Source organism: Ruditapes philippinarum, unplaced genomic scaffold (assembly GCF_026571515.1).
Source record: "Ruditapes philippinarum isolate M1 unplaced genomic scaffold, ASM2657151v2 ctg6272_1_1_1_1, whole genome shotgun sequence".
NCBI lineage: Eukaryota > Metazoa > Mollusca > Bivalvia > Venerida > Veneridae > Ruditapes > Ruditapes philippinarum.
In genome coordinates, this window is record NW_026857250.1 from 57796 (window position 1) to 109902 (window position 52107).

Consider the following 52107-nt stretch of genomic DNA (forward strand, 5'->3'; position numbering starts at 1 on the left):
TCCAATGACCAACTACCTTCTATGCTTTATATATTTACTCACAATGGAATTTAAGAATATTCTAGTATATCAAATTGTGTAAAACAAAAATCGAGCCTTTCATATTGAAAATAAAATCAATTTTACTTTGCTCGGTCTTCCATTAAGCAAATGACATCGCGTCAGATTTTTATTACACTTGTGCATGTAATATCGTTTTCATCAAATGTAGCACTCATGTGCCGTTGTTTAAGAAATAAAATGTTGTTTGTTTGGGTTTTTTTTGGGGTTTTTTTTCCACTGAATAAAACCTTATGTACGTATTTTACTAGTAAGTTTATAGGATATTGTAATACCGAAAACTTTCGTGCATAAAATACTTGGCGTGGACAGGTCAGCACGTCTCTACATTGAACAGTGTATCAAAGGTCGACCTCGCTACGTATACTGTCAAACATACTTTTAACCAAGTTTCTACCTTAATAACAAGCAAAGATATAAATATATATATTTAAATGTTACATTTTCGCGCCAACAGAAACTTAATACTTCGCTGTGCAATGTAGTATTAAATCAGTTAATTCAATTCACTATTGCATCTTAAACATAAATTAAACATTGCAGTATATGTGCATGATACACTTGGTCTAATTTTACGCTTTCTGACTGTATTGCCTCCGAAAACCAGTGCTATAAAGTTATGTAATATATAAACTGAGATAGGAAAATTATTCGTTAAATTTACGGTTTATGACTACGAACACATGTCAAACGTTTACCCCACCCATTTCAAAAGAGGAGTACTTCCAGTGATAGCTCAGAAATATATTGAGAAATATATTGAACATGGAAAGTAATGATGGTGAATCTGTCAAGGTTAACACCGGTGTTGACAGCACGCAAAACTCGTGCACTACAAAGAGGATTCTTATATACGGCATAAATGTAAGCCCTCCGATACACGTGACTGTAATATGTGCTCTGCAGGTAAGAATCTTAAGTGCACTATAGTTTGTATGACAAATATGCTTTGATATATCATTTTTGCATATACAATGTATTGTATTTGACCACATTTAATTAATACGAAACGCGAGAAAGTAAGTCAGAATGACTCCCCCATTAATATTTTGAATCATGCATAGATTAAATACTATAATAATGGTATTATTTATGGGCAGATTTATTGTAAACTAGCGCCAACTATACAGGACAAAAGCACTTTTTGCAAAACTTAGCATGAAGCCGGTGTTGAATAATGCACATAGTAGTAAAGAAATAGAGTGCAAATAGGTATTCAAGGGAGACTAATCCAAATTTTTTCAGTTGAAAATTAGCACGTTGTGAATGCCCCTGATCTGGCCAAATCATGACATATTCCAGTATGATTACATAAAAATTAAATTATTCTTTCTTTGAACATATACTCGTATATACAACTTAAAAGGTTACGTCATTCATATTGTCAGTATCAATGTTTTTTTTATCAATAAAAGTATTTCATACAGGTATGATATTTATGTACTTGAACGCTAGGTTTATTAAACATTTAAACACTTCCAGGATCAATATGAAATTTTAATGCATTTAATTGTATTTAATTGTGTTCTTGCAACAAATATTTCATTTTAAATTCCATCAATAATAATTTTATTTGCTTTGACAGTCAAGACATTCATCAGTCTCATTTGTTTTATCATGTTTTTTTTTTTTTTTTTTTTTTTTTTTGTTTTGTTTTTTTGTGTAGTTTAACTTGCATTTTATCTGCCGCCATTTACCGTAAAAGTGTTGACTTCGCGAGTCAAATGATTCGTGTTCATTTATCAAGCGAAAATTACGTTCTCGCGAAAATAAAAATTGAGCCGCGTCATGACAAAACCAACATGATGCTTTTACGACCAGCATAGATCTAGACCAGTCTGTGCATCCGCGCAGTCTGATCAGGATCCATGCCGTTCGCTTACAAACCTTATTACAAGTAGAGAAACTGATAGCGAACATCATGGATCCTGACCAGACTGCGCTGGTCTGGATCTATGCTGGTCGCAAACGCATTATGTTGGTTTTGTCATGGCGCGGCTCAAATGATCTACAGTATAAATATCGTCCGATAATTTGGTTTTAATTACCAGCATAAAAATTTATGCTTATGGCTTATATAAAGTAATTGACCGTTCGTCCGTCTGGCCATGCGGGGTTTACATAAATCGGCAAGTTGGATGTATCTTATTCTATCTGTGGCAATGTCTTAATAAATTACACACCTACTTATCAGTACTAAGCGCATGATATTGACAAGTTAAAAACTAATGCTTCCATTTTTTTCCAAATTATTCCCCATTTTTTAGAGTAATGGGTCATTTCATTGTAGAATTTGTTATAAAAACCTTCTTCTTACAGTGTAGATAAAAATGGAGATTACCATTTCTGAGGTCAGATAAGAAATTTATATTGATAAAATGCTTTAAATTTTGGTTACATCCCTCCAAGTATCAAAATTGAAAATAGGAATGTTAATTTGTTTAAAATAATTATCCTCAAGCTATCCAACATTCTGTATGCATTCTACAACTGAAGGAACTATTAAAAGGAAGATTTTCCATTCCATCCCATATTGTCGAGTATGGGCCTTTTTTGATATGAGCCGCGTCATGACAAAACCACCATAATACGTTTGCGACCAGCATGGATCCAGACCAGCCTGCGCATCCGCGCAGTCTGATCAGGATCTATGCTGTTCGCTTACCAACTCTATTACAAGTAGAGAAACTGATAGCGAACAGCATGGATCCTGATCAGACTGCGCGGATTATGTTGGTTTTGTCATGACGCGGCTCATATTTTAATGCAAATTACTAAAACATTTCTTAGCTCACTCTTCTTGTATAATAGTTAATAGTTTGCATCATGAAATTGTCCAACATTCTAAAGGCTTGTTGCATACTAGCATAGAAGAACATTTAGATCAATATGTTCATGAACTTTTAAATAGCTTGCTTTACATTAAAGGAACTCAACTGAGGTTTTTAAGGCTAAAAATATAAAAGTTTAATTTTTCACATAGATCAACATAAGCACTTAAAACAACTAAGAAATACACAAGAAATACATTGAAAATCGTATGTTGTGCTATTCTCAGTCCTATGTGAGTGAAAAGCGTTTAAACGCTTTTCAATTTTTGGGTCATTTTTCACTATTATAATAATTATCCTGGAAAAACGGAACGAGCTAATGATCTGAAATTTTGCACATAAGTTATTAGTGTAGATCTTCATCAAATGGAGTAATAATCTCAAGGAATTATTTCCATTCCGTCATGTCAAAAAAACTCAGTGGAATCCCTTTAATGTTTTATAAACTAACACAATTTATATGTTTGCAAACCTTATATACGGGAATTGGATGCCCCGACCCATTTGAACCTATGATGGGGTAATGACATTATGTTCATCTAAGGGTATATCATGAGTGAACAGGTGACAGTCAAAATCAGTTAACATTTTGACATAATACCTATCAATTTTATAATTTGCCTCGCATGAATGATAAATAGCTCACGTGACCAATGAGACTTTTTTTAAATAAATATTCGACAGAATACCTGTAATGTTCAATTCATAAAAAGAGTTGGATTAGGCAGATTTATATTTTATTCCTAACATTTTCCAATTACTATTTATCTTTCACCATTATAATTATCATTCAATCTTAAAAAAATGTATAAGACAGCTTATTACACACACAATAAACATAATTTTATACAAAGCTTGCTTTATCTTAATTAGGGTTCTGTATAAAACAAACGATAATTGGAACATATTTCTTTAAAAAAAAAAAGTTTTTCATGCTTTTTAACTTAACAAAAAAGAGAAAAATAAACATGATTTCTTTAAAAAAATTAAAGCTATCAAGAAACTTCTTTCATAGAATTACCTACATTTTTGATATATCAAGTAAAATTGTATGCTGGATTAAAAAATAGAAATAAAAATATATGTTGACGTGTCAGTTTTATTGTAAACGGGCAGTTTCCATGGTTACCGCATATGCCAAATGTCAAAATTACCACGCTTTCTTAAGAAATATCAGTGTTTTACTAAATGTATTGTCATATATACAACAAAAACATGTTGTAATAAAAAATTCTTTTTCTTTTGATGTTATATTAAGTAAATGATACTGAATATGTTTTTAAAACAGGTTTTATAGGGCCATATTAATTATTTTTTCACTCGACTAACATTCCCGAACAGTAAGCAAGTATTTAGAAATTTACAAAGAAAATAATGAAATTCGAAACATTTCTTAAATATTATTTTTTATTCAACACTTCGTCGCCCTATTCTAAAAATGGTGTATCTACAATTTCCTCTTTTTTGGGAAAAAGGGGTTAAAGATTCAAGACTTTGTAACTTTTATTTAATAACTCTTAACAGTGTGGACTTCTGGATTGGTATTATCTATGTCAACATGTGATGAAAGGACTTTGTTATATACATTTACAATTTGCAGTAATTGAAAAAAAATGAAAAAATATTTGGAGATAGACCAAAAATGTTTATTTTTAGATAAAAAAATTACTCTAAAATTGAGTTTGCGGAGATATGACAAAGTAGGGCTAAAATTGTAGATACTTTTTGAGTTAGCATTTTTTAAGAGTAATAATTTTATAATAGAATATTAGAGCCCGTCTACACCTATCCAAGTCTTGAATGCAAGTATCATATTCTCTTGTATTGGATAGTGTAGACACCCTACTTGAATGAGTTTTAAAGAGAAATTATGTGACATCCAAGAAGATAATTCCTTGCAAGAAAGTTAGAACACGTTCTATTTTTCTACAAGTTTTTGGCTGTCAAGACACTGATAACACCGGTTTGACACAAAACATGTGCCCCGAAGGCGTGATAGTGTTGTTTTTCTATTATTTTCTGACTTTTTTGTTACTGATTCAGTGTTCATGATCTGTAAATTTTAATAAATGTATAAAATATCTTGGTCAGAGGATCATATCAATAAACTGATACACAGAAGAGCAAAAAAAATAAATAAGTTTTTCAAGTAGTCAAAATAGATTTTAAATGATTTTGTTCATTTAGTGAATAACTTTCATCAAATAAAGAACTTGCATCAATTTATCAGCTCAAAAAATATTTTTCTCACATTTTCCACTATTTTAAAAGAATTTACACATTTCAATTTCATTTACTCCATTGTCTTTAGCTAATTGCATCATTTTCCCGCTTTTTTATTCACATATTTTACAGAAACATGATAACATTGCAAAGACAAAGGTATAAATCCTGGACAATCTTAATTAGACATCCCAGTAAAAATTGTTCTTGATAAAATATTGAAAGGGCCATTTATTTACCTTATCTAAATGTGACATGTAAGAAACTTGAATAGATGTAGACACGGCCTTAGTAGATTTTTATATTCTAAAGAACATTTCCAGCCAGAGTGGTTGAACCGCTGACACTGAATCACTTTATCTTTGTAAATTACTATGTCAAAGTGTAAATTCATTCACGTGATCTCCAACTTGGGCCTTTCTCGATAATAACAATATAAAAGTGTGCCATAAAAAAAAGAAAAACAAACATTTCACAAAATTTTTAATCAATGAACTTGCTAAAACAAACTGACATATTTTGTACCATTATGAAAAATGAAATCATTGTAACCATCTAATATTGTGATTAAATGAATACATATCCAAATTATATTACCAACAACAATTTTTTTTTTAATTCACACAATTTAAGTCAATACCACATGCATTCAAAGTCTCAAGTATTGTTTGTGGTTTAATATCAACGTATGAAAAAATATCTGCTCAAGTTCTGTTCTTAACAATCTTTCAAGATTGCAAAATCGTCGTTTTCAAGATTTTACATCCAGTGAATTTTGCGATCTCCCATATTGGTGTTTGTCGCACAACGTAGATACTGGACATTCCATGAACAGGCTAATTCAAACCGAGCCGGCAACATTTTAGATCATGCCGTATTGTGCTTTAAGAATTCTGCTATTATCTAATAAATATAATCATTGATGACCCAGAGAACACTGAAACTCGCATGCAATTAAAATCTATGTTTGGACAAGACAGTGGTATTTCGATCCTATTGAAATGTTAAATATCTAAATCTTTTGTGAATATTTTAAGACTTGAAACAATGATTTATTTTAAACTGATGGCAAGTCAAAATTTCCCCACAGACTTGATGTTGTTGATATAAAATTCCATAGTTTTGTGGAAGTTCTGCTAACTCTAAGAGACAACATTTCTGTAAGGACAACGTCTGATAATATAAGTAAGTCTGACCTGAAATGGACATAATATTAGCACTAACAATTAAACAACAACAATGTTCGATACTCCAAATAGTTCCAAATAGTTCATACGAATATCCGAATATAGTTATCCGAAATTATGTGATTGTCAAATATAAAAGAATCCTAATACGATGAAACAAATACTAAAGCAAAATATAAATTCACTTATAAAACTTATAAAAGCTAAAATATATTACTTACATTCTTCAGAAATCATTTTTTAACTGTTACTTTCCTAGTTAGCTGGCTGATTTAGATACGATTGTTGTTGTTATCACTGGAGTTAGAACAATTATATTGTCAGGCCCCTTCAGGTCACATGACATATATTTTTCAACTTGATTGGCTGGCACGAAAGATTAGCCTAAAAGTGTTACATGTGTTGGTGATACGACGAAAAAAAGGCTAACAGCAAAGCTTTCCATTGGACATAGAACAAAATACAGACGCTATATCTACAAAAGTATGACGTAAATCTTTACATGTTTTGTTTTGGAGATAGAACAAACTAATACTAAAATAAATGTGCAGTTATCTCATTTTTGGTAAAAATGGAGTTAGGACATTTTTAGAATAAGGCGACGACTTTTAAAATATATCATTTTAAACTTATTTGCCCAGTTGTCTGCCAGTAATAAAGTGGCGACGCACTTTCGTCTATACCACAAGTGGGTGGGGTAACGCGCGCCGAATCATACTCAATGCTGTCGTACTAATGCTAGGAGAAATCCTTTATCTGATGTTGTCTAAACGACCTCTTATTCTTTTGAACCGATCTCCTCCTGAACATTTAGAAATATCTATTCTGTATTATTTACTCATTATTTGCTTATAGCCGAAATTTAAACACTTATCCGAGTACTATTCAACTTGACCTTCTTTTTGAAGAGTAATTATCCGTGATTATCTTTCTTGGAAGCGCATAACGATGCGCACAAAAAACTACCGAAAACGTCTTTAATTATTTTCAAATTAACAAAAACATAAATTTATAAAGTAACAAATAAAAACATTTATTTATTGACAGAATTCTTTAATATTTGATAGAATTATAAATTGAGAGATCTCCTACATTTTGGTGTAGTTAGGAGCCTATGTTTCCATGTATCTCCTTTCTAAGAGCCTCAACTGATAAAATATGTAAGATTTTCCTAAGTGGAGATTCTTTAATTTAAAATGGATTTTGTCGACACATTTCCCGTTAAGAATATACACGGTATTGCAACTTCATTCTTTGAACTTAAAGGTAATAATATCATATGATAAATTTTCACAGTGTTTGTGACATTTACATGTATATCATAATGATAAACAAAACATTTAATGTTTGTTGATAAATATTGTTTATATACGTGTCAAAATAATTCATAGTGATATAACTGAATTCACTTTTCTATATAACATATACATGGCACAACTAAAGTTTAAAAGAATGCAAATCTCATTTGATATACAGTGTTCCCTGTCGCTATGTCAAATAAAGTTGGTAATGAAACGCGTATTGCAGTTAAAAAATAAAGTATGAAATTCATTGGAACCATGATTACTGATTGTCAAGTTACGTTACCATGGTTGTCAGTTTTAAACAAATCACTTGTAACCTTCTGAATGATGGCCGTTATGGTAACAGACCTTTGACAACAGTAGGCAGTCTGAATTAGATTGCCCTTGTCTGTGTTAATAAGCGCCACTGGCTCACTCCAATATTTCGTAACCGAAAGATAAAGAAATTATGAATAACTGGTTATATCTAACTAATGTCTAAGGTGTAAAGCACGATACATAGGACCTAGGTCTTACTAAATTGTCAGCTGAGAACTTGTTATTAAATTTAGTTGCAATAGCTGGGGATCGAGCTGAAAATCCATATAGTATAACATTCACAGGCCAGGTTTTTTATCCGATGTCAAGAACTTAATGAGTGAACTTGAATGTTCAAACTATAAATGCAAAGAAAACTAGCGCCTGTGCAGGAAAAAGTATACTAGTACCTTCCGATTTCCTAAGGAATAGAGAAACTCGATATAATTATTAAAGTATCAATTACGGTATTATATTTATGTTGTAAATATACGAGAAGTCGTATAAATTCGAGATAGATATATCTGTCGGTACATCTTTTATAATTGATTAATATTAAATTATTTATTTATTATTTAAATATATATCAGTTTGATATTATAAATGCTGTGAAAAGTAGATAGTTCTATACAACGAATAGCATCCTACTTTCACTTGCCGTCATGGTAGAGCAGCTGTTCAAAACACGACATTGTTAATGTAGCTTTTAATGTACAAGTACATCAGTGCACGTGTTTCATTCTAAAACATTTTGTTTATATTAAAAAATAAATAATTCAAATCTTAAAACATGGAGTTGGAAAATGTCAACGGAAAAACTATCGCTGAAACAAATGGTTTAAGAGAAATGGAAACGCTTGTTAAAATGGAGGTTGGAAAACGAGCAAAATATTTGATTTACGGAATATCAAACGAAAATCCTCCAATTCAAGTGACGGTACTGTGTGCTTTACAGGTAAGATTAAATGGAATTATAGGAAATAAAAATGCTATTTAATTATTAACATGTATATAATAGAGACACCCGTTGATGATATTCTTTAAAAAGCATAAAAATATCGGAAGCAGTTAATTTTCCGTGATTTCCCGATTTCATCTTAGTGAACAATTTATTTCAATAATTATAAAAAAAAATTTTGTGTGTACCCGTTGACATTTTTGTAACCTATTTGAGATATCTTGATGTTTTTCTGTAATGATTCACAACCATTAAAATCTCAAATGACAGACATAAAGTTTGAGGAATTGGGTCAGGTCACCAGAAATTAAAGGTGTAATTTGATAATTTGACGATGTCGAAACTCAGATGGAAAAAAGACGATTCGCTTTATAAATTTATATGTATTCAACATTGCATATTATTCTATTTTGCGCAATATGCACACTCTCCGCGCTCCTGTTTGTTTGTTTGTTTGTTTTGGTTGGTTGGTTGGTTGGTTTGTTGGTCGGTCGGTCGGTCGGTCGGGCGGTTGGTTGGTTGGTCGGTTGGTTAGTTTTAACGCCTATCAAACAAACCTTTGGCTATATAAGACTCAATGTAAGAGTAGGAGAGATTTCTCCTCGTCTGAAGATCGAACCAGCAACCCCTAAATTGAAAATCCGATGCCCTCTATTGAACTGAGCGGGCGCACAAGATGGTCTTTGAACAAATTCATTTGTCAAACACATCAAATCAAACTGAGTCTGCAAGTTTCAACTTTACATAGCTTGCGTTGGATTTTTTTAGTGCCCCCACTTTAGTGGCGGGCATTTAGATTTACCCTTGTCCGTCCGTCATTCCGTCCATCCGTCCTTCTCTTTTGTGTCGCACGTAACTCTAAAAGTACTTGACCTAGAGTCATTAAACTTTACTGGAATGTTGATCAGCATGTGTAGTTGTGCAACTGGGTATTTTCGTGTGGATTTATACATATAATATTTTTAGAGTTATTTCCCTTGACTTAGTAAACTTTTGCAATTTTCAACTTGTGTCGCATGTAACTCAAAAAGGATTTGACATAGAGTCATTTAACCTTACGGGAAGGTTGCTTAGCATATGTCGTTGTGCACCTGGGGTTTCGCTTGTGGATTCATCCAGTATTTGTAGAGTTATTTCCCTTGACTTAGTAAAAACCGTTTCATTATGTTGTTATTTGTTCCTTCAGTGCTTAGTAAAAGATTTTTAGTTTTCAACTTGTGGCACATGTAGTCCAAAAATATTTGACCTAGAGTCATAAGATTGACAGAATAGTGGCGTGTGGGGGCACCCGTGTCCTATGGACACATTTCTAGTTTTTTTTTTGTTGACGGATCATGATTGCATTCAAAGATAATATTCATCCCCTCTACATGAGCAGATGTTGTTAAAACACTCAAGAGACATTAGTTTATAATAAAATCTTGCACGTGTAAATCATTACCTACTCTTAAAATCAAATTTAAGACAAATGTAATTAGAGTTTTTGAAATGCATAACTTAATTATCACATGTTAGATATACATGTATAAATAAGGCGTAAATTATTTCATTTGTGTAGATCGTGTCTTATGCAAGCTTAAATATTTTTTTTATTTTACAATATGTTTGCTTTATAAACCACTTTCTTAATTAAATAAAATTAATAACTAAAACAATTAATTAATAAACATAAGGAGGCGTTCAATGGCTTTAGAAAATTGTAACACAAAGAAGTCTTTCAGAAATATATAATTTTTAATTTCTGAAAACTGCAGGTCTACATTACGTGTTTGACTGTATTTTATATTGGCTATTCAATAATCACTTTATTAGCTATAGATACAATTTTAAAATCATTCGACCATTTGTATTTTCAAAACATTGTCATGCTGTGATTTCTATTCAATAATCAGTCAACCATAAAAAAACGACCCGAGAAAAAGAAGTAAAGAAATCTTTGTTCAGACAGTGTAGGAATTTTAATCATTAGTATATAAGATGTACCAGTAAGATACTTCCAATATCCCTAATAATTGTAATTGTTAAAATGTTAACATTCTCTTATAAAGAGTGGGTTTATGTAAGTTTTCTTTTGTACCAAACATTGTGTACCTGTTTAGGACAACTTCTTTCATAAAGAAGCTTTAACAATAAAACCGAGCATACAACATCTTCGTTCAGCCGGTGATAAGCACCATACATGCTGTAAAACCATTATTTAAACGCCATAAAACTAATGCGTGTCTACTCTATAGAAAGAAACATTAATGAGCCGCGCCATGACAAAACCAACGTAATGCGTTTGCGACCAGCATGGATCCAGACCAGCCTACGCATCCGCGCAGTCTGACCAGGATCCATGCTGTTCGCCTACAAACTCTATTACAAATAGAGACACTGATAGCGAGCAGCATGGATCCTGATCAGACTGCGCGAATGCGCAGGCTGGTCTGGATCCATGCTGGTCGCAAACGCATTACATTGGTTTTGTCATGGCGCGGCTCATTTATTTATCTCTGAGGAATATTGTACCTTTATGATAACTCGCCGAAACAGCGACAACAATTAAGAAGTACCAAATATCGAACATTTGGCATACATCGCACAGTCGTTTAAACTAGCACTTAATTAATACTAAAGATTTCTGAGTAGGTTATTCTTCTTTTTTTTCTTGAATGTACGTTGAATAGTTTACAACAACTCGTCTATAAGAAACCAACTCAAAATGTCACCCCATTAACTGAAGAACAAAAAGTTTGTTTGAGAAAAAATTCTGGAGAAAAAAAAACAAAAACTATTAACTCACGGTTTGTATCTGCTACATAGTACAACCATATGAATACATGACTTCATCTCTATGTTGTTAAAGCAGGATGACTATGTAATAGAAAGAGCATCGAAACACGAGGCTATCTGATTTGTACGAGGGGGGTGTAGCCCCCGAGTATTAATCAGATTGCCGAGTGTTTTGATGTTTATATGTACCTCATATATTGAGACCGTGAAAAATTACAATTAATAAATATTTCATTTTAGTAATTGGCTGTAGGAATGTTCCAAATCTATGAGGAATTTAACAAGCTAACTGAAATTCGCCGATTATCCTTTTTATAAAGATATTTCTTGGCCTTTGCTTACCCAGAATTAAAGTAGCGCGGTTTGTAAAATGAAAAAGGACTGTTACCAACCTACAAAGTCGCTGATTGTTTTTTTTGCCGCTTCGCCACTTAATATATAAGAACTAGAAAGTGCACCTTTCGTTTTTCTTAATACACACACAATTAATAATCATAATAATCCATAATCAAATGGTAAACAATTTGCAACGTGTTTACAAACTTGATCAATTTTAAACTTTCCATAGATTTAATCAGAAACCTGGAGCTGTGCTGTTTTAAATCTAGCCAAATAATCTATTAAAATAATATAGTAACAACGATGTCACCAATTGTATCGCCATCTAAGGCACTGTTCGTGTGCATTTTTGTTCATTCAGCAATTTTAGTTTTTATGAACATTTAAATTCAAGATCACATCCAAGAGTATGCTTTGTAAAAAAAGTCTTAATGTTTATACATCGTTTTACATCCAATAAATTTAATGTGTGACAAAAAAAAAACAACAACAACAACATTATACTGAACTTTAGTTTGAATAATTCTATCTCGGACGAAAAGTATTAATTTTCAAAGGGTTAGAATCGGTAGAATCTTTCAAATACATACTTATAAATAGTAAAATCTGAGGTTACTAGGATGGAGCATAATATTCGGAGAGATACAAATGAAATCGGACTCGGTGTTAATCGTCGACATGTCGAACTGTTAGACATTATGGCAAATATCGGAGAAGACGTTGTACAAGAAAAGCGTGATAGAGATAGATTATTGATCTACGGAATAAACGAAAGTGTTCCTGTTCATATAGCGATTGTATGTGCACTACAGGTATATATATCCTTGTGCTTGTAAGTTAAAATATGTAATGTTGAGTCTATATATAGATGTTCCGAAATTAAACTCAATTTGTAACACAGGGTACTTGAGGATTACGGTAAAATAGGGTTCTTCAGAAGGGGAAGTATAGATAAAAAAACATGTAAAGCACTTTTTTGAAGCTATTTTCACATGCTCACCTATGCGCGCCGACGATACATGCGTCGAGAGTTGAATTCGTGACTTTCAGTGCCTTGCTTCGTTCCGTGTTGGGGGTTAGGTCTTGCTGAAATTTGTTGGGGATGTAATTTTCCATCGTTTCTTCAGAAAACACCTTTAACTCTCAAGTATTCACAGCATTTCACTCCAGATTTAAACGAGTATTGGTACTCTTCACATTGCTGTTATTTCCATTTGACCCACGCCATGACAGAATCCATGCTGTTCGCTATCAGTTTCTCTACTTGTTACAGGGTTTGTAAGCGAACAGCATGGATCCTGATCAGACTGCGCGGATGCGCAGGCTGGTCTGGATTCATGCTGGTCGCAAACGCACTATGTTGGTTTTGTCATGATGCGGCTCGTTTTTTTCTTTCAGCAAGCGTTGCTAGCACTGTCTGGATCTCTGGTTGTATCACTGTTAGTTGCTGAAGCCGTCTGCGCTGAAAATGATCAAAATATCAAAGCTAAACTCCTCAGCTCAACTCTTTTTATGAACGGCATTACTACAGTGGCAATGAACTTGTTTGGAACAAGGTAAATTTAGCGTACGGTAATACTACAGTGGCAATGAACTTTTTTGGAACAAGGTAAATTTAGCGTACGGTAATACTACAGTGGCAATGAACATTTTTGGAACAAGGTAAATTTAGCATACGGTAATACTACAGTGGCAATGAACTTGTTTGGAACAAGGTAAATTTAGCATACGGTAATACTACAGTAGCAATGAACTTGTTTGGAACAAGGTAAATTTAGCATACGGTAATACTACAGTAGCAATGAACTTGTTTGGAACAAGGTAAATTTAGCATACGTTAATACAACAGTGGCAATGAACTTGTTTGGAACAAGGTAAATTTAGCATACGCGGTAATACTACAGTAGCAATGAACTTGTTTGGAACAAGGTAAATTTAGCTACATGGTAATACTTACAATAGTAATGAACTTATTTTGTACAAAGTGCATTTAGCAAATGGTATTGTGAACGTAGCAATATGTTTTATTTAAACAAGGTACACTTAGTAATTTGAACTGTTACAGTAGCTATAAACTTATTTTGAGAAAGGTGTATTTAGCATATAGAAATGTCACACTTGCAATAAATTGTTGGGTACAAGGTTCATTTAGAATATTGTAATGTCACAGTTGCAAAATACTTATTTTGAACAAGATTTGTTTTCACCATACATTCTAGATTTTTAACATAAATATAAGTGAACTAAACTTGATTATTATTTTTCAGGTTACCACTTTTTCAAGGCGCATCGTCTGAATATATTGTCCCCTTGTTACTTTTGGCAAATGACGGGAGTACATTTTGTTCGAGCGTCAAAACTGAAAGAGGTTAGAATTTGAGTTTCAATTTATATCAGTATTGGCTATGTAAAATTTCACATCGACATTATCATGATCATTTTATAAAACAACGTTCTAGTTTTGATGGAGGAGTAGAGTAACAAGTGCCAGTACATGCTTTGTGTATAGGAACTCCACTGAGGTCCAAAAAAAAAATAATAACATAAAAATCTATTTTTTTCATAGATCAGCTTGGGCAGTTCAAACAGGAAGATATGCAAAAGAAAATTAGCAAATACTCGGAAATTAATTGAAAAAATATGAAAATCGTATTGTTGTGCTATTCTTAGATTTGAGTGAAAAGCGTTGCTAATTTACTTTTATATTTTACAACTTGAATAATTAATCTAGTAAAAAAAGAGGGAGCAAACAATCTAAAATTTTGAACATGAATTATTGGTCTAAATCTACATTAGATGGAACTTTAATCTAAAAAAATAAATATTTCCAGTCAAAATACCTCAGCGGAGTTCCGTTTAGTTTGAATGATTAATTAACTGTGTGCCTGTCATCTAGCTTCGTCGTGTAGTAATTGGCGTCCATTTACGGGGTCGAACACAGGCAGCAACTGGTGTATGTCTTTCCTGTTATAACATACTATATTGGTATAATGTTACATGATGTTGCTCGGTGCTGTTGCGTTGATTAACTACTTATTTCTCGGAATCTTCCAGTTACAAAATACTTATGTCATACTTACGAAAGAGCAATAGGCCAACTATTAACTTAATTGGAGAAGTTTTTCCAAGAAAATTGCTAGTTTTATGCACAGTCAATTAATATTAAAATGCGGACTCGTGTGATAATATATTTGCGATATTGTATGTCACATTTTGTACCTGATAAAAAATGTAATCGTCAATTTGAAAACGAACAATAACGTTTTTATGAATATAATATACGGATATTATCGGATATGTTGTTAAGAAAAGCGCATATGGTACGATTAAGATACTCTTAATTCCAAGACCTAATTATAACTGCAACAACAAAGAAAAGCCATCTAATTAAGCACTATCTACCCCCACCCCCCCCCCCCCCCCCCAAAAAAAAAAAAAAAAAAAAAAAAAAAAAAGGGACATTACATTAACAAAAACAAAAAACATAGAAAATCGTACAGATACTGTTCTCTGAGATGGGAAAATGTATGACAATTATGTAAAACAAAAAAACAAAAACAAAAAAAACAACCATAATCTCTATGTAATCACGAAAATCGCCGACTGTCCTTGTTTAGAGAAATGTTTCAGAATATTAGTGTTTTTTTACAGCCATTGAAAGGAACATAACATCAAACCGGACAGAGGCACAACATGAACAGCTAGTTTACTCTAACATACAAGCGGTAATATTTATACCATTTTTTTCTTTTCTTTTTTAAGAAAACAAGTTAATATTTATGACACAGTTTTATCAAAACCATCTGAATAAAAAACGAGTGCGATAGTTTCATTTATTGCGTACTTTGAAAGTTCTGTTTAGAAAAAATGACATATTGTCCGCGTCCACATTTAATATGAAAATGATAAAGTTTGAATTAATTGAACTTTCAGTGCATTAGTGTGTCACTTTCTCACGTCTCTACATGGAAAACCAGATAGTAAAATACTTTTAAATAATTCAATAGTTTTGCTTTTTAAGATAACTTGTTTATACATTTTTAAAGATTTCTTTTCAACATATTCAGTGCAAACCCATTTGTTGTAGAATTTTATTATGTGTGATACTGAGAAGTAAATTATGATGTTTAATGTGTAAATTATTAATGTGTTTCCGTGTTTTAAGTACATTAGCGGCAGTATATACATATACCAATAGTCATATTATCTGGGGGGGGGGGGGGGGGGGGGGGGGGGGGGGGGGGGGGGGGGGGGGGGGGGGGGGGGGGGGGGGGGGGGGGGGGGGGGGGGGGGGGGGGGGGGGGGGGGGGGGGGGGGGGGGGGGGGGGGGAGGGGGGGGGGGGGGGGGGGGGGGGGGGGGGGGGGGGGGGGGGGGGGGGGGGGGGGGGGGGGGGGGGGGGGGGGGGGGGGGGGGGGGGGGGGGGGGGGGGGGGGGGGGGGGGGGGGGGGGGGGGGGGGGGGGGGGGGGGGGGGGGGGGGGGGGGGGGGGGGGGGGGGGGGGGGGGGGGGGGGGGGGGGGGGGGGGGGGGGGGGGGGGGGGGGGGGGGGGGGGGGGGGGGGGGGGGGGGGGGGGGGGGGGGGGGGGGGGGGGGGGGGGGGGGGGGGGGGGGGGGGGGGGGGGGGGGGGGGGGGGGGGGGGGGGGGGGGGGGGGGGGGGGGGGGGGGGGGGGGGGGGGGGGGGGGGGGGGGGGGGGGGGGGGGGGGGGGGGGGGGGGGGGGGGGGGGGGGGGGGGGGGTGGCAATTTATTTAGTGCCAATATTCATTTATGCATGTGAAAATTTCTGAAATTCGCCACGAATAATACATTTAAAAAGATTTATATAATTATATATTTTCTCTAATATTTCCATCCGGTATACATGTAGCTATATTTTATATATTTTTTAGCTACAAGGCAGCCTGATGTTGGCGGGTTTTATACACGCCTTCCTCGGTTTTACCGGACTGATCGGTGTCTTGTTGCGATATATCGGACCACTGACTATAGTACCAACATTGATGTTAATCTTCATCTTTATCGTTAAACCTGTCATCAATTTCGTTCAAGAAAGTTGGCCCATTGCTCTTTCGTAAGTATGAATTAAGAATATAAATTTTGTTCTACAAAGCTCATGTTGTAAGGGCGCATTTAGTTTGAATTAGATTTTAATGGTGCATATTTTTCTACAGTATATGAAGGTCTATTTAACTTAATTAGAGAAGTTTTCCCCACAAAATTGCTGATTTTATGCACAGTCAATTAAAATGCGGACTCGTGTGATAATATATTTGCGATTTTGCAAACCTATTGCAGTACGTTTTTGTCATCATTACATTTGCCATATTACATGGCATGATCACTTGGGGAAACGATTTAATTCTTTCTATCTATCAGTACTGTTTTCTTTTAAAAAATAAAAATAGCGTTAGCACACTTTATCAACAGGGTGGCAAGTGGCAACAGGGGAGTGGGGCAATGGCGGTCTCTTATTTAACTGTACAATAATACGATATACTTTCAGGACAGTTGCTTTAGGAGTTATACTTTCCCTGTATTTAGCCAAACACAACGTGCCTATACCTGTGTGGACTCCGTCCGGGGGCTTTAGGGTGATCCGATACCCTATACATCAAGTGTTCTCTGTAAATATCCTATTTCAAATTATTTTGTGGTATTATTGAAATGCACATAATGATACAAAAATAATTAATTTAAATAATAACATTTAATAATTGTACAAAACAAATCATAATCTTAAAAAAACTAATTAAATAACATTTAGGTAATTATTGTCGAGTTTGCTGCATTTCGTCAAATTTCTTACTAAATGATTTATAAATCTTATATACATATATCCTTCAGATTTTGATATCAATACTGTTGAACTGGGGACTTTGTGCAATCCTCACCTCAGCTGGTGTCTTCCCTGACGACCCTAAGGCTATTGGCTACAAGGCTAGAACAGACGCACGCAATGACGTCATAAGGGACAATCCATGGTTCAATATTCCGTACCCTGGTAATTAAGTTGATCCATTCAAAGGTTTAGGAGACCAATTAGCAACGTTGTTGATTGTTTAATATATATCTAATTTTGAAAATGAATTTAAACAAAAGATACACGAAATTGAATCTTTTTGTAAATAGAATAATCCTTTTAGTTACAAATTAATGGTATTGGTTATTCTAAAATTAAACACGTTGTATTGTGGTGTCATACATACAATAATAATTATCATTCCATTACGTCATAGGACAATTTGGACCAATCAGCTTTAGCGCTGCAGCTCTCATATCATTCCTCATTGCCACCTTGATATCCGTTCTCGATTCTATCGGTGACTATTACGCATGCGCAAGAGTATGCCGGGTACCTGCTCCTCCGAGTCACGCAGTGAATAGGTAATTAACTTCGTTTCAATAAAATTTACTATATTAGATACATTATACATAAAAAGTCAACCAAATAATTTTGAGTATGTGAATAGTTCACTTATTGATAAGTAAAAACTTCTAAATTGAACTTAAAATTTTGTTGTCGTGAATTAGTTAAATGGCAGGAACTTATTAAAATTGTGTTGTTAAATTTTACTGTCAAAGGAATACATATTATACGAGTATTACTATTACTTATTCTAATCAAAGCACTGAATGTACTGATGGGGAGGCTATGAGAGAATGTTTCAGACTTATAGTGTCTTTTCTTTTTGCTTAAAATATGCTACCAAAATAAAAAAGATATGCACATTGCGCTATTTATCCTTACTGTTGTGTTCAACCATTCATATATATGGTTAATGTGGTTGACTATTCATTTTGTTAATATTCCAGAACATTTCATTGAGGTCTACATTCGGACTGTTAATCATACAAATTTTGAAAAACCTAAACTGTCAATAATAAATGACATACCAGCAAGTATGACGACTGTTCATTATCAGATAACAATAACATTTTACAACTGACGGTTCCTTATCAAAATCACAGGAACTTGAAATTCTATCAAATAACCAATATTAATTATAATATCCAAATATACCCCCTATATACTATAAAAAAACACAAACACAGGAACTTGAAATTCTATCAAATAACCAATATTAATTATAATATCCAAATATACCCCCTATATACTATAAAAATTTTTATAGTATATAGGGGGTATATTTGGATATTATAATTAATATTGATTATTTGATAGAATTTCAAGTTCCTGTGTCAAAATATTCTAGGACTGTTCATCATAAATACTTTATGTCATTTTAATATTATTGAATGATAATAACAACTGCAAGTGATGCAACATTTTTATTGAACATAAAAATTATACACGTTTAGATGTACCATAATTTAGATCAATAAGATACTGTCTTGTGATGAATATTAATATTCATGCTCTACGGACAGAAGGTTGTCTTCTCCAGAAGCAAATCTCGAATAAAATCACGTTTCAGAAAATTATTCCCATTTCATTACTGACGGCGTCGGATAATATTAAAGCTAAATATATCTTGAAAAAATACATATCTGCAAAGCTTATTCAAAACTGAATCAACCTAAGTGAAAATTGATCAGGAAGTTATATCTTCTTTTTTTACCGCCAACCTGGGATGTACTATAACGTATGTTCCAGCGCCAACACTCAACCAACTAATGGTAGTTAATCGATAGCTTGTGTATTTTTAAACCTCACTAGCTTGAAATATATACTGCGGAAAATCTGTTGTTAACAGGGTGTGCGGTTATTACGTAGGGTTTTCCCTGTCGACCATTTCCTGCAAATAGATGAGAACACCGAAGCCGTCAGTGCTATGAATGATGTTATAAATGGCGTGTTTTGGAAGTTTTTGTTGAAACTTCTCCAATTTCCTCGAGAGGCGTGCACGTCGCGGAGAAGGCACACGGAAGGACATAGTCAAGTCATCATAAGTACCAGAGGTGATTGGTTGACCTGTCGTGACTTACTCTGGAGGTTTGGCGCTAATAGATGCCGTTTTTGTTGTCGTCAGTCAGAAAGTTGATGCCTTGACGGTATTGTCGTCTCCTTTACCACCAAAGAACGAAGAATGGGCTTCCAGGAAGAATCTGCTTGAAAAAGACGTCCCAGATGCTATAATCTCGGACATATGGTTATTCCGGCGCCGAGTATAAATAAACTTAAAACACACTGAACAACAACACACTCAACAACAACAACAACAACAACAACACATTTTCTGTAGTAATTTTTCAAGTGTTGTAAAATGAATAAGAAATTCCTCTTATGCCGCCGATTATTTTTAGAACACAAACATAAAAGTTCTTTTTTTTATTTTTCAAATAAACATTAATCACTTCAGCGCGCGCAAATATCGTTTTCAAATTAAAGTTTCGTAAGATATGTTAATGACTTCCCGATGCTCGACTGTAAGTAATTTGTATATGTATGCGTTTTTTTTTGTTTTTGTTTTTTTAATTAAAGCTTCTTATTCTTTAATATTTTTTATGTATCTCATAATCTGTATTGAAAATTTGAATTTTATTACACATGGACTATCAAATTATGATGTATGCCCTAGAATTGAATAAACTTTCTAATTACACAATACGGGGTCATACTGATCTTTGCGTCTTTCTCTGAAATAATTATTTCTTTGTTAAAACATATTTGACCACATATTTCTGTCAATTAACTGTACTTCCGATTTTTGTTGTACGGAAACACATGTTTCTATTTGTGTTTTCTAATCAATTCGAATCTATAATCAGTTTAATGGGATCACCACCGGGTAAACGACTACTAGGTACTTTGGTCATGTTTTATACCCCAAATATTTGAATGTTTCTATTGGGATTAAAATGAGCATAGTTAAGTAAACAACTGGTTGTATAAATCCCAGACCTGTCTAATTCTAATTATGAGATCAGTGAATATATAAGACTTTCACTACAAAATATTCCTAAACAAAAGAGCACATGTTTAAATTTATTCCTATACAAATAAAAGATCAGAGTAGGGATCTGTCAATTGCCAAATATACTTTTATGTTAAAAGTTTGATTAATGAATTATGTAAGATGAAAATATAAGTATTGCTTTTTTATTTTGCTAATGTAAAATGTAATATTGTGCTGGAATTTTGTCGGAAGGTCCTTATAGGGGTTTTGTAGTTAAATAGTTTTTTTTCGGCGATAATGGTTCAAGAATATAATGTTTCAAACTATATGCTCATCACCATCAGTGAATTTTTAGTTAAATGTATGCAAAATATTTACTAACAGCTATGATATAGCGGTTTATGACCGTTTTCCGCGTACAGCCTCCTGGGGTGTACTAATAAGTTAGTTTTCCTTAGTTATCACGCAAGCATGATCCATGTCTCTGATGTAAGCGACAGTTTACAATTATTTGTCTTTAAAAAATATTAAGGACTTTTAATGGTTTATAACAACAAAAGAACATGCATGATATTGAGAATACGGCATTGTATATACACCGGTCTCAAATATCGTCAGTAAGACCGGTGTACACAATGGAGAATACGGTGTTGGAACGTTCTAGTTAATGACCCGTCATAAACAGTTGGTCGCTGCGTAGTAATTGGAAAATTGTTATCAAGAATAATAAAGAATATTTGCCACTAAATTAAAGCATTTACTTACAAATTTTCATTTATGCTTTTTGTTAAAAAAATATTGATAAAGTTATTATTTTGAAGGGTTTTCATACCAGAACTATTTATTACAGACGTACGTAAACCTGATTACCGCGGCAGTATGACGTCACGGAGTAGTGATTTAAACAAAAATCAAGAATTTTTCAGAGAATTAATATCTTTACAAATTGCAGATATGAAATTAAAGAATGAAAATATTTTCATATTGTAAATGTCTGTGATGAGTGATGAGTCAGCTTAGAAAAGATCAAGGTACTATTTTTTGACCTGATTACCGCGGCAGTGACCTGATTACCGCGGCAGTAAGATTTGACGAACAGTTATTAACATTGGGTCGGCATAGCCTCCCCAAAAACAGCAAACATATAACTAATAAATGGTATTCCAGGGGCATATTGATTGAAGGTTTCTGCAGTCTTCTGTCAGGGGCTGTTGGGTGTGGTCATGCCACGTCGACAAACGGAGGATGTTTAGGGGCAATCGGTGTTACAAGAGTAAGCGCATACAAATCAATCATTGGCCTTGTAACGGCGACTTACTCTACCCAGAGACCAATGTGGACCAATAAATGCCGCATGGTTTTCAGTCATAACATATTTTGAAATCGTCCCTAAAGTAATCAAAGGGCTGCAAGCTCTGTGGTATTTTCTGATCCCTGCAATCTAAATCGTACTGTATATCTGTATGTGTTTTCCTGTATTTGTTTATTTTTATGTACTATAAGTCATCTTGCAGGGCACCAGAGTTTGATACATACGGAATTTTGCATAACTAGAGTTGCATCAAAAAATAATTTATGTTCATTTTTTATGATAGCCACACTTTATCCTTGCATATCGGGGCTATGTCCTTAACAAAGACACTAAAGAAAGGAATAAAAAAAAAATGTTGACTCGACTGGGATTTGAACACCTCTCACACACTAAACAAGCGCGTTACGCCTGCACCACGGAGAAGTTTTAGTATCAAAGCTGAATAATATCAAGTCATTCTAAATTTAGAATTTCCATTGCATTTCGGGTTAAGGTAATTTCGAGGTATTTTGTTCAGTTTAAACCTGTTGTTTAAAATTGAAGTAAATAATTCAGCAAAAATCTTCTCGCCCAAACAATCCAACATGTAGAATCTATATATTCCATTACTCGGCAGCCAGATTTATTTGTGTAGTATTTGGTAATCGAAATCGCTAAAATTAGCATGTTCATTGATTAAAATCATATTCATCCGCGTAATTTGTGAGTGTGCATTTATTGACAAATCTATAAGCCAACGCTACTTTAAAAGTTTGAAGATGTAGTAATTTGTTGGACACTTGTAACAAAAAATTGTTATTTCTTTTAAATTGCTGGTTTTTAAGCAGTTTTGAGTGAGAACTAATTTGCGTTGTTAGGACTGTTAGGAAATGTTGTGTTAGACCGTGGATGTTAGCTATGTATTCTCTGATCTGCGATCAGAAAATACAATAAATGGTTTTGACCAGATTGAAAGATGAACAAATTTATTTCAGATTCTTAATTTTCATTTACTACTATCAATTATGACTACATGTATCTTTAAAAAATTGTCTTGGATCGATTAGAATAAATATTGTTAAATATGGTCATTTCAATGAATGTTCTTTTGTTTTGTTGAAGGTTGCAAGTAGACAAGTGTTTGTAGTCTGTGGTATATTCTACATTCTTTTTGGAATATTTGGGAAGTTTTCGGCCATCTTCGTTACAATACCATATCCGGTCCTAGGTGGCGCTGTCATCGTCTTGTTCGGAATATTCTTCGGTGTGATTATATCTAATTTGGAGGTAAATTTATTATCACATGGAAACAATGGGAACTTTGTCATGGTTAAACTTATGAAAATAATCATTAATTTTACATGGTGATACATCAAATGAAAACATACTTTAAAATGTCCACCAATTAGAACAAAACATCTAAATATAAAGTTAAATGTAGTTTAATGTCTCTGATTTAAATAGCTATTTCAAATCGAACAACAACAAAACTAACTAATAATTTTCAGAATATTTTCCAACAATATCAATATTTTTTAGTTGGTTTGCTTATAATTTATGGTCTGAAAGTCACTGTTTTGTGAAATGAATGGTGAAATACATGCCATATACATGCTGATATAACATTTATGTTGATAATACATTATACTGTAGCCTGTGGACCAACATGTTCTTTCTTTCGATGATTTTGCAACGTTTGTAGACAAGACTGGTAATCTTGAATTCACAAAATACGTGTATCAATAGTGATGTGTTTCTTTACATTGATTACACCGATATTGACTATTGAGTTGTCATTTTGTTTCATGGAGACATTTTTTTTCTTTCTTGTAAAATGTTTCATATATACTCTTTTCTTTTCAATGCGCTCAAACAAAGGGAATTTTTTTAGTCATGATAGGGGGCGATGCCATTTGAAATAGGGATTTCGGCAAGGAAACACATATATGCCTGCAATTTGTTAGAAATCTATAGTCTATATATATTCATTTGAGAAACTGTACATGATACCTTTATTTATTATATACATAAAATACATATTTTCATGTTAAGGTTACTAAGATGGGATCATCACGTAATATGGCTGTATTAGGACTATCCGTGTTTATTGGATTAACTATACCTACCTGGGCACAATCTAAAGACAAACCAGTAGACACAGGTATGATATACGTATTTCTCTGCACATGCTGAACAGGCCCACTTATGGTAATTTTTGAACAATCAATTGAAAATTAAAAGGGTTAAATTTTGGACAATTAATTGAAAATTAAAAGGATTTCTATGCCAACAATACAAAAAAGAGCTACCACCAATGTAGAGCCTGACATACTGTATGGATGTACAAGATGGCTTGGCTTTATACTGGTGGCAAAGACATCACTTTCTGTATCAGCAGGCTCCGGGTTAAAAGTGAATGTTAACCACGTCGATAAAGAAAACATTTGTTTATGTGTTTGATCGTTTCATCTTTGAAAATAACAAGTTTTCCTTATCACGTACATTTATTTTTTGTATATATAATTGATTAACATTGTAACATTGTCTACATTAAGCCGCTTCAATATTTCATTAAATAACATTTTATTGACTAGTATTTTGATAATTATGAATAATTATGATCATGCATTATTATCTTTTAGATACACGTGAAATTTACATGTATTTATTTTTATAAATATTCATCAAGATTTTACCAGTCTCATGAATATTCATTTACTCCGTTGTAATTATTTAGTGAATATTCATTTGAATTAAATTGCTCTATTAATTGAATGTATATTTTTTTTAAAAAATGCGCGTATGGTACACTGTCTAAAAAAAACCCAATGTTTAAATTTTAAGAATACTTTATATTCTAGATTGATAATTTAGTTATATATTTTCGAATTATGCGATGATTTTAAAGTTCAAAGGGAGATAGCATATGTGGGTACATTTGAAAAAGAATAAAAATGAGTCTTTTCCCTTTACAGCGGATAAAGGATAATTTTTTCTTGACAATACTGTCCCTGGTAAGTTAAAAAAAAAACTAGACCAATAATGAATTCATGCATTCATAATCATACTTTATTCATTCAGTGAATTATTTGAATATTTTGGGGTTTTTTTTTCTTCTTCAGGGGATGAAGGCGTTGACAACATATTATCAATGTTATTGTCCAACCCCAACTTAATTGGAACTCTGTTGGCATTTTTTCTTGACAATACTGTCCCTGGTAAGTTAAAAAAAAACTAGACCAATAATGAATTCATGCATTCATAATCATACTTTATTTCTGGATTTATGGCAGCAATACGTTATCAAGCAATCGAATTATTTATAAAATTTGTAGAAATATAACTTAACTGAAAAAACGTCTCTGCAAATTAAAACAGAAGTGTAATTTTATTTTCCTAATTATTCTTATGAGATAACTACATGTAGATCTAAATAGTTCAGAAAATTTCACTGAAGCACTACTGTATGTGAAATTAAAACTTGAATTTTATTAGGAATAGATATTCCTGGCTTTGTCGCTTTTATTTAAATCGATTGATTAAACTGAGACTGTATTCAAATTAGAATTATCCGTGGACGCAGTTAAAATATATGATGGCATTTTACTAACTCTCTGACGTCGAATGTGACGTCATTTATTTGCAAGCATTATATCTACTTGGAAATTGTTACTTCTTTTTCTTTAGTGATTATGAACATGCCGGAAAACTTAATAATACTTACAAATTGGTTTTACAAATCAATAATTTTTTTTCTAGTTTTCTTTTATTTTTTTAACCCCATCTGCCTTCAAATCATAGCTAACAAATAACAAGAAGAACGGACGTGACGCTGCGAGTGAACGTCAGTTCGTTTTACTACGGCTTTGTCTGAACGCATTTATAAAAATGGGAAATGAGCAAGAAACACTTATTTTTGTTCTCTCTTTATTTTCGACATATTTAAATTTTCCAAATAAAAAGCAAATTCTAGCTATCTGTTTTTGAAATGTATAAATTAAGTAAACTATATGAGCCGCGTCACGACAAAACCAACATAATGGGTTTGCGACCAGCATGGATCCAGACCAACCTGCGCATCCACGCAGTCTGATCAGGATCCATGCTGTTCGCTATCAGTTTCTCTACTTGTTAAAGGGTTTGTAAGCGAACAGCATGGATCCTGATCAGACTGCGCGGATGCGCAGGCTGGTCTGGATCCATGCTGGTCGCAAACCCACTATGTTGGTGTTGTCGTGACGCGGCTCATATGATATTATATGGTTTAGGAACTCGTGAAGAGAGAGGAATCTTAGCATGGCAAGTGCCCCAGGATACGGAGACAGTCGAAGTAGATCCGGAAATGTACGACGAGGGATATGAAGTGTATGAACCCTTAGTCCCTAAATCGTGTTTGAAATGGAAGGTCATGAAGTATATACCTTTTCTACCATACCGGCCAAAACAAACGGACTAAAACATTTTTATAGTGACGTCAAATCAGTAAAGAAATACTACCAACCAAAGTGATTTCGGCATTGATATAAACCAACGTGTTATGAAAACAAATAATGAAAATGTGGACATCACATTAGTATATTAATGGTACAAAATAAATTTGTAAATTGTAATTGATTGCGGACTGGAGATATTTTCAGCAATTTAGATATACATGTAACATGAATTGTATTATTTGATAAACTTGTGTGATGGATTCGCCCAAGTTTGAATTTGGAACATCCAGGTTAGAAATATTTATCATTTCAATAGCAGAATAGGTAAAAAAGGTAGAACAAGAATGGAAACTGTGTAATACAAAGGTCGAAATTGAAAAAAAAAAGAAAAAAAGAGAGAGATTGATCTGACGTCACATTTAACATAATATGTGTAAAAGTCAATATCATACTGTGACTAAATATTTGTATCGCTGCTAAAAAAGCAAGTGCCTGTTTAGTTTGTATCTCACTGCCTCACTCACAAGTATCTATATAAATACACTATTTTGTTATCATATTATATGTATACATAAATAAATATTTTTTTCATTTATTATGACTGTGCATTTTTGTCTTCTTCAAACTAAATGAAAACATGGATGTACATTACAAACATATGTTCCTGGTGTAAACAAATAGATATTAGCCTACCACCATTCGGAACTGCCTCGGCTATTATCTAAAATAACCTCGGAAACAATACGGATTGAAAGTAGTTCTACCACGTGGTTTTAGATGTAAACAGAAACAGAGATACTGTGAAACGAATGTATATATTTGACATCTAATGTCTGTTCCGGTACTCTTATGCTTCAAAAATATGTCTGTTAACAATTTGTAATTTAAATATGCCCACTGATGTTCAATTTCAAAAAAATCCGACTATATGTCAGCAGGTTGGTTTTTTGTACTTTCGGTTTCTACCGCCATAATAATAAATATATAAATAATGTATTGTTTTCTTTTTAACCTATGAATTCACTTATTTTAGGTGGACTTTAACTACATATATTGGAAATAAACTTGTCAACACCTCCCAGCATTAAATTACTATTTGTTTACATGTTTAGTTTCTTAGCGTAGGTTAGACCGAAATACTGCATCCGTTCTGTGTATTCAGTGTTCGAGGTCCTTATCTGACGGAAAGGGCCGAGTAGTTGCGATTGGCCCACCACATCGTACGAAAAATCTTTCACGTTGCACCGTTTCCGTCTTTTTAATGTCCTGTTAGAGACATTTTGGGTGATCATGAAATCATTTTTACGGTCATTCGTACTGTACATCTGCTCTGGCATGTACAGAATTTATTAGCTCTTCACCAAAGTGTAGGGATTAGACCTGGTAAACGGCTTGACAGCTACCGAGGAACAATGTAGTGGCTGAACGGTGCTCTGGGGAATTCAAAGTGGCCTACTGCCGTATTCTCGGTAGTAAACTACCGCCACCACCTTTTTCGTTTCTGACATCGACCTTATTCAAGGAGGAGGAACTGTTACACGAGGAGTGGAGTTCTTATGATAACTTGTCTGGAGTTTTAGTGATAACTGTCACGGAGTTTGTTGGAAAACATTTGTATACACTACAAAAACACACGTCAAAAATCTGTGAAAAGTGAGTTTTAGGTGCTAAAGTATTCATTCAATCAATGATAACCGTATGAAACAAGCAATTATCATAGTTTTGCGAGCAATCCATAAGTCCCCTATCGGCCAGAACCCCTGCAACATTCTGAAGGGCCATTGAACTATCCCATTGAATTAATAAATAATTAGAATGAACTGAACTCTTTTGAGTTTTTAGTTTGTCTATATCTTAGTAATTTGTTAAGTTTCCCTGCCTAGTAATGAAATTATGTTTATACAAGAGATAATCAGAAGATCCAATTTTCTCAGGATGAATATTTATAAATAATGTTTCGACTTCTTTTTATTTTAAGTAATTTGTTGGAAAGTTCTTTAAAAGTAATCTCAGAAAGTTTTTAGAAACGGACAGACAGAGAAACTGACAAGACACTCCTCTGAGGGTACATGTTTACGGACGCTAGATTTATAATCCTTGTCATAATATTATGAGGTTGGAGTTTAATGTAAATGCTATAAGAAATGAAGCAGTCTGAGTAACAAATAATAGTTTCTAGAAAAAAATCTAAGTCAAAGGGGGATTCTGGAAATAGTCAAGCTAGTGTATTGAATCTTCTCCCAAATGATTTGAGTGATAATAAGACACATATATATGAAGAGTCAAGTTGATACATTAAGAAATAAAGAAGTTTTAAAAAATCATCTTTTTTCATGAAAACTTTAAGTTCAAGGTGGGAAAATTCTGATAATTTTTGTGCTAGAGTTGTAAACCTTGTCACATATGATGTGGTTGATGATAAGAAACATATATTTGAAGTTTGAAGTAAATATTTTAAGGAATAAAGAATTTATAGTGAAAAAGCGTAAAAAACTTGAAATCTTGACAAGGTGGCTGACCCTCGGTGAGAAGGACAGCTCTCAATATACTCCCTATAGTAAAAATAAGAATGATGTGTAATCTCCATAATGCCATCTATCCATATTTAGACTTTCATAAAAATGATTTCACTACTTTTTGAGTAATCACAAATTCTGTTGTATTTGCATTATTTTGAAGCTATTTGTTGCAAAGCAACCGATTTTTTCAACATAGGAAGACAAGAAAAAGAGGATCAAATCACCAGACTGCCATCTATCCATATATTAAGTTTCATAAAAAATTCAGTACATTTTGCGTTATCGTGGGATCCAGTTTTGTGGACGGACGGACGATTAAACCTGCAGGGGACTAATAACAAAGTAATACATCCGAGGAACACAGATGGGCGCCGCCATTGAACAGTCAGCAGCATAAGCACTGCTGGGGAGTTTAAACCGATTAATGGTGCACCAAACCTTACTCTTAACCCCACCATGTTCCTTTAAAATGATAAATAAATCCCCGCCAATGAAATTTATGAACAGTTGTTATGGTTACAAAAGGTGAAATAAATAAAACGTAGCAATGATCATGTAGAACATGTAAAAACTAAACCCAATGACCATAACCAAAGTACTCAATGTCCTAAAGGAAGACAGAGCAACGAGAAAATCACGTACAAGGGCCCGACGAAGCAAGACAGAAGACGAACAATAAAACAAATCAGTCCCAAAGGGCTTTAAGAACTGTCCATCATAGAATCTCCCACCACTTGGTCCGTCAGATGTTATCAACAGAGGAAGCCTGTGCTTTGGGGGTGGATGGTAACTTGCACTTCCAATATCGTCAATGAACAGGACAAGCTCAATCAAACAGAGTCCGCAACATTATTAAATTTGTTGTTTTGAACGTTATTTAGAGGTTCTTTTTTCTCTATTTCGTTGTCATATCAGTGTTAATTGTGGCGTATCCAGACCGTAAAAATGTCGCACCGTACATATAATCAAAGATTATATTAAGTTGAGTTTTCGATTCTTGAAGATCGTTCGGAGAAACTCAAAACAAAGTCTCTTTCATAGCAATCATAAAATCAAAGGGCTGCAAGCTCTGTGGTATTTTCTGATCTTTGCAATCTAAATCATACTGACTATCTGTATGCATTTTCCTATATAGGTTTATTTTTATATGCTATAATTCATCTTACGCAGCGACTGCGTTAAGATTTTTTTTCTATAACAGCTTGAGATTGATACATATGGAATTTTGCATGACTAGAGTTGCATCAAAAATCATTTTTTATGACAGCCACACTTTATCCTTGCATATCGTGGCTACTTCCTTAAAAAAGACACTTCAAAAAAAAGTTGCCTCGACTAGGATTTGAACCTTAGGCCTCTCACACCCTAAACGAGCGCGATACGAGCGCGATACCCCTGCACCACGGTGAAGTAATACGTAATATGTAGCCTGAATAAAAACAAATACATTGTACTTCTAAATTGAGAATTTCCATTTCGTGTAATCCTTATCAATTTCGAGGTATTTTGTTCACGATAAACCTGTTTAACACTGATAAAAATAATTTAGCGAAAATCTTCTCGCCAAAGCAGTCCGACATGTATATATTCCACTACTCGGCAGTCAGATTTATTTGTATACTACGCCCTGGAGTATTCAGTAATCGACATAGCTAAAAATAGCATTTTCATTGATTAAAATGATATTCATCCGCGAAATTTGTGATTGTAACCTCATATTTCTATTGGCTAATCTGAACTTTCAATGCACTGTAATTCGTTAAATGCCTACATTAAAAATTATTCTGTCTTTTAAATTGCTGGTTTTCAAGCAGTTTTGAGTAAGAACTACATGTACTTTGCGTTGTTAGGTCTGTTAGGAAATTTTGTGTTAGACCGTGGATGTTAGCTATGTATTTACTGATCTTGCGATCAGAAAATACAACAAATCGGCGACCAGGGATGCACAAGTAGTACCCATAGGAATTTTTATGATTGTTTTCAATAGGATATTACTAAACCTGACATAAATGTTGTCTAAATGAAATGAAAGTGCATAACCAACTTCGTCAGATTGCTTTACGATACATTTTGTACAGAAAACCTTTTAAGAATGACATGTAAGAACTTTTTTGCGTGCAAACGTTTTCTGAATAAGGGAAATTAGTTGATTATCAACTAAGTTGTGTGGCAGTGTACTGTAGTATAAAAGGTAAAAAATCATATGTACAAACAGTTGAAGCTTGATATTTTTTAATTTTGAATGTATTTTATAGACGAAGAGTTGTTTGCCTGTGTTTTCGTAGACGTTACATGTGTTTTAATGGCAGTCATACAAGACGCCAATAAAATAGAAAGCTAACTTAAGCTTGTAGTGCAAGAGGTAGAATTTAGCGGTGAAACTTAGTTTGTAAATAAATGTAGATAAACTAACATAGGAGCGTCTTCCTTTAACCCAGGTCACAAATGAACTTGTCATCGCACTTTCTTTGCTCTTTAAATAAATTTTAGCCATTGTATTAAACCCATTGTAAAAAATGTTACACCTCAGCATGTAACAATTCCACATCAACTGCTAACTAATTAACCGATGTTGTCTCTTCCCTAGCTAAAGGTTAAGTAGGCGGGAAAAAAACAATGGCAAAAATAGGGATCAAACCATAGACCTCTCATATACGAGGTAATCACATAATCGACTATACTACAATGTATTGCGACATTACGCTAGTGTGACATTAATTCTCGTAAAATATACGGACAGAACCGAAGTTGGATCGAATATTTAAAGAAAAGATTTATAAATAATTGGCTAAATTGTATTAAATGACAAGGAAGTCGACTTGAATTTACACTATGTAGTGTTTGGTTCAAGACCGAAGTCTTTAGTTAAATGTAAAGGCTTGAGCCTTATTGTACTGACCAAAGTGGTGCAGCACCCAACTGCTTGTCAATTGTGTATTTGAGTTTATTTATACTCGCCACCGGTTGCCTTCCTCCAGAAGAGTATTAGTCATTTTAGATTTTGGAGAATACAGAAAGACGCCCAATTCCAGAAGCTTCTCCTGGTTCTTTAGCGTGCCAAGTGGTTAAGCACTCATACACGGGACCTCGATTTAAAGTCTCATCCGAAAGACTGATTAGTAATTTTAGTTGGCCAGCCCGGGAATCGAACCCACAAGGTCAAGATTATAAGTCTCGCGCTCTAACTGATTGAGCTTTACGGGCTGGCTCATTGCTTGTCAATAGTAAAGCTCTGCTATTTATTCATTCGGCAAACAATTGAATTACAATTGATTGGATAACGATAAGTAATAAAATATAGAAACCGATTCGTTAACGTCTATCACTATTGACCAATCAAATCATTTCTTTTATTTAACGCTTGGTAAGAGACTCAAAATAGATGCCTCCATGAAGGAAAATATGATAAATGCAATATTTAAAGTAAGTTAATAAAAAGTCATCCTATTATGTACAACATCAACGTGTAACGAATGTTTTTTTTAAAATTATTTACGCCTTTTGAAAACAAATGGAATGACATGTAATTGCAACTTCCTATCCTATGCCTGAAATCATATAGGCGTATAGTCTGATTTTATTGACTTGTCAATTACGAATACATTATAGCACTAATATATTCGATTACACTTCGGTTCTGTCCGTATAGCTTACGAGAATTAATATGGAGTATATAACTAATGTTTGGAAAATTCACATTAGTGTAATGTATATGTTCTCATCACATCCGCAATAGCACAGTCGGTTAAGTGATTACCTCATATATGTGAGGTCAGTGGTTCAATCCGTACTTTTGTCATTGTTTTATTTTATTAAAACTTTTTATTTTTTATTTTTTGAAGTATGTTTTAATGAAAATGGCCAAGTGCTTGCAAAGTTACGGATATAAATAACTTAGAAACACTGATTTGTGTCGTTTTGTATTTTATTTTACGGCACTGAAATGACATTTATTGATTTTAATCCGAATGAATTTTAATTATTAATTCTTAAACTATGTTTTTTTTAAAAAGAGTGTAATCTTTACCAAAATAAGTGCAAAACATATTAAAAACAAAAAAGACAACATAAAACATCATAGCTTCAATAATGTTAATAGTTATAAATAGAAAAAAATGGACATACGCGGTCTCGATCTTTAAACAAGTAGGACATTAGAAATGTAGGCTAGGCATTTTAGCCAAAAATAAGACCCAACCTCAAACAAATTCCTTCAGAAAAGATATTTGCATATTTGTTATCTACTATATATGTGTTGCTACAGGAAAAAAGTCCTCAAAAAAATTCGAAGTATAAAATGCTAAAAATGTCATGTTTTGAAATCATGTGTTTTCAATTAGAAAAATCTGTGACATTAAATAACCCAGATATTCTACGCAAATATGATCATTAACAAAGTAACACTTTAATACACAAACTTGCTTTATTTAATCCAAAACACTTCAACCAATGTTGATTACATTAAAAAAGTCGCAACACTGCATAATCTATACATCATCATTTAGACTGGTATAAAACATTACCCCACCCACTAATGATAAAATTATTTTTTTTACTTTAAGTCAGATTCCATTAAATATTCTTACAAGTTAGCACTACCAAGAATAAAGTTGTATGAATCTATCTAAATTAATATTATAATTCAAAATTGCAATACATTTTACACGAATAATTATTATTTATATGCATTGTATTTGTATTTCTGTTCTGAAAATCAATCGTTCAAGTAAATATCTTACCAATGCTAAATTGCACTTACTTTACCATGGAAGTTTTGTAAAATAAATTAATGTAAAAAGACATTTTAAAATAAAATGAATCTTCTGAATGTTAAGACACTGAAAAAACACAATGTTATTTCATCATTTTTGTCACCGAGGCCCGACTAGCCATATAGTCTGACAACGCTACACATGTATATATACATATTGCCCTGCCCTTGTTCAATGCTGAAATTACATCTCCACTTTTTCGGCCGGTGCTGTTGAAACTTTTAGCCTGCCCTTTTCACAGAGACACATTGTTTCGCATCTGTAAAATTGTTACAACATAACATGATAAATAAAAATGCGAACTTTGCATCCTGCTTTTAAAATAAAACAATTGTATGTCAAACTGAAAATGTAGGTACTGTGAAAAGCAAGATAGGATTGTGCTTTTAGATTTATATTTTTATATTGAATTATCTTCAAATAATTCATACATTAATGAGGCACGTTTAGCCTCAGCAAAAACGTGCCTCAGCTTTCTTCTTTAGAAAATATGTTTCATGTTATATTGTTATAACAAATATAAAGCGTGTAAATTGCCTATCGGCTGAAATAAGCGCTGACTGTGAAACATCATAATGTGCCATATAAGTAGGAAATACTGAACAAAACAGCACCTATACTTTCATACAGATAACTAAATTGGAAGTTTTGGTCGAGTGTTTTACTGACTTCAAAACACTTGCTTCTTACGGTGTTAACGATGTAGGTTCGAGTCCTGCCTGGGTTTTGGAATCTATTATCTGACATAGCTATCCCAAACTAACTTATAGAATATTGGTGGTTCTACGCGTTAAAAATAATACCTATGTCACACTTTTTCCTTCACCTAAAAGCCAAGCATTCTACAGTTTCATTAACCTTTTTAACAGTATCGTTGTAAATCTCATCAAATATTGTTTATAAATTAGGATTTTAAATGGAAAACCCCACGGTAACACTAACGTTCGTATACGAATTTTAACATGCAAATGAAGACTATAATCAGCTCGTGCATGCGCTACGCCACGGAGTTATAGTTGCTATCCGGAACACAGCAAATATAAGATTTTCTTGTGCAAACACACTTTTACCGTTTAAGCTTCACGGTGCACTAGGCCTGTGGTTCAGAAAAAATAATCATCTCATAAAACAGATTAAATTTGTATGAAAATACCGTTAAATTAGGACTGCTACTTATAGTCATGTTTGTTGATTTAATATTGATGTACGGATGATCTGAAGGCGGAGTTTCTCATGCAAACAGAAATTGTACTTCCGAATTCGCCACAATGAGGTTGCACATTTGTATGCTCATTAAACTCATTTTGGTTGCCTGGACACCAAAATAAGATCTGGAGTCGATATGAAACCCAATTTATTAATGAAATGTCGCTATTTCTTTTTTTATGAAATTTATTTAATGTAACTTTAAGTGTTGATGTGACATAAAAACCAACAAACAAATCTCTGATGTTAGTAATTCCGAGAATGTAAGAAAACTGCAGTTTTGGACACTAAATATAAAACACTTTTAAAAGAAAACCATTTAACTTTTACAAATGTGAATTCCCTTTAGAAAAGTTATATATGCAGTAGCACACAAAATTGAATCTGGTACACCAACTGTGTCTTAATATATAGAAGGTTTTTCTTTGATTTACCTGTTAATTACTTTTCAAAAATGCTGGATCTTTTCAAACAGAACCCATTTAGCCTCTCCTAACTTGGAAATATGGAACACTCTTGCCACATCCAATCAACTAATTGTTCGCCAAAATATAAAAGGCTGGACTCTCGCTAAATATTGTCTTCTGCAATCAACCATCCCGTACTATGTTTAGCCCTTCCTCTGAAAATAAGATATATAAAGTCCATAAAACATTATCAAAAAGATATTCAAAAGAAATAGTATTGAAATGATATAATAGGGAAACGCCTGGTGAGCAAACTCGTTTGTATGTGCATTTATTATAATCATGCTGTAAAACTATGATGTAAATTTGTGTTGATATATCAATTTCTGTTGTATTAACAAACCTGAAAGACACCCAATTGTTTTGTTTTCATTTATTCGATAAGATATATGTACGTAAAAAGTCATTTTTTCTCTCACATCCCATTACCCCTTGTGTAGAAGTCACGTGTCTATCCATCTTCTAACTAATTATACATCAACTGTTCTATAAATGCTGACAACAACATGGAAAACATTACTTAAAATATACATACAACTAGCACGAGTATCATGAGGGTAGATTGTCAAGCTACAAAAAGTTGTAAAACAGAATTATTTTCTACAGATGAATGCCATATTTGCATATGATTATCAATAACTCATTGTTTAAATATTTTTGGAAATAATTTACTATCTACGATATTATTTTCAAAAAAGTATTCGAATAAACCAAATATATCTAGCATTTATTTAACATTTGATACCCAGTTTTTTACCTTTATAACAATCAGATTAACTTAATTCATATGTTTTCCGTAAAATTATATTGTCAGTATTTATCAGTTTGCACCAAAACTTAAGTATTCTTACGTATCGATTTATATACAATGGGTAACGGCCGAGTTCGCCGTATATACGAACATTGCTTGTATTGGCTCTAACATTTAAAATTATTTTACAATATTTCAAGTGAATACGCTCAATTATCTTTTGATTTGCTATAACCCCATACTCTCAGATGCATATGATATGATTGAGCCTACAAAAAAAAATCAAATAAATGGCATAATAATTTGGGTTTTAAATCCATGTCTTCTGTTAAGAAGTAAAAGTAATGTATAAAGTTGCAGTAACAACTTCCTCATTAATAGGTAATAGTTTTAGCTTGATTACACCCTATTGGATACGCTGTCTATTTTTCATGTAACATGCTGGAATATTATCATTTCGCTTAGAAATGCATTATGTACTACGAAATACGTTTGTTTACATCAAGTTAACATATTATTTGTTTTAATAATGATTTCCACAATTCATAAAACATGCCAACTCTTTGAAATAAGTCAAATTTAACATTTTAAAAATATCCCTAGATTTTCGTGATTTTGGTCACAGCACGCTTCCGTAGAAAGAAAAATTTACATAACTTGTGCATACACATTTTTTTAAATACTCAGTAAGATGTGTGGTTAATTCTTTGTCATTTTAGATAATTGTACAAAAGGAAACAATATAGAACAGCGAGTAAAAGATAAACTCTCTTTTAATGATTACTTCATTCAAAATTGTGTTTAAAATCGCGAAATTATATGACACATTTTGTCATCTGCATAATCGATTGATTGTGGTCGATTATATCTATCTGCTGACATATTTTCCCCTAATTTATACAGAAGAATATAAAAATGACTAAAACTACTCACCTTTGCACTAGGAATGCTGGAATTGAAGTAACTTCAGATCTTTCAACGAAAATATAATAAACGTGACGTCACCGAACGTGCATAAAATTAAAGTATGGTGTAATTTAAGAGACACATTTAAATATCGATTTTTACTAAATCTTTATGATCGATTATTCAGGAGTCTGCAAGGAGATTTTTTGAGGACTTTTTTCTCAAAATGTAGATAATGTTTATCTTTTATTTGATCGTGAAAACATTTGTGAAGGAATTAGTTTTACCTTAATTTCTATTATGACTGGCCTAATGATAAAACTGCAGTTTTTCCTATTGCGCTATAACGGTCAATGTAATTATTTCGTTGAAAATTTAATTTAATCACATCTTGCTACTCACATCTCACGAAATTTACCGAAATTTTATCGAAGATTAATATATTGTGTGCACTGACCGTATACTCTTTATGCAATTGACAGGTTAATAAAATCAAGCAATATACCTCGGCAGCATTTTCCTGATGTCTCACTTATTCAAAGAAATTTATTTTTGACAAAAAAAAGTATATTGTAATATATTAGTACCACGACAAGTTTTTTTCTTGCCGTCGGTTATTTGTTATTGGTCCCTTCTATCAGTCAATATACGAAACAGCCTAAACTGTTCTCGAAAAGCGACGTCACATGCAATATGAAATTTTAAGTCTAAAGTGATACATGTATATGGGAAATAGAATAAATCATTTATGCTCGTTTGGGAGGATCAAATAACAACATAAAAAATTGTTATCGATCATTTACTTTTAAACCAATTACATAACATTAATTTGAAAAAAGCTGTCCATTTTCATGTGTTCCAACTTTTTCAACTATTGAACTTTTAGGTTAAAAGCTGTTGTTTTTTCAAAGGAATGAAAGTTTCAATACATAAACGAACTTAACAAGACTTCTAGCACAAATATCCATTACAACAATTGTTAAAGGTTGGGTTGTACGGTCTTGTTCCACAACATGCACTTCTGAATCCTTTAGAACCAAGGGCACCGTTACAACAAATCTTGAATGAAGGGTCGTACGGTCTTGTTCCACAACAGCTACTGCCGAATCCTCTAGAACTTAGGACGCCGTTACAACATATCTGGGATGAAGGGTTGTACGGTCTTGTTCCACAACATACACTGCTCAATCCTTTAGAACTTAGGACGCCGTTACAACAAATCTTGAAAGTAGGGTTGAACGGTCTTGTTCCACAACATTCACTGCTGAATCCTTTAGAACTAAGGACGTCGTTGCAACATATCTGGAATGAAGAATTGTACGGTCTTGTTCCACAACATGCTGTGCTGAATCCTTTAGAACTGAGGACGCCGTTACAACAAATCTTGACTGTAGGGTCGTACAATCTTCGATCACAAACAGCTATTTATAAAAATTAAATAGTAGAAATGAACAGCCTTTTACATGAAAATGATAATTTTATAAGATTTATGCGGGAAAATGCAATATATTGATAAGAGAATGAGACTCAGCCATCAAAATGCAACTTTTTAATTAGGACCCTATTTGACTTTAAAAGGGGCATTTCTTATTGACAGCGAGGAAAATTTAGCTACCATAACAATACAGTTTTATGGTATTTTTTGCCCAGGATCTTAATAAGCATCAAGAAAAATGTGGAAAATGTTTATATAACAAGACAGTGTCTAAAATGCTACCCATATTCCTTATTCTCTTATCCAAACTCCATTTACAGTTACAACTCTTGTAAGATATCTACATTACAACTGCATTAACCCATACATAATGTATTACCTTCGTCTTTAGTCCCAGAACAGCAGGATAGAAAGGCCAAAAATACAAAAACAGCTACTTTCATCTTGTATTCTTCCCGTCTTTTGTCTATAAATAGAGTATATTATGACGCCAGAAATGTTTTGTACTTCAATAAACATGGAACTGATAAATAAAAATAATCTCGTAAACCCGGTTTACTGATGGATGTCTATCATAGTTAACTTTCAAATATATTGTAGTTACCAATATTTAACCAACTATATTTTTCTTGGACTGCATGGTTATGAGTATTAGAACAAAAGTATTGAAACTAATTTTTTTAATTTTTGTCAAAAATATTATTTTTTATCAAAATTTTCATCATCAATAATAGATGTGATAATCGAGTTACAGTGGTGATAATTTTTATTCTATTAATGATCAGAACAGAATAGAACATTCTGTTCTGAATTAATTGTCAAAATTATGAAATTTGTATTTACAATGATAATAACACTTACTCTAGTAATTATCAGAATTATCAAATTATAATTTCAGTGATGATAAAACTTATTCTGGTTATTATCAGAATTATCAAATTTATGATTTCAATGGTGATATTCTAGTTATTATCAGAATTATCAAATTTATGATATCAATGGTGATAATTACTTATTCTAGTTATTATCAGAATTATCAAATTTATGATTTCAATGGTGATATTCTAGTTATTATCAGAATTATCAAATTTATGATTTCAATGGTGATAATTACTTATTCTAGTTATTATCAGAATTATCAAATTTATGATTTCAATGATAAAAGTACATATTCTAGTTACATAGTCAAAATAATTTTAGTCATAATTATACTTATTTTAATTATGTAAATCAAATTTACGAAAGTATTCATTTTTTCATGTATCAACTTAAAACATACATACCTAAACTATCATTGTAAGATGTAGCTCAATACTTTGCTAAAATTGATTATGAATAATACTAAAGCCTGTACTCTTAATTGAATGATTTGAAAAAGCAACCAATGATAACCGCGTTTATTGGGAATATTTATTCTTCCCGATTCGTTTTTGTGCGCTTTATTCTAACTTTTCATTTATTTTTATTTATTTACTTTTCGTTTGCTTTAGGGTTGTTTTTGTTGTTTGGTTTATGTTTACTTAAACTGTTAGCTGTTAAGATTATCTGCAGTTGCCATCGCCGCGTGCTAGCAAATGTAGGCTCGGATGTGAAGCAAATTAAAAACACTTTTCGTTTCATTTTGTATAGAATTTTACGGAATTGAAATGACATTTGGGCAGCCTCAAGAGAAAACCAACATAGTGCAGAAAATGACGTCACCGAGAAAACTGTATATGGATCTGACGTCAAAATATGCACGCTGTTTAATAATTTACCGCTTACACAATTCCTACTTACCTCAGTCAGTGCACGTTGTCTCGCTCACTATATCTATGGCTCGTTGTAATATATTTTCGACACAGAACAGAAAATCCCGAAACACATGTATTTATGAAATGTTTTCATCAAACCATCATATTACATAACGTTTAAATTACAGATATCTCTGCATAAATTTACGAACTGAAATTCATGCTCGCCCACTCTCGTCTAAGTAGTAAATTGTGGCTTATTGAGAATCTATCATGCGTTCGTTTATTTGCAATTACTTTACTCATTTTTTTAAACAAATATTCATTTTAGTAGAGTATTTGTATCTATCCTTAAATAAACACAGTATGACATTTAAAAGTTAAGTAATTTATAAATGTTAATCTGTTACGCAGTTTGGCAATAAAACATGTCTGCATCTCATTTATTTATATTATTTGAATTAATTGTTTAGCTAATATTTCAGAAATATTTTAAACAGAGCTACATTTTTTTTAATAGCAAGAATGCAAGCGCTGTACATTTTTTTCACTGCAGGGATGTTCAGCACTGTCTTCTTTAGCTCCTTTTTTGTCAACACGTAATCATGGTTAATGATATTTTTGTAATGGTATATTAAATGCATTAAAACGGACCAAGTTCAACGATCCGTAGCGTCACATATTTAACAAAAAACCCGGCCAATTTACCAGTAACTGTTCAATTATATGGCATGAAAAGTAAAAAAGGACTGACCAATACTCCAATACAGAAAAGTAATGGAAAATCTGTGGAATATAAGGTAAGAAAACATAGGCCGTATGGAAACACTAAGGAATAATGCAGCAGGCGGCAAGCAGCGCCACTGTTTTGAATTTAGGGGATTTGTTCTGTTTAAAAAATGGTTGTCATTTAAACGAATCGTATATTTGTTTAATTAACACTTTTAAATAAGTACTCGTATTGTGCTAATGAAAAACTGGTTTATCAGATAATTAAAATGATAATAATCATTAAGATGAATGTAAAAGAATTAAAAAATTAAAACAGATATGGTCGCAAACGATTTTCAACAATACCTTTAGGATAATGGAGAACCGTTTGAATAACCATTTATATATGTCTATTAGTAAGTCATAAAATTGTGAAGGTGTTAACATATCCACCAAAGAAAAAAATCAGCCGATTTTGTTATAAAAAGAAATGACAACATGGCCAGGAACAATAGATTATGACTGCAGTCAACTGAGTAAAACAGATAGAAACAACACTTGTATGGGGTCTTAGAAAGCTCCTATCATTTACTCATTTTAGGCCGGAAAAAATACGACAGTTTATAAAGCTTGCACTTTAATGGACTATCTTTATATCAACAATTTTGTTATTTATATGAATAAGTGTCATTTTAAGACTTTTACCTGGACATGTATAGTTAAATTTACTTTCGTATAAGGACATTACGTAAGCAATACAACCAGTAAATTATGAACATTTACAAATAGAAAGAGAAAAACGTTTGGTATTTCAAACATGCATGACTAACTTCACTTTAATATAACGTTTTTATACATTTAACTGGAGATATTCTCTAAAGCGTTAACTTAAATTTCAGTACGCCTCTTATCTTTTACATCGCACAATTTGTAAATAATTTGCGCTTAAATTGTTAGATTTTCCTATTGGTTAGATCAGAATGCTTTCAAAATGGTTTACCAATTATAAATTGTATAATTTATTTTCACTAACTACTTACTGATTTGTTTTTCTCCCAGTCAGCTATAAGCACGTAAACAACAAGAACATGTAAGAAGTAAAGAAGATAAATGAATATAAGGCTACAGCAATTAAGCTGGAGAGAGATAACTTAACATGCTTTCAAATCGCCTACAAAGATACGTTCGGTCATTGCCACTCGCAAACCTCAAAAGAAGAGCATTTTAACTGAAAAACGAAAATGACTTTTAGATGTGAGAAGAATAACATGCAAATGAAGTCTATCATAATTTCACAAAAAACAAAACAAAAAACAATACTCGTGTTAATACAAATCTTCATTGTTTAATTTTTATTGTGTGAGCAACTTTATACAAGATATATTCTCCCTTTATACATGTACATTTAGTGACGACTAAATAAAAGAACTTATGCCACAAATGGATACCACAGTATAAACAAGTCTACTTCTTGTTTTCGCAAGTAAGGTACAATTTAAAATATATAGGCTCCCAAGTAAGGTACAGTGATCGGAAGTTACATGTGCTTTTACTCGCAAGACAGGGTACACAGTGAATTATATAGGCTCACAAGACAGGGTACAGTGATTTTGTTTATATACTGCGGATACGTATAAACGTCATTTTAATGCAATGTTACACACGTGTTAAAAGGTATATTACCGTAACTTAAAATATACTGTATAGTAATAGAAGTCATGCAGAGAAAACTTTGATTTATGTAAACATATTAACATTGTTGTTATAATTTACACAAATATATTTCTTCTTTTTTTTATGTCAGTGTCAGCTGACTTTGAAATAATACAAATTTCAGGATCACCACCAATGAAGGCATTATTATGGGTTTTTTTATCGGCCCACTAAAATAAAGTGGTAAATAACCGTGACTTACATTTTACAGAACGAGCATTACACCAACGGATTGCAATATGTTTTTTTGTTTGTTTGAACAATTGATTTTTCTCTGCAAAACTCATTTCATTTGAAGAATTTGTACACAATACTTTCCCGTATCTCCTACTTCTATAGTTACTGATCCATCAGAGCATAAACATTAAACAGACCGAAGCGAAGATACTTTGAGCACTATTTCTTTCTTTCTTTGTTTTTGGTAGAACGCGCTAGATAAAAGTAATTATACAAATTGTGTACAAATTATGATAAATGCACCATTTTGCAGTATTTGTAGCATTTTTGTTTGATCTTTCTGTTTACCTTATTTTGACGTTTTGACGTAACGTTCTACTAATGATTTCAGGACGTCAATGGCTATATACCTGTCTATTTTGAACTAATATTTAAAAAACATTTAAATACATACAGGATATAAACATTGTACCTTGGTAAGTGGGAATTATTGTATAAAAAGTAAAAATGCGAAATTTTGCACTATGTTTGTTTTCTCATGGGGTGGCCAATTTATGATTTTAATCTAATTTAATTTCAGATCAATTTTATTTCAAGGAAAAGGGTATAGACTTTACCAAAATAAGTGCAAAATCAAAGACAACAACTTAAAAACAGTATGTTAAAAACCCCGACTTATTCGGTCTCGATTTTCCAATATTGTTAATATGTATGTAGACAATACAAACATGTCATTTACCATATTGCACGTATAATTTTTCAAATTAGATTTTAACACATCTCTATACGTTCATCATACCACAAACCTTGCCGAACATCTATCGAAATTTAATTTAGTTTGTGCATTGATCGTATAATCAGCATGCAACTGGTTTTAACATATTTATTATAATGTACATAAACAACAATTATTTTCACAATGGAATGCAATTGACATGCTTTTAAAATCAAATTAATTGAACATTATAAAACACAAGTTTGCCCATTCAATAGAAAGAAGAAAATACTAGTATTCATTTCCGAGGCTAAACGGGCCTTTAATTAAAATGTTAAATCGTTATACAAATTTTAGTTTTTTTCAAAGATTAAATTTTGGAAATTTCAAGGGCCACTACAGTATCATAAAAAACTTGACAAAATGTTCACTGTTTCAGATGACGAAAACAAATTAATGGGTATTTTCGTTCTTAATGCATTTTATTTATTTTTAATGCCCCATTTGAAAGAAAATGATATCGTAAACGTCACAAATAAAATCAAAGCGCTGAAAACACTGAATACGACAGCTTATCATAGACACTGAGATGGCACATTATAATACCAATTCACGGGCAAATGAACGGATATGTCAAGGCATAATAGTCATACATCAGTGTATTGTACAACATCTCTGGTGTAATATGAATAAAATGGCGCAAGAAACTCACGATATTATAAGCTGTAACGTTTGTACGCTTTTTGATGTATTATAATAATTTAGGAGGAGCTATGGATCATGTAAGTTGTTGCTTTATTCCCTGTCAGTGTTCAGCAGAATTTGCTGGAATTCTACGTTACGGGTTTTATTCTGTTGAACATTTACCTATGTCCTTTTCCAGGTACAATGTATGTCCCTTTTAAAGAAAATGTTGTGAGTTCATTTATCAAATTGATTTAAATTAAACAAATTGTCTGAGAGTGAAAAAATGAAATTAGATATTTATATGCTTTATTTTTCTTTTATGTTATTGAAAATGACCTATTGAATAAAAATAATTCTCACTTTCAAGGACAGATAACTCAAACTGGGAAGACACCCGATGTATTTTATTGTACTAGTGTATGAAATATCCTTAAAACTGTACGAAGAGGTATCTGTGATAGTATTAAGGGTAACTTTAAGTGCAGTAAGAACAAGTCTATTCATTTACAGCGATGTTAATATAAAGTTTGCCAACTTGGTAATACTAAGTATAACATCTTTATCTCTTTTTAGTCATATTGTGAACGATCTGGAATTGCCGATACATTTTTATCTAAAGTGTACAAGATATTATTTCTCCTGTATGAAAGATTCTAATTCCATTACAACTGTCTAATGTTTAAAGGGGAAATCTATAAAAACGTTTTAGAAGGTGATTACACCATTAGAAAAATGTTTGAATAAGCCCTGCATTATTTCATTAGAATTGGGATATAACGTCTACTTCGGTAACATTGCGATTGAAAAAGTAATGTCCGACAATCAAAATCATTTAAAGCATGTCTATTGACGTGCGATTATAACAAAGTGCGGAACATCGTTAACAGGTATTCATTTCGTTTTCGCCATTTCGTATTTTTAGAACCAAATAATTGGCGTTCGTAACTTTTCGACTCTTTCTAGAACGTTGAATACTATAATCCTGTCTGATATGCAAGAAAATGGTTATAATACACGGAAAGGATTTCGGTCAAAATACGCTAACTGTGTTCTATCTTAGAAACGATGACAACCAAGATTCGTTTTGATGTCTAAACGCAGCATTTCATGGAAGACCTTGAATAGTTTATTAAAACAAAACATTTCATTGCTCTTAGTCATATGCGATAATGGCACCCAAATTCTTTAAGCCCATTATGGACAATTTCGAGCCATATTGTATCGCATAATGACCATCAACAAGCAAATATTAACCTCTAAATAATTCGGAAATTGAAAAATCTGAAAGTAGGGTGAGCCCTCAGGAAAGGTTAAAAAAGCATTAAATTACATTATTGAAGGTTGTTCAGTTCATATGAATCAATGTTGAAAAGAATGTCTTGTGAAAATAATTTACGCCTTTTGAAAACAAATGGAATGACATGTAATTGCAACGTCTGAAATCATATCGACTTATGTCTCATCAATATACAACGCAGGTTTTTCTGATGTCTCACTATACTATGCCGCGCTTATTCATTGTATGTTGTAAAGTATTAGTACCACGACAAGTTTTTTGCCGTCGGTTATTTGTTGTTGGAACCTTCTATCAGTCAATATACGAAACAGCCTAAACTGTCCTCGGAAAGCGACGTCACATGCAATATAATAATGTTAAGTGGCGAGCATAATATTATTTTATTCAACGAGTGAAAGAAATTCAGTATTGAACTTACACACTCATTCAATGTCCTATTTATCACATACCCAAAATAAAAACCGTTTAAAGTGAAATTAGAGTCATCTTTCATTGACGCGCCTTTAGTATAACGCTAACATTTAGCGCGTCTTTACACTATGTTTGTATAACGCTAATAACGTCACGTAAAAATATATGCACGGCCGTGCAATACCATATTTACGGAGTCGCAAAATCGGCACGGGTGTGTGATAAAATAATGTTATCACACACCCGTACCGATTTTGCGACTCCGTAAATATGGTATTGCACGGCCGTGCATATATTTTGACGTGACATCATTAGCATTATACAAACATAGTGTAAAGACGCGCTAAATGTTAGCGTTATACTATAGTCGCGTCAATGAAAAATGACTCTTATTTCACTTTAAACGGTCTTTATTTTGGGTATGTGATAAATAGAATATTAAATTCGTGTAAGTTCATTACTGAATTTATTGCACTCGTTGAATAAAATAATATTATGCTCGCCAAAGGCTCGCATAATATAATTTTATTCAACTCGTGCAATAAATTCAGTATTGAACTTACACTCATTCAATATCCTCTATTTAATTCTAAAGTATTACATGCATATGGGAAATAGAATGTATCATTAATTTTATGTTCGTTTTGGAGGATCAAATAACAGCATAATATATTGTTATGGATCATTTGCTTTTAAACCAATAAAATTACATCAATATGAAAAAGCTGAACATATTTATGTGTTCCAATGTTTTCAACTATTGAACTTTTAGGTTAAAAGTTGCTGTTGTTGTTTTCTTTTCCAAAGCAATGAATGTATTGTAAATGCATAAACGTACTTAACAAGACTTCTAGCATAAATGTCCATTACAACAACTGTTAAAGGTCGGTGTGTACAGTCTTGTTCCACAACATGCACTGTTGAATCCTTTATGACTTAGGACGCCGTTACAACAAATCTTGAATCTATGGTCGTACGGTATTGTTCCACAACATGCACTGTTGAATCCTTTATGACTTAGGATGCCGTTACAAACAAATCTTGAATCTATGGTCGTACGGTATTGTTCCACAACATGCACTGTTGAATCCTTTATGACTTAGGACGCCGTTACAACAAATCTTGAATCTATGGTCGTACGGTATTGTTCCACAACATGCACTGTTGAATCCTTGATGACTTAGGACGCCGTTACAACAAATCTTCAATCTATGGTCGTACGGTATTGTTCCACAACATGCACTGTTGAATCCTTTATGACTTAGGACGCCGTTACAACAAATCTTCAATCTATGGTCGTACGGTATTGTTCCACAACATGCACTGTTGAATCCTTTATGACTTAGGACGCCGTTACAACAAATCTTCAATCTATGGTCGTACGGTATTGTTCCACAACATGCACTGTTGAATCCTTTATGACTTAGGACGCCGTTACAACAAATCTTCAATCTATGGTTGTACGGTATTGTTCCACAACATGCACTGTTGAATCCTTTATGACTTAGGACGCCGTTACAACAAATCTTCAATCTATGGTCGTACGGTATTGTTCCACAACATGCACTGTTTAATCCTTTATGACTTAGGACGCCGTTACAACAAATCTTGAATCTAGGGTCGTACGATCCACATACAGCTATTTATAAGAATAAAATACTAGATATGAACAGCCGTTTCAGCAATCAAAATGCAACTTTTTTTAAAAGGAACCTTTTTGAAAGGTGCATTTCATATTGACAGCGAGCGAAATTTATCTACCATAACAATGCAGTCATATGGTATTTTTACCCAGGACCTTAATTTGCATCAAGAGAATGTGGAGAATCATTATTTAACAAGACAGTGTTTAAAATACCATACATATTCCTTACTCACTTATCGAAACTCCATTTATAGTTATAACTATTGTAAGCTATCGACATTACAACTGGTTTTACCCATACATAATGTATTACCTCCGTCTATAGTCCCAGAACAGCAGGATAGAAAGGCCAAAACTGCAAAAACAGCTACTTTCATCTTGTATTCTTCTCGTCTTTTGTCTTTAAACAGAGTATATTATGACGCCATAAATGGTTTGTATCTCAATAAACATGGAACTGATACATAAAAATAATCTCATAAACCTGGTATACTGATGGATGCCTATCATAGTTAACTTTCAAATATATTGTAGTTACAAATATTTATATATAATATTATATAATAAATATTTTTCTTGGAGTTGTTATGAGCAATAGAACAAAGTATTGAAACTCATTTTTTAGGTCAAAAGTATTATTATCAAAATTTTCATCATCAATAACAGTTATGATAATCGAATCACAGTGGTGATAATGCTTATTCTATTAATGATCATAACAGAATAGAAGATTCTGTTTTGTAGAAATTATCAAAATTACATGTATGAAATTTATATTTACAATGATTATAACACTAACTCTAGTAATTTTCAGAATTATCAAATTTTAATTTCAATGATGATAATACTTATTCTGGTAATGATCAAAATTATCAAATTAATATTTACAATTATAGTTATACTTATTCTAGTTATTATAAGAATAATCAAATTTATGATTTCAATGGTGATAATTTCTTATTCTAGTTACATCATCAAAAATATCATTTCCATTATTATATACTTATTTTAATTATCTAAATCAAATTTACGAAAGTATGCAGATTTTCATGTATCAACTTAACTTAAAACATACATACCTTAACTATCCTTGTAAGATATAGCTCAATACTTTGCTAAAATAATATTTAAGTTTTGATTATAAATTATTCTAAAGCCTGTACTCTTAATTAAATGGATTTGAATGGTTGGAAAAGCAACCAATGATAATCGCGTTTCTTGGGGGTTATTTTCTCTTCCCGATTCGTTTTTGTGCGTTTTTGTAACTTTATATTTGTTTTTATTTATTTACTTTTTGTTTGCTGTTGAAGTGTCTTTGGTTTACTAAAACTGTAATATTTAAGATTATCAGCAGTTGCCATCGCTGAGATTTTTTTTGTGCTTGTACATTTTCTTATTTTAAAACAATCATACAGTCTGCACAGTGTTTAGATGTATTAGCAGATTAAATCATATTCTGTCACGAAAACACGCAGTTTTCATTATACCTTTATAATAGTAAATACTATAGAGGAATAGTGAAAATATCCTAATAATGTCATATAGTTGTTGCTATGAATACCAAATGTAAATATATTTTGGGTGGTTGTAGTAGAGACTGGAGGGAAGGGGGTGGGGAAGCGTTATGGGATCAAAGCGTCTTATCCACGTGTTTTGACAGAGTTTCAAAAAAAGTTACTCATTGACCAAATTCAAGCTATCTTTTGTGTCTCTTGCCTTATGGCAATAAGTACAGTAAAAATGATTTTATTGACCTGTCAGTTATGAATACACTAAAGAACTCATTTAAATATCCGATCCCACTTCGGTTCTGTTCGTGTAACTGACAAGAGTTAAATTGTGGGATATAAGAAAAGTCAGACTAGCTTAATGTTTAGGTCATCATAATATCCACATAGCCAAGTCGGCGAAGAGATTGTATGATAAAAGAGAGACCCTTCTCTTACGATTGTTTTACACTAGCCATTACACTTTCTCAATTGTTGCATATTAAATTGAAATGGCCGCGTGCTAGCAAATGTAGACTCGGATGTGAAGCAAATCAAAAACACTTTTCGTTTCGTTTTGTAGTGTATTTTACGGAATTGAAATGACATTTGGGCAGCCTGATGAGAAAAGCAACATAGTGCAGAAAATGACGTCACCGAGAAAACTTTATTTGGATCTGACGTCAAAATATGCACTCTTTTATCAATTTACGGCGTACACAATTTCTACTTACCACAGTCAGTGCATGTCGTCTCGCTCACTATATCTATGGCTCGTTGTGATATTTTTTCGACACAGGATAGAAATTCCCGAAATACATGTATTTATAAAACGTTTTCATCAAACCATCATATAACATAATGTTTAAATTACAGGTAGCTTTACATAAATTTACGAACTGAAACTTATGCTCGCCGGCCCGGTCACACAGCCTTTCGCGTCTGTATCGCGGGTAAAATTTCGCGATTTTTTTTTGCCCGCGGTTGCCCGTGGTGGAAAATGGGCAAAATTGGCTTACCCGCGGTTTACCCGTGGTATGCCCGTAGAACAGACGCCGGCGACTGTTCCGCGTCCTTATCGCGAATGAAGCGCGGCGGTACCGCGGCCTACCACGGGTATAATAAAGCAGCCGAACCGGGCTGTAGAAATCATAACCACTCAAGACACAGTCCCGTGAAGATCAAGCCCCAGCTCAGGTCTCCTGCCAATCCAGTCGCGCACCTAGATGTTCCGCACCACCCTCCTCCTCCTCCTTCGTCTTCTTCTGTCAATGAGGAGCTGATGGACCTGTACAACTTGGTGAGCAGCAAGACGAGGTCATTACGGTGACGGGGATCCATGTTCACCCCTTGACGTCTGGAGCACAACTGACGAATGCTCGGCAAATCGCGCTTTTATACCTAAAATCAGACGTTGTACGAACGCGATTAGGCCGTCGACAATCGTATTTGGGACGTGAACAAGACGCAATTGAACGTGATTAGGCCGATATTGGGGCGCGCTGTTTACGCGGAAAAAGGCGTTTGTCCGTGCTTACACGCGGTACACACGCTAATGCACGTGATAAAAACGCGGTACAGACGCGGAACAAACGTGCTATGACCGTGCTCCACCTGCGATTACCCGCTAAAATTTCGCGTCCTACCGCGTGTAACCACGTCTTAACCGCGGCCGTAGCACGTCCTAGCACGTTCGTTCCGCGTCTGTACCGCGTCTTTACCGCGTGTGTACCACGTGTACCGCCCGCGATTACCCGCGGTCTAAAGATTTGGGCAGCCCAAAACTTTTTCGCGCGGCCAACCGCGTCTGAATTTCTTACCGCGTGTAACGACGGGTAAAGTACGGTTGTATCGCGTCTTTATCGCGACCTCAAAGCGTCCAACAGCGTCTGCTTCACGGGCAGAAATTTTTGGCCGTTATTCGGCCGCGATACGCCCGTGGAGGGCTGTGTGACCGGGCCTTAAGTAGTAAATTGTGGCTCATGCGTTCGTTTATTTGATAGCTTTAAATAAACACAGTATGATATTTAAATGTTAAATAAATTATAAATGTTAATATGTTACGCAGTTTGGCAATTTAAACATAATGTCTGCATTTCAATTATTTATATTGCATGTATATGAAAATTAATGATTGTTTAGCCAATATTTCAGTAATATATTAAAAAGAGCTATATTTTCTTTCAGTTACAAGAATTCAAGCGTTGTACATTTTTGTCACGGCAGGGATGTTCAGCCCTGTGTTTAAGTCAACACGCAATCATGGTTAATGATATTTTTGTAATAGTATATAAATGCATGAAAACGGACAAAATAAAACGATCAGTCGCATCATATTTTTAACAAACAAAAAAAACTGCCACTTTACCAGTAATTGTTCGATTATATGGCATGAAAAGTAAAAATGGACTGACCAATACAGAAAAGCGATCCAACATCTGTGGAATATAAGGTAAGAACACATCGGCCGTATGGGACACACAGGCGGCAAGCAGCGCCATTGCTCAATGATGCAGCATTTTTAATTATTTGGGACAACAACAAAACAATATCAAACTTTAACTTATTTTATTTTATATTCATGCATAGTGGCATATATAATTTATCTCACTGAGTAATTTCTTAGTCAATCTTTAGAATTTTATGGGCACAACTCCATTAATAAAACAGCCAAAAGGTTGGGATACCGGGCATACAAAACCCTGTTAGGACATCCTTAGCAAAACAAACAATTGACACAAAATCAAAACAAGCAAATGGAACAAACTGTATATTTTTTTGGAACAGTATGTTCCAGAAAACTATTGATCAAATATGTTCAAACAATACTGGTCTTTCAATTCTTCATTCACAAAATAGTCAATTTTCAAAAATGTATATGAGCAACAACACAGCATTGACACTGTTGTGCGAAATTGGT

General features: G+C 33.3%; 3 protein-coding genes and 1 long non-coding RNA gene across 8 annotated transcripts; 1 reads left to right on the top strand and 3 right to left on the bottom strand.

Moving 5' to 3' along the window:
- Positions 1 to 773: 773 nt before the first annotated feature.
- Positions 774 to 27135, top strand: LOC132749180 (solute carrier family 23 member 2-like). Of its 4 annotated transcripts, none has more exons than XM_060738889.1 (13): positions 774 to 966; positions 13373 to 13530; positions 14242 to 14342; positions 15626 to 15699; positions 16863 to 17044; positions 17477 to 17597; positions 17818 to 17974; positions 18210 to 18357; positions 21999 to 22104; positions 23245 to 23409; positions 24175 to 24283; positions 25245 to 25340; positions 26391 to 27135. In XM_060738889.1, the coding sequence occupies exons 1-13, from the start codon at positions 826 to 828 to the stop codon at positions 26576 to 26578; spliced, it is 1746 nt and encodes a 581-aa protein (XP_060594872.1). In that variant the 5' UTR covers positions 774 to 825; the 3' UTR covers positions 26579 to 27135. The 4 variants fall into 4 exon arrangements, with proteins under 4 accessions (XP_060594872.1, XP_060594871.1, XP_060594874.1 ...); XM_060738888.1 differs by lacking the exon at positions 774 to 966 and adding an exon at positions 8562 to 8857 and having other exon boundaries at positions 26391 to 27133; XM_060738891.1 differs by lacking the exons at positions 774 to 966; positions 13373 to 13530 and adding an exon at positions 13826 to 13848 and having other exon boundaries at positions 26391 to 27134.
- A 6101-nt stretch (positions 27136 to 33236) lies between these two features.
- Positions 33237 to 37489, bottom strand: LOC132749182 (uncharacterized). The gene is made up of 3 exons (XR_009628381.1): positions 37204 to 37489; positions 35487 to 35674; positions 33237 to 34105 (listed from the first exon to the last, which is right to left on the bottom strand). It is a non-coding gene; the product is annotated as an uncharacterized LOC132749182 (long non-coding RNA).
- Positions 37490 to 37960: 471 nt separating this feature from the next.
- LOC132749181 (galaxin-like) lies at positions 37961 to 40586 on the bottom strand. The gene is made up of 3 exons (XM_060738894.1): positions 40391 to 40586; positions 38991 to 39077; positions 37961 to 38597 (listed from the first exon to the last, which is right to left on the bottom strand). Exons 2-3 carry the CDS (start codon positions 39052 to 39054, stop codon positions 38128 to 38130), a joined length of 534 nt encoding a protein of 177 aa, XP_060594877.1. The 5' UTR covers positions 39055 to 39077; positions 40391 to 40586; the 3' UTR covers positions 37961 to 38127.
- A 5707-nt stretch (positions 40587 to 46293) lies between these two features.
- LOC132749183 (galaxin-like) lies at positions 46294 to 48883 on the bottom strand. 2 transcript variants are annotated; one of them, XM_060738896.1, is made up of 3 exons: positions 48780 to 48883; positions 48014 to 48100; positions 46294 to 47694 (listed from the first exon to the last, which is right to left on the bottom strand). In XM_060738896.1, the coding sequence occupies exons 2-3, from the start codon at positions 48075 to 48077 to the stop codon at positions 47084 to 47086; spliced, it is 675 nt and encodes a 224-aa protein (XP_060594879.1). In that variant the 5' UTR covers positions 48078 to 48100; positions 48780 to 48883; the 3' UTR covers positions 46294 to 47083. The 2 variants fall into 2 exon arrangements, with proteins under 2 accessions (XP_060594879.1, XP_060594878.1); XM_060738895.1 differs by having other exon boundaries at positions 48014 to 48157; positions 48780 to 48856.
- Positions 48884 to 52107: the final 3224 nt, after the last annotated feature.

Bases quoted from the DNA above. Each gene is read 5' to 3' on its own strand.
- LOC132749181 (XM_060738894.1), bottom strand. From the start codon at position 39,054: ATGAAAGTAGCTGTTTTTGTATTTTTGGCCTTTCTATCCTGCTGTTCT. The intron at 38,598-38,990 runs GTAATACATTAT...TTTTATAAATAG, and splicing joins TTCTGGGACTAAAGACGAAG to CTGTTTGTGATCGAAGATTG.
- LOC132749183 (XM_060738896.1), bottom strand. From the start codon at position 48,077: ATGAAAGTAGCTGTTTTTGCAGTTTTGGCCTTTCTATCCTGCTGTTCT. The intron at 47,695-48,013 runs GTAATACATTAT...TCTTATAAATAG, and splicing joins TTCTGGGACTATAGACGGAG to CTGTATGTGGATCGTACGAC.
- LOC132749180 (XM_060738888.1), top strand. From the start codon at position 8,693: ATGGAGTTGGAAAATGTCAACGGAAAAACTATCGCTGAAACAAATGGT. The intron at 23,410-24,174 runs GTAAATTTATTA...TTTCATGTTAAG, and splicing joins TGATTATATCTAATTTGGAG to GTTACTAAGATGGGATCATC. The intron at 25,341-26,390 runs GTAAGTTAAAAA...TATATGGTTTAG, and splicing joins TCTTGACAATACTGTCCCTG to GAACTCGTGAAGAGAGAGGA.